Below are 72,089 nucleotides of genomic sequence, written 5' to 3'. Positions count from 1 at the left end.
TGTGCTGACTCTGCCACAAAGCAGAAGCAAGTTGCTGTAAAGCTAAAATTTTAAAACTAGGTTCAAAAACTATTTGTGGCCTGAGACATTACTGAAAGAATTTGATTTGATATCCTTTTTAGATGTCAGAGGACTCGTTCATCTATATATTCACTCTACTATACACTCCCACTCCACTCGGTGATGGGTCCATTGTTCGAGGGCGAGATGTGTCTGTCAGCATTGAGTGCCACTACCAGAGGTAAAGTTTTGATTACAAACAAACAAGTCTTAAAATAAAACCTCACTTTGCAAAACTTTCCATGCAAACTTTCATTTCAGATGTTTGTAATTTTTATTTTGCCTCTACTTAACCCTGCCAGGAAGCACGATGTCAGCAGTGGGCGGCTGAAGCCAACCTGGATTCCATTCACTGACAGCAAAGACTCTGAAGAAAGTCTCATCTTCTCCATGCAACTCATGACTGGTCAGTTTTATTTCACTAAACACCTTCTTCCTTACATTTACATAAAGTCCTACAAAGAGCTCTGTGGTAAATGAAAAAACTAACTTGTTCTGTCTGCCAGATGACTGGCAGCGCCCTCGTCCATCCTCTCAGTTCCTGCTGGGTGACATGATGAAGTTTGAAGCCTCGGTTAAACAGTTTCATCATGCACCGCTCCGAGTGAATGTGGACAGCTGTATGGCAACTGTTGTCCCAAATGTTGACACTGTCCCTCGATACAGCTTTCTGGGAAACAATGGGTTAGTGTTGTGTTTTTTTTTTTTTTTTTTTTTTTTTTCTTCCAAGCTGCAGTCTGCTTATTTAACTGAATGTGTATTGGGGGTGGCTTGAATTATTCACAAGGAGGGAAGACTGTTTACCTAAATGATTTTAACCCATCATTTAGGTAAACCCATCTTTTGACTTTTTTTTTTTTTTTTTTTTTTTTTTTTTTGTGTATCATTTTGGTCAAATGAATCCCCTGCATTCAGTGATGTAAATCTGTTTTATTCTATGGACAACAACCAGGTCTTCAGTACCTAGTACTTCAGCCATAGTAAAGAGAATGTGACTCAATGTTTAAACATCAGCATCTATATGTTAAAGGGGGAAAAAGATGGATATTTTCAGGCTTGCCTAAACACTTTCAGGGTGAACACATTGTTGGTATGATGCTATTGCTCTGAACTTCTATCAGTTTAGAGCAATATGTGAATATTTCTGCAAAGGCTGTAGTACTAAAACTTTAGTTTATAAAAAATCACATTAAGGTAAAATCTCAAATGACACCATCCCTTTACATTAGTGGAAAATCTACATGGATTTATGGAAAAGCCACCATCTTAAAATGGGAAATGAGGAAATTAAAGCCAAAAATATGTGCACACATAACAGCTAGGGTTTTTTTTTTTTTTTTTATAAACTGTAAATTCTAAAATATTTGATTCCAAATATTTAGTTTTATTTCCAGACTTGCAAATGAGCGATTTTGTGTTGACACGTTTTCATATCTTTAAGCTTTCCACTGATGTTGTGTTCAGGTGTCTGTTTGACAGTCAGCTGACAGGCTCCAGCTCCAAGTTCCTGCCTCGGACTCAGGATGACAAGCTGCACTTTGAGGTGGAGGCGTTCAGGTTTGAGCAGGACCACAGCGGCGTGGTGAGAAGTTTAAACTAGTTTTGCACCGTGGACCTATAAGGCTTTAGCTCACTGCAGTAAAATAAGAAATTCTCTCTCCAGCTTTACATCACATGCAGTTTGAAGGCCACGTCAGCTGCTGTACCTGTCAGTACCACAAGCAAGGCCTGCTCATTCTCCAACGGGTAAGATGAAGCATTCTTTTAATGACTTAGAAGTGTTACCCTTTTCTTTTAAAGTAAGCCGTTTTTAAATGTGGTGGAAATCAAATGCACAGCTCCCTACAGGGAATCAGATCAACATGGTCTAACTTCCAGATCAGATGAGCTTAAATGTTTTCAGACTATCAAAACTAAGCTTTTGCTTGACAGATGGAGAGAAGCCAGTGGCATTCATCACACCTGCTCCTGCTGTGATACTGACTGTGGTGGTAGGAGTGACCTGAGTGGGATGGGTAGGTGCACCAGTACAGTGTTCACAAAATGTCATGGCATTTTTGCTTTAAACTACATGACCAAGGTTTCTTGCACAACTTAATGGCTGAATCTCAATAAACAGCTGGTATCACGAGAGAGATGAGGTTGTGATTCATGGTGTGACACAATGAAGATTGCATTTAGGATCATAAACGAAGTTGATGTTTGAAGTGAATTTTTGGACTGAACTTATAAGTAATGCACTTTTTTTTTTTTTTTTTTTTTTTTTTTTTTTAAAAGCAGGTGCTGTTTTGGAGCAGGAAACTGTCGTTGGACCAATTGTGGTGAAGGAAAGACCTCTGCGAGGGAGAAACTGAAGTCTAATGAAACTTGCACACTGGTTGTAATGGTTAATATGGAGTATCCAGAAATGATCACTCTTTCCAAACTCACTGCTGGCTTAAAAATTTTCTTTTTGTATATAAACTGACTAAGCCTGTGTGAATTTTAATATGCATACAAGGAAAAGTCCAATTCCTGCATCACTTAAAACTAGTTAATAAAACTGAACATTGCACTGTTAAAACTTGAGTCCCTTATCCAGTGACGGCTTGTGGTGACATCAAGTGGGAGGGCTAAAAGCCAACAGACCTCATTTTCACTTTATAGGTTTCCCATCACAGTATACGGAACAAGATTTAAGGTTTCACAACAGTATTATAAAGAACTACCTTTTTAACAAAACACTATCAGCGGAAGGTTCAAAAAGTCACAGAAGCGCGACTGCAGTAGAAAGAAACTCCAGTAAAAAACTACGTTATAAGAGAAACAGTTCAAACGACATTAGGTGTCGGGCTTTCTCAAAGCGAGCTTTTGACTGCTCGATCATTATGCTGCAGCACTGAGCGGCCACCGACACGCAGTCGAACTTCTGCATCCTGCGTGGCGCTACAGCCGCTTCTGCATAATGGCAGGTGTCGTCTTTGACAAGCTTTTCTCTCAGTTCAGTAATAGACCGAGAGAAATTCATCAGGGCTTGTCCTGTATTCAGGGGGTCAGTGGTTCGTTTCTGAAGAATGTTGTAGAGAATATCAACATGAAACAGCGCAGCGTGAAAAAACGATAAGTTTTCATCCTCCAGTAACGTTGACAGACCGTGCGCTTGTTGGACTGACACACTGTCCCAGGTCTGACTGTTTGTTTTTTCAAAACATGCCTTCAGGGTGTTTTGTTGCTCGAACACTGTGTGGACTGTGCGACTCTTAAAGTTCCATCTTGTTTGTCCCGATGCAGGAATCCTGTCGCAAACTTCGTCTAGAACAGCTGTTCTCTTGGGAGACTTGGCAAAAAAATGTTGCAAATGCGGTTAAATTTGCAAAAAATATTCTGATCGGTGTGAGGCGTGAGCAGGCCTGTTGAATTATTAGGTTCAACTGGTGGGCATAACAGTGGACGCATATGATATGAAATGCGCATGAGGAAACATCTCTCTCAATCTGACCTGCAAGCCTGACGCAGCGCTGCTCATTACTGCAGCTCCATCATAGGTCTGTGGATGAGTTTACTTTCTAATTTATATGGTTGGAATTTCTCTTTCAGAACCTTTTCAAGTCCCTCTGCAGTTCTGTCTATTAATGGAGAAAAACAAAGAAATCGCTCCACAGCAGAACATTCCGTGATGTACCGCAGCACGATCACGCACTGGCTGACGCATGACGCATCTGTCGTCTCATCGGCTTGCACTGCCACAAATGGTGCTTGAGAAATTTCATCAGCCAGTTTTTTGTTGTTTTTTTTTTCATAAAGCGATAGGATACAGTCAAGCAGCTCATTCTGACTGGTTTTTGATGTGTACTTTGTGACTTGTGTGTTAGACAGGTGATCAGCTAACTGGCTCTCTAAAAAGAACTGGTCAACAAGATCCAGAAACACGCCCCGATTTAAGCGTAGTGGACGATTCATCAGATCCACGTAACGCATGCTCGTGTGCCCCGCAAAATTTAATACAGTCCGCAATACATGACAACAAATGTCTGTTTTTCTTGACAAGTTTGTTGTCTCTGTACAGCAATGCGGTGACCCTCATCAAGTTGACAGGCGATGTTAACTTTGCCGAACATTGACAGCTTTACGCCATTTCCGATGTGACTTGTGCTGCATTTGTGTTTTATTTTATCCGACAAATGTTTTAGATCCACGATACCTTGCTGAGTCCAAACTGTCTCCAAAAAGTAAGCAAGGGAAACAGAAAGGGGACTTTTTAGTTTTGGCTAGCTGTTAGCCAGTCCTTTCTCTGAAACCAAGTTACACAAAAGCTGCGATGTTGGCGCTTTTCTTTCTGTGTAATTTGGATGTCCTTTGGATGATGTGGCCCCAGTTTCTTCACTTCAAGTTTATCTTCTAAAGACATTGATGAAAATGGTCGTGAAAGCAAATAATCCACCTCGTTAGCTCTGATTTCCGCCATTTCTCCAAGTCTGGCTTCACACAATCAGTTGAACTTTTTTGTTCGCATCAAGTCGACTCTCATTGGTTCAAATCACCCTGCTTTGGGCTGCAGAGATTTAGCCCAAACGAGCAGCAAATGAAGGGGGCGTATCAAACTACTTGTCACTCATGTGTCAACGCAAAGTAAAGTGAAATTGTGTCGCGCTACATGGGCTGTAAATGATCCAGCCCATTTTTTAAATTTTTTTTTGTTTTTACTTCAGATTTTGTTTTGTAAATGTTGACTGATCGAGAATTAGAACAATCTGTTCAGAGTTTTAATTAATCTATCATATTTACTGAAAAATCTAGGGAGGGCTAAGCCCTGCTAGCCCACTTATACCAGCCGCCCCTGCCCTTATCAATCCTTTCTGGGACTGGACCAAACAAAAAGCATCCCCCTGTAGCATTCCAGAGTACAGATGTTTTATCTTAAAGGTTGTTTCTGGCTGGAGACTTCAGGTATGTCAACATGCCCATAGGTGAACTCTTTCCAGAGCAGTTTCTCTCCTACATTTTAAAGTCCCTGTGAAAACGGGCTTAAAACGCTGTCTGGAGTTGAACTAAAGGTGTTGATTCAGCCCAACTTCTGGGAAATGTGGAATGTCTTTCTTTTAGCAGTGGGGTTTTGTTCTGATGTGGGTTTTTTTTTTTTTTGTTTAAATAAAATATTGAGGGCAATTTGAATCTGGTTCTCAAGAGCCACACTCCTGTAGGTGCTCCAACGTCTGGCTGCCAATGAAATGGCTGCCAGAGTTTGAGAATTGGACACGTTGTAAATGGAAGCCGGACCTTATGCTGTCATTCTGCTGCAGGTAACTGCACTGAAGATGGATGTTGACCTGGCCATCAGAATATCTGCCATCATTCGGGGTGTGCGTTCAAGGCAAAACTTCTGAAAGTGTCATGGACACGTTACATGATCTTGTGGTCCATTTCCACGAGTCAACTGTCTGTTGCTAAATGTATTAGCTTGTTAAGGTCAGACCTTGAGGGGAAAAGTAGGACAGTTTCTTTTTGATGTATGAAATGATGCAATAAGATTCTGACCAAACACAAATCTGACTTTAACTTGTTGCACACAGGTTAGTCATCACTGGTATGAAACATGGAGGCTGCAGTTTCACAGGTTGCTCACACAAATAAGTTCAGTTTGGTAAATTCTAATCTTGTATAGTTATTGCAAAGAATTGTGGGATAGTTTCTCATTCTGATATGCCACTGAAAGGCAAGCAGCCAAGCACTGAAATGCCCTCTTGTGTCTCAGTACAGCTCTTATCAGGCTGCTGTTTTGATATTTCAGGGTCATTTAACTGTCAGTAAACCGTTCCAGACACTTTATTCAAATGAAAATTACATTTTTGCCATTTTTTTTCCTTTGTCTTAAAAGCTGTTTGGAGCTACTAAAGCAACATTTTATCTGATCACTAAAATCTTGAATGATCTGTTCATTACAGAAAGTTCACACTGTTACATTGGGCATGTTGGCATTCTCTGTGGCAACATTTTAACTTTTTGCTAATTACATTTATTACATTCAGAATTTTTCATCCTTCAGGATCTTGGAATGATGATCTCCAGGACATCCCAAAAATTCCCAATGGGGTTCAGGTCCAGACTTGGTGATTAATCCATGAGTTACAATTATGTTTTCTGAACCTGATGAATCCTGGTATGTTTTCTAGGAATACGTTTGTTCCATAAGAGATTTGATTAAAAAATAAAAAAAATAAAAAAATCCACTACTGGTCATATAGTGTATTTGCACATCGGGGGACCTCATTTGTTGGGCACATATTTGTATTTACACCTGCAAGTATTTATACCTGACCAACTGCAGCAACCCCAGATCATAGCACTGCCTCTGCTTGTAAAGTGGCCACTGGGCATGATGACTTCATCCTCTCTTTTTACCGTGATGCTAATCTGTCCCTGATGATGGTTCATAACTCTGCAGCTGTCAGGAACCTTGGGTTTTGTTTGGCTTTTTTGTCGTGTATTGCTTCATCTGGTGTGGTTTTGGGATTTTCTGCTGGACATGGTGGTGCTGATTCAGCTCAGCTGCTGATCATCTATCAGTCCCTAATTCATCTTCAGTCTGTAGACTGCACATGACTGGTTCACTACCAGCTAAATCATAGCATTTTTTTTGTCCTCTTTTTTTTCCTTTTTTCTTTCTTTTTCTTCCCCCTAAAAGAAATGTACTTTTGTGTGTTGCTGAGCTCTGAGATTTTGTGGCTGCACTGACAGATCTGTCAACCATTTTGGAGGGATTTTTCCCACTCAAATCCCATCTAAGTTTTTGCCCAGCTACAACTAGTCTGCACTTTTATGGATTCCTCGCCATGCTTAATACCTACTGCCTCTTAACATTTACAACCACAGATTGTTTTGTGTTTTTTTTTTTTATCGGACGAATCTCAAAATTAAAATGTAAATTTCCTGCAGTTTCAGCCCTTCACTGAATCTGGCCTCATCCAAACGAAACATGAAAAATCCCATGACCTTCTTCCATGGCTCCAAAATCCAGTATTTATCCTCCTATCCAGTGATGGAGTTACAGTGTTACTAACAGTGTTACTTTTTCCATTGTGGCTAAATAACTTTTTTTTTTTTTTTTTTTAAAAAGAAAACAAAAAAAAATTAAACAATTTTTTCATCCAGGTTTTTTTTTTTTTTACTGATAAAACGTTACAATGCATTACTGTTGTGAGATTCATTTTAGTTTGACTGAAGCATAAAATGTCATGACAGACTTGCCTAAGTCTGTCAGTCATGCACACATGCACGCGATCATTCACCTGATCTAGCCGGAGACTGATAAATGGTGAGTCTAAAAACAGAAAAGGTTTTGATCTGGAATCACAGACATCTGTTTTCCCTCAGACACAGAAAAGCATTATGAGAAAAGTTCATTATTACCAGAAACGGCGATTCTTCGTGGTGGCGGACGGCAGTCAGCAGTTACAATCGTGTGCAGCACCTCTCCTGAGGAGGAATCTGAGACGAGACATCCAGCAGCCTGACCTTAGTGTTAAAGATTTCATCTGTTAGAAACTTTGTGGGATAGATTATTTAATTCATTAATCAAACCTAATTAGTTTTATGAATAAATAAACATGCAAAATAATTTTCAGTTCCTATAAAAGGAAAACATTTTCAACTTTTTCTTAAATAATTTTCTGAGTATATACTGTTATAACGATGTAATTCCATTTATGGCCCTGTTTCTGCAACACGTAACTAGAAAATATAATTTATTCATTTTTTAGAGTAACATTTCCAACACACTGTCCCTTGCAAATCAAAGCCCTTTTCTCCAGTAAGCCTCACTGGTCAGTATGGTGAGCAGTGTGTTTTCTAATGACCAACAACTGTTCAGTCCCCTGAGTTCCCTCCACGTTTATTTAAATGGAAATGTTCTTGCCTTCACTATTAAACCAAACCCTAAATTGTAAAAGTGTTTTTTTCTTTAAACTGTTTTTTCACAAATGTTTAAATAATCATTCAAGATCTTTCTTATAGGGACTACATTTCTGACTGGGAGACCATGGTTTTCCAAAATCCTTTGAATTTTGATAATATAGTGGACAATATTTAAACTTGTAGTTTCAGCAACTCCTTAGATGTTTTCTCTGCATGATACCATAAACAGATCCACATCTTTTCCATGGCCACAGAATGTGTCTTCCAACAAAGTTATTTAAGACATGACAAGCTGCATACAGTGATGGTTAAATTACATTGCCAGCAGTAATGTAATAACTGTGGTAATGTGGGCTTTGGGAATTTCAATAAATCATTTTTTTTCTCATCCCAAAAAAAACACATGACAAGATTCTGCTTCCATTTTGGCCTTTTGGTTGTTTAATGGGAGCCAAGAGCTAAACAAGTGATGTATTGAATACATGATTGCCTGTCTCACTCTGTCCTCCATCGTGACTTTCTAATGAGTCTCATACTGAGTACGTTAGAGGAAATATGGACTCTAGACTTTTGCCACTTTGATATGAGGCCTGAGAGGCTGCCAGTCTTTTAAATAATGACTGCCATTTTTTTTAAAAACTTCAGCTGTCAAGAAGCAGAAAACTTTGCACCCTGTTTATTCTTTCACGAACAACGGTATGGCCAGCTTCTTCTAGTCCTGCTGAATCTGTCTCTGCTACTTCTGTACTCGGGTGGATGACCTTTGACCCTTACATTGACTCTGAAACTGCTCCAGTCTCTGTCTTGCTGTGAAGGGCCAGCTGCACAGTTCCTCCAATGTCCATTTCACATGTCACCACCTAAGTAGACTCAGGTGGAGAGGTTGGGTCATCATGGATCATCGAGGACTTTCTTTCTATATATAATCTTGACCTAAACCTTCCTCACTGCTGTGTTCCCTCAGCATGGCCTGAGCCTTGGTGGCATCAGCATCCATCACCGGAAGGAAAGGAGCTTCCTGACAAACTCATCCATTCCTGCGATTCTGTTTCTCAGGGGGAAGGAAAGGCGACTTTGGGCTGGAGGACTTCAAACTGAGGTTGTGGTATCAAACTAAACAAGTACATATGATTTCTGCTGGAGAACCGTTTTAACTTTAGTCTTGTGCAGTGAGTTAAATTTGTCTAATTTCTAGCTGCATTTTTAATTAATTACATTTTTAAAACTATGGTCATTCCCACTATGGTTTTTCATTCCCAGCTGTGTGTTTTCTAACCATAGAGGGAGCTGTTGTTCTGTTTGGATCCATTCAGCATTTGTGACTAAAACATTTCCCTTTAAAGCTTTATTTAAGCAGTTCTGAATTGTAGTGCACACTAATTCATTTTCCTTAATATAACGGTACTTTCCCAGAAAAAAGTAGTTATAATTCACACTTTTTTCGTTCTTTTCTCAAGAAATTCCCCTTATTGGAGTTCCGGCTGAGCAGAGGTGTTCACAAGTAAATATTTCAGGAAGCCATACACCTGTTGTTAGACACTTCTATCAATAGTCAGTCAGGAGACTCAATGGATAGCCTCCGAAACATCCAGGAAGAAATCAAGCCCAAGAAAACTACAAAGTCTAAATGATCACTAAAGATCAATACCAACAAACTTGCACAATTTACTGAAATGTCAGAGTAATTGGCTGATAAACCAAGCAATGAGGCAAATTATGCTAGTGTAACTACTCAGTTTCCACTTTGTGTTGGTTATTAAATTTCCATAATACAGAGTGCTCTTTCAAGGAAGTCTCTGTTTCATTTCTCCCCTGAAGTCCACAAAGGAAAATTAAAACCACATAAATCAGCCTACATCAGTTCGTCTCCCACAGGAAAACTGTACAAAAAGGGTGTTGACGTTCACTATGTGAAAGCAATATACATGCATTTCACTTGTGTCCCTCTTTACAAAGTCAACAAAGGAACATAAAAACTACAATGCAAATCTGCCCAGTCCAGACCCTAAACCAACTATAAACTATAAGAAACAATAGAATGGATTAACAAAATAATTAGATAATGGTACTTACCTCTCCTACAAGTGTACAAGCCTAAAGATTTTATCGGGGGCGGTCAGGTATAAGGGTTATAACTTACAGTGAACTGTGGAGATTTTTACAAATCCATTTGGGTACATTAACCCTTGAACAGGTTTAGTGTAATTATAAACCAAGGTCCAAGCATTTCCAGATACACAGAAGCGACACAGCAGCAATAAATTAGGTAGACGAACGAATTGAAAGTTCAGGGATTTTTAACCGATATCAATTTTTGGAGTATTTCATCTTAGGTTCAGCGAAAGTGTTTCAGCTGAATAACAGCGATATTAAAGACTTTGGTTCACTTTGAACAAAAATCAAAGAGCTGGAAAATGTGAACGAGAGTAGGAGCAAACTGAGTGAAGCAACAGCGCCCCCTGCTGAAAGCATCGGATTAGGCTTTTATTTTGCTTTCTAATTAGATATTCAGACTAATACTCTACTGATACTAATAACACCAAAGAACACTCTGATGTTATCTGGTGCTTATTGAACTTACAGTATGTGTGTTTCATATTTCAGTTAGTTTAAATGAATGAAGTCAGATTAACTCTGTGTGCCATGGCCTGCTGCTTCTGCTTCTGTGGAGGGAAGATCTTGTTGCATTTCTCAGTTTTATTATTTTCTCAGTCTATGTGTTTCATCCTGCTTCCTGTGGAGTTCATTCCCAGGTGCATTTTGTGGTTCTTAAGTTTCATCAGCCACATTACACCAAGCTTTAAGTGACTGATTATTAACAGCCATAAGTCTCTCATCATGTCCTCGGCTTGGTTTCCATTATTTTCTGTCAGTTTTTCATTCTCATCATCTGTTCTAGTCAAACTGAGTTCTCACCTTGTTTCATTAGTTTCCAGTTCAGGTTCTTGTACATTGTGTTAAAATCTCAGTTAAGTTATTAACCTTTCAGTCAGTCATTGACAGAATGAATAAATGAATGAATAAATGAATGATCCTCAGTAACCAGACTGAGTTGTCATCAAAAGCTCAGGCATAACCATTATTATTATTATTATTATTATTATTATTATTATTATTATTATTATTATTATTATTATTATTATTATTAACCCCGCCTTTCGTCCAAATACTGCTGGGGTGGGCTCCAAAATAAATTGAAAAGCCCAACCAGATTAAAATAATTTAAACAGTTAAATTGTAAAGTAAATAATTAGGTGCATTTACATTAGGTAAAATTAAGACAATTACTTTATAAATAACCCTTAATTTCACGTTAGAAATAGGTGGGAAAGAAGTTTTTACGGTTTTTGCGTAATTAATTGCCACATTCATAATTTTATTATTAGATTAAGACAAATTATTTTTATGAATTCATTTTTAATTTAGAGAGTTTTGTGAACCATTTTGAACTGCAGATTGTCAATGATTCAATAATATACTAAAAAAAAAAAGATAATTTCCATTCAAAAAGGTAAGTTAGTTTCCTCAATCACAGACAGGGACGTGATGACGACATGCGCAACAGATTGCTGATGCGTTCAAATGCTGTGCTCAGTGTTTGAATTTATTCCAAACTGAATCGAAACAACATTTTATAACGTGAAGAGTCCGAGGCCTCATGTACATCACCAGGTTACCACACAAAACTTTTTCCTTTGCATGCTTTAAAAATAATTCTTTTAAAAGTTGTAACGACACACTCAGATGTGCGCAGAATCCCCATAAACACAACAGGAGCGTTGCGTGCTCATCGCTTTCTGGCGCATGTGATGCGCCTTGCTGACAGCATAAGCAGGTTGTGCTTCACCGAACCGGATGAATTAGAAGTGTGCAGCTGTACAAACATGAAGCAAGGTCTGTCATTGTTGTTGTGCTCTTCATGGGGTGAAATAGGGTCTGAATCCGCAGGTGCAGGAGAATGAGAAAGGGTCACCATCGGCCAAGGATACCGATAACACGGACAGGACTCACATTGCAATAAATTTCATTATGGAGGCTCTGTAGCTGTAAGCCAGAGGTCAAAGTGCCACAAGTCTACATTTTTACTGTCTTAACATTGTAGTGTAAACAGGGCCCAAACTCTTTCATAATTTTGTTCTGTGAAAAGTTAGACATGAAAACATTTATCATTGATGATGATAATGTACAGTATATGGGCGTGGAAAGGACATCTAATTGTTCATTTAGAACTGGCAAAAGTTTAGATCCGACTGTTTTAATGAAATAAATGTATAAAAGGCGGACCTTAACGTTGTCTCTCTTTTCCTCGACGTTTAATTTTTATTTTTTATTTTTTTCCTGTGGGTGAGAATAATTTACTAGTTTATTGGTACTCTCATCACCAGGTTGTACATGTGAGCTGTTTGTTTTGTGTTGTTGTCTTGGACCTTGTGTCTGTAAATACAATAAGTAATTTCTTTTGTACACATTTGATTAATTCGCTTAATTAAATTAAGGCACTTTTTGCATTTAATTTTGACAGCAATGCTCAAAGTTCACTGTAAAATTTTATTATTATTTTCAAATGACTTGAGTGTAAATGTACTAAATGAAGATTTTAATGAGAACATTAATCTAATGGTCTTTTCTATTTATGATATAATTTATTTTCATGCAATTTTCACTCGAGTTAAGAATGAATTATGATTAGATAAGACGACCATAACAATGATTCTGCTTTGTAATGCTCGCTGTCAAAGTAAAAATAAATAAATAAATAAATAATAATAATAATAATAATAATCTTCCTTTACATAGTGTATTAAAGCCATACTGTAAACGCAAACTTCATGTTATGGATTGCTAAAGTTTTTTTTTCCCAGGAGCAGCGAATGCAACATAAAGCTCCTCCTACATCCGGTAAAAACCGCTATCTGTCAGTGGAAAAAACAATAAGAGCTGGAATCCGCTACACGGTTACAGGTCAGCTAATTCAGCTGCTGCTCAATAAACACTTTGTTTTGTGGGGTTTGAGCATTTCTGGAAACACAGATAGAATATGTACGGACGGACATAACCGCACCGGGACTGCTGCCTCCTCAGCCGGCTGAAGGACGGAGCAGGACTGGCGCAGATGGATAGGCCAGCCAGGCTGCTGCTGGTGTCCGAGCTCCGCATCAGAAGCGCCGCGTACGATGTGAGCCTGAGTCGCTCCCTGCTCACTTGGAAGAGACGAGCTCCCAGCCCGGTGTACCACCCGTTCAGACCCAGTAAGACCCACGTACCTTAATACGTCTACATTCTCCTGGTCGCAAATGTTCAGATCGTCTTTTGTCTGTTCAACTCACTGTGGCATGTTAAACAAAGGACAGATGGAACACAGAGAGGACATGTTGGGGAATGTGTAGAAAGGGTTTACATTGTTTTGATTTGTGCATAACACAGAGACACCTCAGAGTTTACAGCGAAATACCGACTGGAGTGAGATATTGGAGATATCCGGTTGCATAACGCAGCAGCCAGCCAGTCAGTCACACAGTTTGTAGAGGTCACACTGAAGCTGCTAGAAGAACAACACAAACCAGACGGCACACACTTCCTCTGTTGTTCTGGAAACACGACTGAGAGCATAAAAACACTTTTATTTCACCGTACTGTGACAGCGAGGGTGTTTTTAATGCTTTAGGTGGTTTGTACACATTCCTTCCAGTGGTGGTGTGTCGACCTAATGGATGTTTTAACTGGATTTAACTCGAGAAGTTCACTTATCAGCTGCTTAGATTGGAGAAAAGATTAAATATTGCAACAACATTAACTTAACAGATTCAACATGCACTCATTAGGTTAATCGTCACTAAGCTTTTTGGACAGTTACTGGTTTTAGCCTGCATGGATTTATCCCACATATTTATCCCACCATTTTTTCCTATGGCTTTGTTTAATGGGTGCTGGGGAACTGTTTGGGATAAGCGGCGCCTTCTTGTGAAGGCTAAAACATTGGCATATTCTAAAGTTGTTATTGGTCTGGTTCTTTCATACCACGCAACCTTTCTCCATCTGAAGAGATCAGACTGCCTTAGAAGTTTTCTATTTATTCATTTATTTTTATTATTATCATTTTTAATTTTCAGTCTTAAGCTTGCAAACTGAGATGGGTCATAGGGCTTTCTTTAATGCTTTCCAAATGGAGCTTTCCAAACCCCCAAGAGTTCCTGTAGTTCTTGCTGAAGTAAATAAATAATAAATGTAGCATGCTTTCAGTCATTTTGACCTCCCAAAGCTCTTTTTTCACAGAAATTCACCTTGACCCACACAGCACTTAGAGTTATTTAAGGTTTTTGTTTCACAATCACACGCAATCAAAGCGGCTGGACATTGACCCTGCTGGACATTGTAATTAATCCTGACGTCCTTATTGATTGGCCGACCGCTCTTAAATTCTGTTGTATTTCTGCCCCCTCCTCCTCCCTTTGAGAATTTCCTGGATAAGCCACTGTTGGCCTTGTTGTAGCCTTGTTAGCTTTGGAGCATCTTTCATTCTTTCTGTGAACCTTTTGGGGAAAATCCCAGTGTTTCGTCGGAGCTCTTCGTAATTCGATTCATTATCTGGTTTTGTCTGGAAGTGGAGCACATTAAAGCTCTGATCTAAAAATAGTTGTTGACATAAAAACTAGAGAAGCTCTGTAGATATATAGCTTGAGAAAATGTGCATGAACGATTAAATCAGTGCATGGTTACATGAGAAAGTGTGTCTTAAGTCGGAAAATGGAAGAAAAAAAACGTGAATGCTGCAGTTTTAATAATAAAATTCTATTATTTCGGTAAGTAAGTGAGTGAAGGATTTGCCCTGGTTCTTTCTGAAGCATCCAAAAAAATAAAGAATGTGGAGAGAAATTCATCACAAACCTTTTATGTCTACAAAGAAACGTCTAGATTACAGTTACATTTTTATGGCATGACATCATCATACTTCATCTGACTGAACTGGATTTCAACTGGGCTGTAATGGTTCAGATCACAGGAGTATAATTCAGGAGTTTCCACAAGGTATCAATTGATCCATCCAAATCCCCCTGATTTATTGAAGATATGTCAACACAATTTTTTGTCACGTGTCACTGTTAACCTTTGGCTACTTTATGCTGGACTAATGAACTTTAAATAGCAAAAGAAGTTTACAGCAAAAACTTTGGAAAAAGCAGCTGATCAGATGAATGTCCATCATTATCAAAACTGGACTGAAGTCAGTTCAATGCAGAATGAATAAATGTCTCCCTGCCGTTGTTGATTAACACATCTCAGGCTTGTTAGTGTAACAAGTTAAACTGTAATAAGTTAATTAATAATTTCATCCTGATGTCAGGTTCTCTGTGAAATCTGGTGTGTCATTGATTCATGACTAAGCAGCTTTTTTTTTTTTTAAACATCCTGTTCATTGTGTTGTCCAAATGCAGAAGCGTCCAGACTGTTTAGCTTCCTATCACACTACTCATTATGTTCCTCAGACATATCTGGTGTGAGATTAGGTCTTCCAAATAGTCATTGTAGTGGTGCCAGCCAATCACAGTCATAATGTAACTGTGCGATTGTGTGTGATCATTTTATACACTCATCAGAAACGTTTTGTTTCGCTATATGGAAACAGAATCTACATAAAGGTCATACTTATACATTTTCCTTTGGTTGATAAAGTTAACACCTTTTTAACTTGCATCATCTTGTCGAGATGACAAGATGGTTAAGAAACCCAAATAAATAGAAAATTATATACATGTATTTCATTTCTTAAATTTGTTTTTAGTTATTGAAACAAATGGACATTGAGAAGAGTTAGTGGCATTAAAAGGCAACAGTGGAACATCTCATCAGCATTAAATAAAGATCTGAAAGTTTCACTTCAGTTCTGGTTCTGAATGTTTCACGATTGTTCAGGTCTTATGTTCTTCTGTCCATTTAATGTATTAGGTTTTTGTTCTATACATTTCATTTTGTGTATGTTTTATTCAGCAGATTTGTACCTAAATCTGCTTCCTCTGTTTTTTTGATGTTCAGTATTCCTCAGATCTGTACGGATTAATGTTGTTTTTCCAAGTTTTAGCTTTGACTTTGTATCAACTTCTGTAATCTAACTAAGGGCTTGTTTACACAACAACGCTGACAGTAAAACACAAGAGTTTTACTACGTTCTGGTTGTTCACTTGCAACCACAAAGATTTGTTTGTAAGGTTTGACAAACAACAGTTGCAATTTGCAGGTGTTTCCATTGAACAGTGTTTAGCGCATTAGCCTAAACTCTCGTAAAATCTCATTCCTCCCGCGAGATTTTACGAAAATTGAGGCTCATGCAAAGTTGGCACATAGCGTCATTTTGGGGTTTTCTAATTGCTGCGGGGAAATTGCTACTGATTTTTGAAGTCTTTTCTAAAACTCAGAAACGAACTGGTCTGGAAGCCACGTCACGTCCAGGGACAGGTAAATACAAAAAGTGTTTCTATTACACTTTTGCGATTTATTTCTATATTGAAACGTCTGAAAAACCACCTCATAAGAGTTTAAAAACTTTTTAGCGATATTTGAGACTTTTTTCTAAATGTAAGTGTTGCCATTAGTGTTTTTTTAATTGCGATATTTAGTTTTTGCGCGATTCTAGGTATAATGGAAACGCACCCAGTGACATCTTTCATGTCATCTTGCACTTGCACACTTGGACCCTGCCTAACCTTCAAAACTCACAACAATGTCAAACCTCCGTGTCATGTTGGTGCTGTTGTATCTTCTTAAAACATTTAGGTCTGATAAAGCAAAGGTTACATGCACCTCATAACTAGCATAACACGTCTATATTGTGTTTTCCTTATGAAGTGCACACTTTTGTGTGTCGTTGCAAAATTTCACTTCCCACTCAAGATCTGGCACGTGCACTACATTGTTTCTGGTCATACTTGCATTTTCCCCTGCACACACATTGGTTTCATTCCACTGTTGTGTAAATTCTTTTTGCCAGATATGTAACTTTTCAATTTTGCATGGAAACCTTGTGGTTAACAGGGCTAAATGCTCTCTAATCCTTAAACAAAGCATTTTTAAACTGCAGCACTGCATGCAGTCATCTGAAACGTGTTTCTGAAAATGTGACTGAATATCTCTGAGTTCGTTCAGTGCCTGTCGGTCGGTGTGTCCTCAGCTTAGCTGCATCTAAATACAAAGTGAATTTTGAATATTCAAAGCAGCAGCGGATGGAGGTTTGAGACAGCTTCAGGTTTGTGTGACCTGCAGCTGGACTGCAGCCGCAGAAAATAAATGCCTGGGCTGAGGCTTAAAAACACTTAACTGGATGTTTTTCTGCTCTGATGCCTGATGGGAATGCAGTTAATACATTATTATGCCCACGGGTTTGTGGGTTTGGATGCCTGAAAGCTGACAGTGTTGTCAGTAAGTTAGCTCGCTCTGTGTCTGTAACTCAGCTGGTCGCATCACCTTCATGCTTTAGGTTTCTGTGGTCATGGTAACAGGAACATGAATACCTCCAGGAGAGTACACCTGAAACTGTGTGTGTTGTCTGTCAAAAGTAAATGTTTAATGCCTGTTCTGCCTGCTGGTGTACAGCAATGTTTACTGGCAGATATACACTTTATCACTTTTATTAACTACCTTGCTCGTACCAGGTTGGACCGCCCTTTTCCTTCAGAACTGCCTTAATTCTTTGTTTCATCCTCTGAAAGTTTGCTCCATATTGCTGTGAGGCAGCACACGATTGCTGCAGATTTGTCGGCTGCACATCCATGATGCAAATCTTGCATTCCACCATATCCCAAAGCTGAGATCTGGTGACTGCAGAGGTCATTTGAATAAAGCGAACTCTGTCTGTCATGACAACTGTGGGGGGAGTGAATTTTTTTTAACTCGCCCGTTTTAAAGTAATTTAATCTCAAAGTTCGGCAAATTTAGAGGCGTGTCCTTTTGATTGACATGTACCAATCTCTGACTTCAAGTAAGAAGAACGTAGAACAACCGCGGTTTTTAGCCGGTTAACAATGTGACTTAGCTTTAGCCCGCTTACCTCCGTTAGTTTGGTAGCTCCCGTTATCTCCGGGTTAGCTCGGTTAGCTTTTAGCTACAGAAAGCTCGGAGTTCGCTCGATGTCAATCATCTCCCATGACGCTCACGTCTGCCCTCTCAGCTCCACCTCTTTGCCCATATTTGTATTTTCCGGGCGAGACGACGCGCATGATGCTGCCAACATGGCGACAGTAGGAACCGCCCACCGAGCTTCAATTCAGCTCTTCAGAAACCTGTGGGTGACGTCACAGAGACTCCGTCCATCTCTTTATAGACAGTCTATGGGTTCAAGAGGACGTTGAATTAAAAGCAGGGTGTAGGTGAATAGTCTGGTAACACGAGATGCTCTGATGATTTACATGCAGATTGCGGTTTGCTGTATCTGCTCAGAGATCTAGTTTCTGCTGAGCACGACCTCTGGTCGTCATGGCTACTGTTCAGGCTTTTCAGGACATCTTCATAGAATAACGTTATAAGTAAAACAACCCAAGTTGGAGATTCCTGCCTCTTCATTCTTCATGTGACTTGCATTGTCACACAAGGTTGCAGCATGTTTAGTTGGCAGGACAGACTTTTACAGAGTTTTTTAAAAACTTTTTAAGATAGGCTGACTGGCTAGAATAATGAGCTGGAGAAACTTGTGTGTTGTGACATTATTCCTTCACTTCCCACATTGTCTGCTGGAAGTTTAAAGCTTGCCTGGATGGCTTCAGGATTGTCTGCCTCATTGTTTTGTCCTGTAAGGACAAAGATCTTTCAGAACGAAACAGGCGATAGATTTACTTATCTTTTTTTCCTGTTCAGTGGGCTGGAAGTTTAGTGAAGTGATGATGATGACATAAAATGTGGGCTTGGCCATTTGAAGTGTTCCTAAAGTACCTGATTTTAATTTTGCAGGATTTATTCACTGAATATGTCATGTTGAGCTCTTTCTTACTCTGGAAATTCTAATATCCGAGGTGCGCGTGCTAACTCTAGAACAATACACTTGCGAGGTCGTTGCAGGACAAATAGTACGCACAGCGAGTAAGCGCTAAGTAATGTTTAAAAATGTTGAACTTTGGATTTTGGACTGATTCAGAATTTTAATTAACAATAATTACAATTTAGACGCAAATCAATTTTTAAAATTTATTTATTTATTTCGACATCCCTATTGTTCAAGCTAGTTGATTCATATCATTAAAAAATAATGAATACAATAAAGGTTTTTTAGTATATGACCCAGTATACCATCTGGTAATAGCTCTTAATATAATTAGAGGAGACACTCTGCATTTCAGGTAATCCAGTGCTAACTACAGGCTTTATTACTCTTTTCTTTAGTTTATCTGCTGGCTCTCCTTTTTTTCTTTTTTTCTTCTAATCAGATAATCATAATCCTATCTCTGGAACACAGAACTCAGTATTTTTCCATGCAGGGTGTTTTTATCAGTACACACAGAGGCAGGGAGAGATCATGACAGCAAAACTTTCAGCCTGCATGTCTGTAAAAGTCACTTGTACTGTATGTACACCAAACGATCCAAACAGGGAGACTTCTGCATACTTACATTAATGTGGCCTCATGTCATTCTAGCTCATTCACTCTTTCATTATGGTCCAATATACAGTCTGGAGCCCTGGATCTTTAAGTTAAATTAAAAATAGCTTTTTTAGCTTAATGAATAGCTTTCATTAGAATTGTACTAAATCACTTGGTTTTATTTACTTCCCTCAACTTATTGATTGTTTGCCAGTAGCTGAGTGATTGCACTGCTGCATAAAGAATTTAGGTCAGTGAGCCACTATTAAAGGATTGTTTTGTTCTACTCTGCTAAGGCCATGTCAAACCGCCACTCCTAAAAGGAAGCAGCAGCAACCAGGAAAAAGGTGTGTTCAGTAACCTGTAGTAAATCCGTTTATCTGAATGGCCTTTTCAGAGACTGATCCTGCAGACTGTTGCAGATGGTGTTTTGTAAACCAGTCAGTCCAATGACGAAGTCCCACAAATGTTTATCATGTTTTGTTTTTGTCAGTTTTGGTGTTTGCGTAATGCAAAACAAAATATCTAAAATTATCCATTCATACAACATGATTTACATAATTATGAAGGGACGGTGGATTTTATTTTGCTGTCTATATACTTTTACAGACTACACTTGAAAATACACATGACAATCCAGCTGGTCCATCAGCACAAGATCCTGGTGAAAATTAATTAATGTAAAACAAAATTGAACTTGAGGAAGGTGATCAGCCACACTGAGTTCATTCATTGTTAATCATTTCATTCTGCAATCAATATTATAAACTCATCACTCATCTATGTAGTCATAGCTCCAATAATCTGGTGCCAGGTTCATCGGATGCAAGAACTGATAATGCGTGAACTGTTGGTTGGACTAAACGATTTCATATTCTGTTCAGGAAATAGACTATATTTTCTGAGAATTTAAATCTATTAAAGACACTCTGCTAATCAGAGGAATAATCTCCTGATCTATCGATAATGGTGGTTGACACACTCAAACATTGTTACATATTGGACGGGAAAGCTGTCTGGAGTAACTGTGGTAACCGTGTTGTTTTCCTGCAGGGTTTTGTTTTCCTTTGTTTCGCCATCGACCAGACTCAGGTAGGAGCTTTAGTTCCCCTGTTGCAGTGGATCATCTCCACCTGCCAACTGTAGGTTTAGCGATTGTGATGTTGCTGTATGAACATGTTTCTGTGATCGGTGGATGAATTATGAACTCTGTGTGTCTCTAAACCCAAACAGTTCTGTTCCAAAGCGAAGGAAAGACATTTAGGTCATCTAACCAAATTATTGTCTAATTTTCAGGACTAAACAAGCTTAAAAGTACTGATGAATTTGCTTAGAAAGTGGACCTGATTTATCACTCACAATTCGGTTCTGTGCCATCTAAGATGGCATTTTGGAATAAACCAAATGCTGTTGGTGTCGAAAGTCTGACTGTGTCCATCAGCATCCAACCCAACAGAAACATGCCGCTTCCCTGCAGCTCCTGTTTGTGTCGTGTAGGTCAGTAGTTGCCACAGTTCTGCTGTCTTAGTTAAGTCTCTCCATCTTGTATGTTATTATATACTATATGTTATATTATATATAATTATAATATAATTATGTATTCACACTATTACTTTTTTCTGAATTGCTACTTTCTAGATGTTCTTTATAGAAATAATTTAGTTATTGCTCCCCCAGAATGTGGTTTTCTTGATTAATTTCTTAATTAATGTCAGAGGTACAAGTTTGATGTACTTCAGCTGCTCACTGAGTATTTTAAATGATCTTTATTGAAAAGGTGGAAGTAAAGCCGCTTCTTTATCTCCATGATCCTGTTTGAGCAAAGCCATAGGTCAGGGGTGTCCAGCTCTGGTCCTTGAGGGCCACAATCCAGCTGGTTTTCCATGTATATCTGCTCCAACACACTTTAGTCAAATTAGGAGTCATAGTGCAGAACTTAATAGGCTGTTACAGCTATTTAATTTGAGTCAGGTGTGTTGAAGCAGAGATACACTAAAAGCCTGCAGGACAGTGGTCCCCTAGGACCTACTTTGGACATCACCACCAAAGGCTTTGACTCAGAGGAAATTACCCCAATTCCCTTCTCTGATTAAGGGTCATTTAAAAGGCAAATTGACTTTATGTGTGAATTTGAATTCTCAGGGTCCTTATCATCATTGATCACGCAGCTTCTGCTGATTATCAGATGGACAATCAAGCAATGACTCTTTCGTAGAAGATCCTTTAATAACCTCTGGAATTCCTTGTATCCTTTGATGTTCAGCTGTGTATGTTAAAGGAAACAAATGCTTGAAAGTCTGCTTGAGCTCATGGCCATATTCTGCTCAGCACTCTGACTGTTGGATATTCATCTCCCCGGAGAGGTAGCTACAGTTTGTGGCAGCAGAATGCAGCAACTTGTATCGATCCTCTTGATGTGCTATATGTAAAGTACTGCTTTGCTCATATTTACCGCTCCTTTGGAACAAAAATGTCAAATTGCTTATGTTTCATGTAATAACCATTTTACTACCTGCAACTTCTAAATGATTAAATCACAGTAAGACAGGAATATAAAAGTAGCACATGCCGCCCAGACACCAATCCATCATCCTAAAGTGTCTTGGCGGGAAACAATGAACAACAAATGTAGCATCCTTTCAGCCACTGTTACTTTTCTTTCTCTTCTACCCTCTCCTGTCCAACATCGTAGCATACTGAATGGCAGTCTGTGTGCCATATTTAGCCAGACAGATTTACTCTGCTAAGGGAGACATGGCTTATATATGGCTGCCTTTGATATTCTGAATATTTTTGTTGTTATTTTTATTGTGATCATCAGTCCTGATATGGCAGGAAAGGCTTACTCCGTTTGTAAATTGGTTGAAGCCAAAATTAAATATAGTCGTAATACTACACTCATTCCACGGCCATGTTAGAGGAAGAGAAGACGCCGCCGATGTTCTGTCGATTTGGCATACATTGGCATACTGAGCCTTGTCTGTCAGTTTAGCCGACTTTAACAATACGGCAAAGCTGTATGTTTGCTGTTTTGATAGATGGGTTACGATGAAATTTAAGATTTTATTTAACAATACAATAACAAGTTAATCATTACATGTTGTCATGTAGTTTGGGAAAAGAAATTTAATGCTAATAAGGTAATGCTACCATGCGTGTTTAAACGACTTTACTACCTCACTTGCTAAAAGATACCCAGAAAAATACTGTATTGAAAGTGCAGTTTCATACACTTCATCTAGGTTTTTAAGTGTATTTACCCTCAAGCGTTAGTCATACAAGTGGATTGCTTCCCCAGACACATTAGTATGTGCATATGGCTTTACAGTGAACAATGTGCCAACGTAATTTTGGAGTAGTATGTGATGCTGAATTGATGGATGAATTCTGTGCTATTATGCTATTATGACAGTATGCCAAACCAAAAGAACACCTGTTGCATTTTTTATGATGGAATAACAACTATATCTGTGCAGCGGAAAATGCAAAAAGGACTAGATATAATGTAGTGCAAATACCAGGCCTAAAGTGGGCTGTGAAACTTTCAGTACACACCCAGGTGTGCGCTGCACCATCATAAACGCAGCACAGTTGAAGCGTTGCATGCTAACCGCTAGTTATCTGGGGCGTGTAACCTATGAGTCTTTGCTGACGGCAGGTTTGCTTTATTAGTCCAAATTAATTAAAAAGAATGCTTCGATGCATTCTCCACATTGCCATGATTGTTAGGCAAAACCTCCACGAGAGTTCAGAGTTCACCTCTGAGTTCTGACATCGCTTCTAGACAATAGCAAGCATTGTTGAAGAGGAAATTTTGACGTAGATTGTTAGAAAGGGACATAAGCAGCGTTTTTGTTTTGTTTTTCCTGTTTATGGCCGTTTTTGTTGCTTTTGCTTTTGCAGTCACAGTTAAAAGCACCAGGTTGCTGAGTTTCTACCTGCCATCTCCGTGGATTGCTTTATAGTATGTTCTCTCAAATATGTTAGCAAACCAGAATTAGAGCGCTATTCTTACAGAGGATTTTTCTGTTTGAAGTTAAAACAAAATGTCAACAACTGAGAATGTAAGCTGGTCTCAGGTTTCATTTCCTTTCATTTCATAATGTGAAACTTGCCGCCTCACGGCGAATGTCTGGGTCCGTGTTTCAGTGAACTCATTCTGGATGTTGACGAGTTACAGCGTTTGCCTGCTCCAAGTCAGAAGGATACGGCTGGAAATTTAATCTTTGTGCTTGTGCGTGTGTGTTGCTCAGGTGTGTGTCACAGTGTGCCGGTGTCAGAGATAATCTCCGTCAGGGAGGAAGACGAGGAGACTGGCAGCAGACAAAAAGATGATGGCAGCTGGAAAAAGATCAAAGAGAGAGATGGAAAGGACTGCAGGCAGGCCTTCACAGGTAAACTCTGGACCACGTACTGGAAGTTCTGGTAGAACACGAGGACATTTTCCAACATGAATCCAATTTCTTCCACATTGAAATATCAGCATCCTCTGCTGCTCACCAAAAAAAAAAATCTAATTTTAAATATTTAGAACAAATGGCAACACTGACTATTTAAGAGAAATTAGATTTTTGAAATTAAAACGCTTCATATTTTTGTCCAGTTCTTTTGTGCAGTTCAGCTTTATAATATTAATTATGGTAATTTCCATTGATTTGATTTTATTTTATTTTATTTTTATTTATTTATTTATTTATTTATTTATTTATTTATGTGTTTTTGTTTTTTACACCATTATTTATCTGAATCATCACATTTCTCTGTAATGACTTATTGTGTCAGGCTCAATATCAGCTTTATTAAATGTCTAAACTAATTTGCCATCTGAAAATACTTTTGATTTTCATTTCTAGTTTTCCATATAAAGCTAAAATACATTAACTGATAAATATATTGTTGATTAAAATGAAGAAAGTTGGGAAACAGATCTCATTTATTACGGAAGCATATTTTAGTCACTTAAGAAAACACTAGTTTTATTCTTAATGAAAATGTATGTCATGAAGAACAAAAGCTTTTCTTTAATGATAAATATTTTATGTGTTTTTCTAAATGAACAAGACGTGTTTGAAAACCATGACAAGCTCTCAGTCCAACTTTCTCCTGCTGGAAGTAGAGACAGAATAATACATAAAAAAGTTATATAATTTACCATAAGAAAGGTTTCTGCAATAGAGGCTGCAGTTTAAGGGACATGGTCACTATTTCAAAACCTTTATTTTTAAGGCTATTTCTGACACAGTTTTTGCTATTATTCATTCATAATTTTAACTTTGATGTGTAATGTTAAGTTTGTTAGCATGCATTACATAACAGTTATCATCATACATATATTTATGACATGGCTGTTGTGAAAAATTACAGTTCTGATTCTGTGCTCTTGAAACAGCATCCTCTTAGTTCTGCACATGGCCTCCACTCATGATGGAGGATGTCCTTGTTTATTAAAACCTAGAGAAAGAAGACACCTTGAAGACAGTGTAGTGGTACAGACCAGGTGCAAAACTACAGCACACCATGAGTAGTTGAATTTAAATGCAAGTTTGTCAGTAAAAAAAAAAAAAAACTAGACAAAACTGAAACAATAATAAGATAAATCACAGAAATTGAAAATTAGGATTTTTTTTTTCTTTTGTTAATTTTTTTTTTTTTTTTTTTTGTTGTTAAAATATCTATTGGTTTTTCAAATAAACAAAAATAATCCATTACAGAATTTTTGTAATTTTTATTGTTTTTATTGATCTTTTTACTTGTCTTCTTGGGCATTATAGCATCATAATGATGGTCTGGCTACTGTGTTGCTTTTTCCTAATTGAAACGTTTGTTTTTAGTCTACAAAAATCAGTAATATTGAAGAATCATGAGAATTGCAATTTAAATCGAATCGGCACCCAAAGTATCAGAACTGAATCGAATCGGGACAGAAGCATATTGCCACAGCCCTAATAAATAATTGGGCTGCTTATTAAGCTACTTTGTTCCTTGCTGAAAAAGAGAACATGCGAGTCACACCAAAACCAGCTGAGTGTCTGGTGTCGCCCAATTTTTGCTCCCTAAAATGAAAATGATGTCATACCTCAAAATACACAGATCGTGCCAAGTGGTATGTACCATAAATTATCATATTTTCCACAATGGATTTTGACTTGTTGCTGCTTTGTCTGCAGTGTTGTATGTGGAGAGGTGTCGGCAGCACCGCTGGCGGTGTGCTGAGGTGACCTTCACATGTCCAGACGGGGCGCTTTGTCAGAGCTGGATATGCAGCATCAGAGAGCAGCTCACCAACATCAGTAGGAACTTACACTGGCACACACGATGAAATAATACACACATATGCAATAAACTTTATGTAATGAGCTTTCTGTCATGTTTTTGTGTCGGTAGCCAGCAGACCCAAACAGTTGCTGGTCTACATTAACCCGTATGGTGGGAAGCGTCAGGGTAAACGTATCTACGAGCAGAAGGTTGCCCCACTGTTTGCACAGGCTGGCGTCTCCACACACGTCATCGGTATGTTACGCTCACGGCGCTCGCCAAATACATCTGTTAGAGCTCAAATGGCTAACATGTGGCATGTTTGGGTTTCTGTTGCTATAGTTACAGAGTATGCTAATCATGCGAGGGATCACCTGAGAACAGGAGCTGAGCTCAAGAAGTTTGATGGGTGAGGTTCTCTTTTTTTTTTTTTGTTAATTGATCAGTTATCTAAATGGTTCATCTGGTTATTTATATATTTATTTTATTTATTTATCTTTGTCCTCGACCCAGTGTGGTGTGTGTAGGAGGAGATGGCATGTTCAGTGAGATCATCCACGGCCTGATTTGGAGGACGCAGATTGACAGTAGCATAGATCCAAACTGCCCCGATGAGACGCTGTCCCCCTGCTCACTCCGGATTGGAATCATCCCTGCAGGTTAGCAACACTGATACAAGTCAACTTGTATTTTAACTCCAGTTTTATTTTATTGGTGATGTTCAGTTAACTTTTAAAGCCGAAAGTTTCATATTCAATACGTAGTTTTTCAGTAAAGCTGCCTTCCCTGCTGTCACCTAATTAAAAAAACTGATTTTTTTTCCATTTATTTTTTTATTATAATTTGTCTTAATTGTTTGTCCCTTAGCAAAACAGTAGCTATTAATATATATATAAAAAATTAATCAATGATTTGTCTTTATGCAGACCTTTGTGATTTTTACATTTTGGCATGATGCATGTTTAAGCTCTTATAAAGGGGAGGTGTCTGGTTAAAATAGAACATTTGGTCATCCTAGCATAGTGAAACTTAACTCATATCCTGACACAAACAAAAACAGATTAATTTAAAACAGAAGGAGACTGTTTCCAGCTGATGCATTAGTCATACACATATCTGATAAATGCAAAATATATATGTTAAATTATTTATTTTACATTTGGTTCAACAACCAAATAAAGATTTAAGCTTCAAAATAATAAATATTTTTTAGGGTAAGGCATTTTAAATAAAAATGTCCAGTATCTGATTTGTCAGTGAGTTTAGCAGCAATAAGCCAACTAAAGCTTCGATGACTGAATTCAATGCTAAACAAATTTTTATTTCTGTGTTTGATTAAGCTGGTTGTTCAGAAACTAAGTATTAGTGAGTCTGTTGTTGTTGTTAAGTACACACAATCCTCTCTCTGTCACATTATTTCTATCACTCAGGATTATTATCTGTTATGTAGTTCATAGTATCTACAAACAGTTATCAGTAAACATATCATCAGCTGTCAGTAAATGTTCACATACATGCTGACCTGGTTCTCATTATCTTCACGTAGAAGTGGGTCATCCTGGTCGCCATCATATCTAAGTGTATTTCACAGTAACAGAAAATGTTATTTTTGATATCAAATCTAAGTAGAAATTAAATGATTCATTGCTCTCACACAAAAAGGCAAAACACTCAAATGTATAAGTTATCTAACAGCCAATCAGAGAGCAGGATGTTCTCTTGCACGTCCCCTCTGTGTTTAGTAGACAAACAGTCATCAAGGAGGTGTTATTTTTTGCATCTATTCAATGCAGGTTTTCCTGCTCATCTAAAAGAAATCTGTGAATCTCTTGTCTTTGTCGGTATTTTCAGTTCATTTTCTCCAAGGTGTGTTTTACACTGCTGGGCATGAAATAATAGCCAGGACTAAAGCCTCCGTGTGTATCCACTAATGGTCCATCTGTGTGTGTCAGGTTCAACAGACTGCATCTGCTTTGCCACTGTGGGAACCAATGACCCAGTGACCTCTGCTCTGCACATCATAGTGGGTCAGTCACATTGTGTCCTCATTCAAAAACTGTAACAAAAATAATGATAAAACCAGTTCAGTTATACTTGTGGCATGACAGGATTTGGTGTGTGTTTCTTGCTATGATTACAGTTACATGATGTGTTGTCATGCCGTGTCCTCTAAGATTTCTCAGAAGACTCTACATGGCAATGTTTCTGTGAATATAAATGTAATGATTAATATATTTTATGTTTAACCTGAATAGTTTATAAGCAGCAAGTTTTTAAATGAGTTAAAAGTACAGCGTGTAACAAAATCAAAGGTCAATGACAGGAAATATATCATTAAAAGTGGCAGTTTGCACTTTTATCTAATCATTTTACTAAAATAACTGTTATGAGTTGTACTTTCTTAGAATGAACCATTTATGTCTGTAGTTATATGTACCGGTTGTGGGCCTTGCTTCTTTGATAGATAATGAAGCTCTGATTGGCATAAGCAATGCCTTAACCAGACAATAGAAGAAGACACACACATGTACAACATATAGACGTAGTTACCTTTAGTTTGGTCAACTAGATCCACTCAAAGATTAAAGTGTTTTTATGTCTGGAAGAATTTTGGCCACTGACAGCCACCATCCATTTACAACAGTTTGGCATTTCAAGCCATGTTTATGCCCATCTTTACCACTAGATGTCAGTCATTCCTACACACTGAACCTTTAAAACTTAATAAAATGTAGATGATCTAACTCAGTTTTAAAAGTCTGATACCGAAGAATCTTGGATTTGTTGTGAGCAGATCTTCCATTTTAAAGAACCAGTTTTTAACTCTCACGTAACCTCTCATCCAGTGACCGATGACAGAGACCATGTCACACACAATGCAGCTCTAACAAAAGAGGAGGCTGTGAAACAAGCTGCATAACTCTAAGTCAGAGACCTGCTGGGAAAGAAAAAGAGAAACAGACTGATGAGCAAAGAGAGATGAGGGGAGTAAAGTGCTCATTGCATCATGTGATTCAATAAGCACCCCTCCCCCGCAGAATAAGCTTAGCTAAAGGGATTGCTAAGGGTCACCAAACCAACCCTAACAAAAAGTTGTTCAAACTAAAGTTTGAAGGATAACCTTAAAAGTAAACAGGGTGTCTGGTTCATAAACCCAAACTGGGAACTGGTTCCACAGAGAGGGGGTCTGCCTCCCGTTCTACATACTGAAACCTGTTTGTGTATTTAGGAGATTCTCAGCCAATGGATGTGTGCTCCGTTCACCACAACAACACATTCCTGCGATACTCTGTCTCCCTGCTGGGATACGGTTTCTATGGCGATGTGCTAGCTGATAGTGAGAGGAAACGGTGGATGGGACCAGCCAGATATGACTTTTCAGGTAGAATGACATCATGTTTTTAAGATGTCCAGACTGTGAATGAAGCCGTGATATTTCCGGTGATGTGGACCTTCTGGATCCTGCAGGGCTGAAAATGTTCCTGACTCATCATTACTATGAAGGAACCGTCTCCTACCTGCCTGCCAGAGGCATCATCGGAACACCGCAAGACACCGGCAGGTGTCGATCTGGGTGAGACAGATGTTTTGGTTTCGATTTTAGAAGTTAAAGAGCCCTGATGAAAACTGTGGTACAATCAGACTGTTTCAGCTTGGAAAAATATTTATCAAAACATATTTATCCATAATGTATTACAGTCTATTTTTGTTTAAAAAAAATAAAAAAAAAAGGAATTTATTTGAATGATTTATGTCAGAGGCAAAAAGAGATTATTATATCTTTATTATAAAAGAGAGTATTTTTGTTTCTATTTGTAATTTGATATAAATGAAAGTAATTGTGTTAAATCAGTCCATGATATCGTCTCATATCAATTGCTGGATCCTGAACCAGATCATTAGTCTCAAATTTGTTTAGATTCATCAGTTTACTTCAGCTCATTGCTGTTTAATTGCAGCAACACATTTTATCTTTCTTGAAAATCATCTGGTTAATAATAATAATGGATAACGGAGAATCTGTTATCCATCCACTCCTTATTCATACTTGTTTATCTGCACAGCGGCTGCATGCCAAAGCTGAAAGCTTCAGGGTGTGTGCACATAATGTAATTATAGTTTTTAACGGGACATTTGTGTGTCTGTAAATCTGCAGCTGTGCGGTTTGTCAGCACAATGGGCAGATACGTTCAGAGAAGTCTGAGAAGTACGAGACAGAAGACACATCAGACTACGGTGAGTCCCGCTGCTTCCTAAACACAGTTAACAGGAACCTTCCTGCCTAAACATGAGCTTATAGCAGCAGTAACATAAAGAGCAGGGCCAGACCTCACTGTGTCTTGAGTTTGATTAATATGAAAGGTTCTTGTAACTGTTTTAGCGGAAATGTTCGCAAGCCATTATTTGCAAGTCCAAGTCGAGGCCTGAGTCATTTGTCGTTGTAATGAATAATCTGCCATGTGATGTACAACACAGTGTTGCAACAACCAAGGAATGTAAATTCCACACTTCCATTCTACCTAACAGCCTTTTGCAACAGCACTGATTATTAAACTGTCAGATACTCCGTCTCTGTCCTCTGGACAATTTCTTTGCCTTACTGACATCAGAAAACCAGAAATATACATGGACTTTTTTTATTAAGTAAATATGTTCCTTTGCATTTTTGTTATGCCTGAGCTTTATTAGGCAACACTTGACTTGTTACTTTTATCTTTCTTCACCATTTATTCTATTAAACACGCTTCATGTTTGACAGTTTTACCAGTTAGATGCAGCCATTAAGTCACATGACCACACACAACCGTAAATATGAAAAGCAAGATAAGATTCAAATGTTTCCTGCTGCTTCCTGTCTGTGCGACGTCATCTGAACTGGCAGGACTCAAGCAGAAAGTCAGCAAAGGCCAATGCTCGATGCATAAGACTGATACGCAGATGGACGCTAACTTTTATCCATCTCCTGTAACTTTTACATGTGTATTTTTGTCTGTTTTCGGGAGCCTTGCGGATCCATCACTCGATGCAGCAAATGGAGGAAAATCACCAGAAACAGCTAGGACAGTGTTGAGCAGTGTAACAACCAGCAAAATGAACAAGGCAGAGAAGGTGGAAGAGGTGGAACAGGAGGAGGAAGAAGAAGCAAAAGAAGAAGAGGGCAACAAATGTAGAGATTGGCGATCGCCATATGGCGGGAGCGTTTGATGAAATGCTGTGTGAGTGTGTCGGGCACGTTGGACAGTTGCAAACAGCTTTACATTGGTGCATTACCACCACCGACCCGAGTCTGAAACTGATGTCATGTGGAAGTTCAGGAAAGAGATAGATGGAAGCATGAAGGAGGCGGCGTATGACAATGTTTGAAATGGACACACCTACCTGAGTGGCTCTAGAAGAACTGAAAAAGCAACAAAAATGAGGAGTTTTATCAGAAAACGAGAGCAGCTTCTATCAGACTCATTCACTCTGAGTGTTTGATTTGGAGGCTGTCCTGAAGATCCACAGGAAAGAAAAATATCAGTATTTTTTACTTGTGGTGGAGACTGCTACATATTAGAAACAAAACTAATGGTTACAAAAAGAACAGAGAGAATTTTACGTAACTAAGCTCAGATGGTTGAGCGGCCAACTACAGACTCTACATCTATCCTTCATGCAGCTGTGATGGGTTTGAATCCCAGCCTGGAGCCCTTTGCTGTGTGTCACCTCCTCTATTTCTGACCCTTGTCCTGTCCAGTAGCTGTCATAAAGGAGGTTTCATAGTGAAACACAGAATTCGGGGGAGTTTAGATGACAAACACAAGTTGAAATGCAATACAACAGATTTCAAGAGACCCTACATCACATGCTGCATTGGCCAGCTCTGTCCTGGTCAGCCTCACCTGGACTCTGTAGAGGTATGAGAGGAAAAGAGGACGTTCACCAAGCTTACATCTATCTTACACAACATCTCCCTTTCTCTCCATGAAACCGTGGGGGGTGTCAGTAGTTTCCTGCGGTCTCAGGGTGAAAAGGAGCGCTTCCGAAAGTGTTCCATCCCATCAGACAGTAGCAGTGTGTCACACACATACTCCCCCAGGATGTACAGAAACATGATTGTTTTTTGGCGACGGTAGTCAGTGATGTGCAGTTTTTACATGACTGTTGTCATAATAATTTTATTTTTTATCTTTGCTATCTGATCTTGACCCACAAAGTTGTGGAAGAACTAATTCTGTAGTTCTTATAGCGTTTTTTTAATATTTTTTTTTAATTATTATTATTAAATGAGAAGAGGACCAAGAAATGATACATTACTACATCTGAAAAATCTTTTTATCATATTTTTTTATACATATAAAGCTTAGAATGACTTTGAGTGATGAATACAGAAAATATTAACATGAAACTTTTTTAATAAAAAAAAAACAACAAATACTTTAACATGAATTTTTCTTTTACTGACTATACTGACATCTCCAAAAAATATAGCTAAGATTCCTGCAGCAGCAACATCTGTAAGCTGTTTTTCTAATAAACAGCCCAGATAAACAGCATTAATTACCCTGGGTCTGAGTTTACTGTTCCCAGTTTGACGTTTCCAGGACGAGTCACGGCAAAACCAGCAGCTTTTGGAAACGACTGTTTCCACTGTGTTTAGTCAATGTTTTATTCTTCTTTTCACCACGTTCTGTGATTTCCAGTCTAATACTTAATGTTATTTTTCTACTAAGGTAGTGAAAAGTTCACATCTATTGATGTGGTGCCAAACTTGTTGCTGACTTACCTGCTAACATGAAGCTGTTATTACAGAGTTGCTAACCTCTCCAGGTGTGTTTTATGGTGAAAGATAAAGTTGGATGTGGTGGATCCAGCTTTCTGTGTTTGTTCAGCCGAAGTTGCAGTTTGCTGGTCTTTTTATTTGTTCCTAGTGTAAAGCTTTTCTACCTAAAATTTATAAGGAAAGGTGGAGGGATAGCAGGTGTGCTCACCAGGGCTGTTGTGGTTTTTATCGCATTTGGACACATCTTTGATTGTCTGAAGTTACATAACTGTTACGTGTGAGGAAATGAATCCCATCCAGCAGACAGGAGATCAGGAGGAAAACATTAAAAAATATTAGACTGCTTACAATTTGCAAATCGTGTGAAAAGTCACTCGACTTCCTACCTCTGCAACTTAGTGAACTTGTTGACTCTGTTTGGATTTCAAAAGCCACTTCAAACCGAACTTTGAACCATAAAAAAGATGAGTGAGGTCAATTCTTTGTGGGTTTTATGTTTCAGAGAATGACGGAGAGTGGAGAACGGTCCGAGGGAAGTTCTTAGCCATCAATGCTGCCAGTATGAGCTGTGCTTGTCCTCGCAGCCCTAAAGGCCTCTCACCTGCCGCTCACCTGGCCGACGGCACCACCGACCTCATCCTGGTCCGAAAATGTTCCCGCTTTGACTTCCTCAGACACCTCCTCCGACACACCAGCAAAGACGATCAGGTATGATTCAACGGCTAAACCAGGTGCCAGAACTGCCTTCTTCCTCTTCTTTTTCTTCTTCTTCTCTTGTCTTCTCCATCAGTTCGACCTGACCTTTGTGGAGGTCCACCGGGTAGAGCGTTTCCGCTTCGCGCCGCGGCACTGTCAGAGCGACTCAGAGCTGGAGTTGGACGTGCTGGAGAGTGGCAAACGACAGATCTTCAGCCAGATCTGCAGGGACCACCCGGCTTGTGGTTGTGCTCCCGCCTACAGCAGCTGGAACTGCGATGGCGAGATCCTGACCCACACAGCCATCGATGTCCGGTACCACAACCTGCTGCCTGCTCTTCTCTGTTTGTACTCAATCTCATTTTTAAGTTGCTTTAAAAACACATATGCCTGCTTTTTTTTTTTTTTTTTTCTTCCTCAGAGTCCACTGCCAGTTGATAAAGCTGTTTGCACGAGGGATCGAAGAGCCGCAAGTATTCGAGGATCTCGGCAACCCCTGTGCAATATAGTCCCACCCCCTGCTCCTTTGTTCCCCATCAGACAGTGGAGCTTTCTCTGTTTCCAGCTGCTAAATTTACTGTCATGTGACACTCATCACATCTGTCATCAGAACAGCCTGACATAACTCTGGCTCAGCAACGCTGTTTACTTCAACAGATATCAGAGAAACAAAAGGTTCTTTTCGACGTGGAAAAGCTGAAAATCTTCAGCACGTTTAGAGAAGTGTTCTCAGGTAAGAACACTGCAGCGGGTTAGGGGCTTATTGAGCTGGAGGGAAAATATTCGTTTACTCCAGTAGATTTGGTGTGTGGACTGCTTGTTGGACGTCTGGTTGCTCTTTTTGCTCCGGATGTGAAACATACACCTCAGCTGTTTCAGTTCACACAGAAAAGGTCACAGCAACACAAAGTAGTCTTCCTTGTGTTGGTACTCTTCTCCAAACTCTAAAATGTTTCTGTTTGTCCAGACTTTTTGACTACAATTTGTCATTTCTGATTGGATTTAATATCAGAGTCGTCAGTCTCGATGCTTCTTACAGACTGTAGTGCTGTTGGGTTTTAGGAACCCTCTAGTCATGGATCATTCTTGCCTCAGTCTGGTGCCTGTAGGGAACTGGACACTGTTCAGCTCTGCTGCTTCCTAATATACATGTTCACATCTAGATCATCAGTTTGAGTTATGGATAGACTTTTCTTGATCTTCACTACAATTACAGGCTATTTTGGTGCTACTTGACATTTAAATATCACTGTCTTATACTTTCGTCTCAGAAAAAGTTATTATTTGACCCAACTTTTTGGCTTTTCAACAGCCTGTGTAGAGACAAAACATTCTCATAATTGTTATTTGTATAATTTGTTTTGCATATGTGTAAACCATCATGTGAGTAACTTTCTGTTCGTACAAATGCCTGCTTGAAAGTGTCCTTTCCACTGGGAAATAACTCTAGAAATTAACAACAAAGACGAGTTAAGCAGAAGCGATGCTTTCAATGAACATAACTCAGATGATGATTTTATTTCTTCATACAAAAATATTCTGTTTATTTCATCTTAGAAAAAGTGTGTAAATCATTTGATACTAGTTTACAAATGTTATTAATTAGGAATCAATGATTTTGTGTATTTTTGGGGCCCATTATGTTTATTAAGTTGACTAAAGTGAAAAAAAAAAAATCAAATCATACAGGCGAAGTTATGCTACAAGAAAGAAACCAAACATGCGTAAATAAAGCCTAAATCAAAGGAATTGGTGGCCAAAATAAACACAATAGAGCAAATTTAACGACTTTTATGTGCAGTAATGTTTTTGAAGTGGAAATGATAAACTCTGAGGTTGAGGGAAAAACTGTAATGTGTGCATGTGTAAAATTAGTTTATGTGCTTTAGTTGCTTGACGTATGCGCTGCATTGTGTGCATGCATTTACTAGCAGCCAGTTATTCACATGATGGTTTCCAAAATGGTAATATTGAGGCCCATATCTCTCCATATTCCTTCATATGCATCAACCCTTATTCATAGTACAACGCTTCTGTAACTTGGACCAGGCTTGAACGCAACTGCTGATGAATTATTTGATTTGATATGTTAAACATGAGCTGCTTTTCATCTCAGCTCTGCAAGTAAGATCATCACTTTTATTTATTTGCATTGGAGTACATCTTTTTTTTTTTTTTTTACATACGTGATCATTTACTTATAATTAACTCTTTTTTTTTTTTTTTTTTTTTTTTTTTTTAAGAGAACACAATATTTGGAGTCATCTGTTACATGTTGCCAGGATGTTAGACACCTTCCAGCCATTCACACAGTCATATGATCAGAAGTAAACAGAAAACTGAACTAGCCATTAGCAAGAGAAAAAAAAAAAAAAAAAACAGTCCTGACACCAGATTCTTTTAGATTTGTTTACCATCTGTCTGGTCTATGATTGTTCCTGTAATCTTATCATCAGGCCTTCACTACGCCTTTATTTCTCAGGAACACCTGAACTGAGTGAAATGCAATTGATGTTACATTTTTGCGTGTTTAATTCCCAGAAATTAAAAAAAAAAAGTGTTAAACTAGTGAAAAACTTTTAACATTTATCAGACGATTTATTCACAGATGGGGGAACTGAAAAGTGAACATGCATTTCTTATTGGTTCTGTTCGACAAGCAAAAAAACAGAAATCTGCTTCAACACTAGTTTTACACAGTACCTGCACAGATGGCCTCAAGATGAGTCGACTCCTCAGCTGAAGTTTGGTTTACATCAGTGAAAGGTGATGTTCACCTCAACATTTGAAATATCCACAAGCATGAAATGCCTTTTGTTTTGTTTATTTATTTTATGTGGTCATGGTCACAAGCTTAAAATCAAATACTAGAAGACCCTCGCTGTTTGATTCCTGGGCACAAAGATTTCTCCAATCAGAGAAATCCAAACAGGAAAGAAAAGGGTGTGCTGTACACATGGACCCCCAAAGCAGATACCAAACAAAGTAATGATTCTATAGGGGTGACAAGGCAAAAAGATTGAGAAATCCTCCAGTGAAGGATTTAGTCTGCTGACTTTAGCCCATAAATGTTTATCTGAAATTGTTCTGATTTCTTATTCCAAAAAATAGTTTGTATATAAATGCATCTTGCTGTTTTAAAAAAAAAAAAAAAAAAAAAAAAAAAAAAAAAAATCTAGTTTTTTAAAAGGTGAAGAAAGCTTCTTTATAAAGTCCAGTGTTGATGTTCAGACAACTTCTCATACTACACACATGCATATTTTGATCTCTATCTCAGAACCCCCCCCCCCCCCCCCCCCAGCTCTGAGCATGTTGTAGCCTGACGCTCTCCGCCTCCGTAGCTGCTGCTTGCCGTGCCCACGGGGTTAAACTTCTGTAGAAAATACAATCCAAATGTAGCCGCATCACATGTTTAATAGAAATAATCACAGAGCATTTCCTCACTGCACCGCAGGATGCTGACAACAGTTTGTCCAGTCTGTTTGTGTTCTTATAAAACATTCAGATGAGCTGAGAGAAGCTTTTTAGAGCGAATCGTTGGGAGATCTGAAGCAGGTCTGGAAGTGTGGAGCGTCAGCACTGGACTGTCAAGCTGTTGATGCTGCTTGTTTGTTTGTCGATCAGCAGTCCTGTATCCTTTCTGCTGATGTCGAGCTGGACTCGTACCAGTAGCAGGTCACAGTGCTCCAAAGCACCGACCAATCAACTTTCAGCTTTATCCTGCTATTAATCTGATCAAATACCAGCCAGGGTTTACTCATGTAGCCATTTATCTGGGTTTGTGAGACAGGTCCTCACAGGTTCATGTAACCCAGGTCCAATAGACCTGAGAAAACTTAGTAATTTCTGAAACATATGCAAGGATAATTAAAGATCCAAACTCTTAATTAAACAAACTGGGATGTGAACCAGGCCCGATGAAGGTCACATTGAATCTCTTTTTGCTTGGAACCAGATGGACCTGTGAAGACATTTAGCTTACTCGTCTGTCTCATTTCATTTTTGTCTGAAACTTTCATTGATGTACAATCTGAATCTGCTGTATAACCCTTCAAACCAAACATGTCAAACTCATGCACACAGAGGTCGACTGATAACTGAAGTCAATTCTTGATGAAGAGATGATCACAGATGTTTCTTTCCATGAAGTCTGCCTTTCTGATGAATGAAATGTGCTACGTCAGCCTGGTCAGTTCAGAAATGGCAAGATTTATTTGCATGTTTCTGTGAAATAGTCATTGCTGGACTCATGTTAGTATATTAGCAGTCAGTTCATTCTAAGCAGGGCAAACAGAAAAAAGGAAACAGCATCAATGATCTGCGGTGTTAGCATAGTTGCTAATGAGCAGTAAGGCTAAACTGTCCAACCAAGCTAGGTTGTTACGCTGTGATGTTACAGTTTGTAGGGGAATAAAATGCAGTTGCACACAGAAAAGTGTTCTTTTTAGCTTTTTTACTGTAACTTTATTACTGGGAAGATGTTAGCTGCTTAGTCACAGCAAACCCCTAAATCTTTCTTTTATTGATCAGTTTTAGCTTCTTGTTCCTAGCTTGACCTGAACAGACTGAAGTACCATGAATTCCTGTGTTTCTTATCAGATCACTATTACGAAGCAGTTAGGACTCAGAGAAGATAGATGGTGTAAATTGAGTAGATGGTGACACAGTAATTAAGTTGATGTCATCCATTTTTAAGGTGGCTAACTGCTAATTGGTGGGATGATTCATTGCAACTACATTGCAAACTGCAACTACTACAAATGTTAAAACTTCTGGTTTCCTGTTTAAACTGATCTCACAGTTTGCAGGAACTAAGGCTGCGTTCACACTGCAGGACTTATAGCAACATGAGAAAACTTTGTCAGATTTTCACACTTATTTATTCATTTTTATCATGGGGGCTGACTCATTCTGATCATAAAGCAAGAACCCAAAAGAATGCTGATTGGCCATGGACACCCAGCGCCGCATCCTGAGGTGGATCTTTACTGATGCAACCTCAGATCATGTTTGCGAAAACTTATAGGTCCACAAATATACACCCATTGGTTGTTCATACAGGAAGTTATTAACCGAAATTCTCATTAAATGCTGATAAGTTACCAGACACAACATGCTTTTAACATGCTTAATAATTTATATGTCCTTCTTCAAAGCAACAGCGCCCCACATTAACAAGCCGCCACTGTTTCCCTGGATAACATCCTCTAAGGCAGGGTGGGCAACTCTGGTACTCGAAGGCCACAGTCCTGCAGATGTTAGGGGTTTCTCTGCTGCAACATACCTGAATCAAATCAAGGGGTAATTAGCAGATATGTTCAGAGTTTAATGTCAAGCTCTGCGCCAGGCTGCTAATTAAGTCTGATGTGTCGGGTGTGTTGCAGCAGGGAAACTCTGAACACTTGCAGGACAAGCCAGAAGCAGTTATAAGGCCAGAAACTTATGTAGTGTTGATTTGAAAAAAATCTGACATGTGCTGTGCACATAAAAGATCAGACACGAGTCATATATAGACAAAAAGTCAGATCTGAGATATTTTTGCCTGCAGTGTGAGTGTAGTCTTACTTTTACATAGACTTATCACATTTCCTCTCCTTATAGATGTGAATATAAGACTTTAACTTAAGAACAAGCTGGCTTTGCTTCAAAGTGAACAGAAATTATTGGTTAAAAAAAAATGTTCAGCACGTTCTCACGTATTTTCATAAGAAAAAAAAAACTTTTAGTGGCATTATGAGGACTCTTGTGAGTAAAGCAAACAAACTTACGTGCAAAAATGTGAGCTTTTATATCATATCAACATTCAGATAGATGTTAATTAATTTGAGCATTTATAACATGTTATTCTGCTTGTTGTTTTGTAGCTTTCAGATATAATCGGTAAAATCATTCTGTCATTTTCATACCTTGTGAAGTCCAGAGTGATTTAAGACCACTGAAGCTTTTCTGATGAGAATGTCTGCGTCTGAAAGTCTTCTGACAGAGAAGGTTTTTACTATAATCACTGTAGTTTAATCTGACAATAAAAACCTGTATGGTCTTGTGAATCAGTCGACCTCTCGCTGTAATCTGAGCTGTAATTTTTCTTCTGCTGTAGCTGTGTCATTATCAGGAAATAAAATTTTCCAAAACCTCATATTTGTTCTGTGATTTACTCTGTGGTGATACTATTTGTTTTCAGGGCATGCTAGATCATTGGAAAGCCTAAATTATATAGAAATGAGTAGAAGTCTAAGTAAATATAAACTATTAATGGAAAATATAGTAATTACTGAAAGCTCAGCAGCAAGCTGTATCTTACATGTCAAATGATATAAGGAAATAACTGCGTTGGTTATTCTTTCCCTTTTGTCTTGCCCACCGTAAATTGGCCTTTGTTTTACACCAGATGCAACCCTCTGCATTTTTGGTTTGGGACCAGCCCTCAGAGAACAATCCTCCTCCTGGCTGCAGCAGCGTAGAGGAGCAGGACTCAAACTGCCAACCATCAGGTCACAAGACAAGCAGCTCTACCACCTGAACCACTGCCACCCACAAATTACTGCTTTAGTTGGAAAGCATTTAAATTGTATTACTTGCCACGTGATTGATTTAACTGTTTTATGTAATGAACCTTAAGACCAGCTGCCAGTTGAGTTTTACCTCTGTACCCTTTCCACTTTAAATGTGTGCCATGTTTTGTGCAGATAGTGAATGAAAAATAACTGGTTAATTATAAATCAGTATTGTTTAGCAGTAAACAAGCCAAAGTGATCTAGTTATTTAAAATGAACTTTTAGCTCACGTAGTTTCCGTTTAGTGGAGGTCTGCAGGCAGGACCTCTTGTGCTTTATTTAACACCGTAGATGAAGTTATAATACAACTTTACTGCTCACAAACTAATTTTTAAATGAGAAATATCCATGTTACACCAGCTTTTGCAGGTATTTGAAAAACATAACCTGCCCAAGATTTTTCATTTTCTGTAATTCTGTTCGCTTTTGCAAGTTTTTAGCTCCGTTTATGTCACATTTTGTGCTATGTTCTAGGTCAAATCTTCTATTTCTGCTTTAAGTGGAACTACTATGTGCATTTCAGGCTCATTTATTTTTATTTCTGAGCCCAGAAGGGCTGGGATTGATCGAGTAATTGTCCCAAATCGCTTTATTTACTTAAGATCGACCTTCTCTGTTGGCTGTCAGATCAGCCTGTGGGCAAAACGAGTGGATTGAGACTCTTCCGCATTAAGCCCCGCTTCCCGCCACTGCACTACATCGGGAGCGCGCACCGCAACTGCTTTCACCGTCATTGTAACATCTCATAAACAGAAGGATTAGACTAATATGAACTCAATTAAAAAAAAAAAAAAAAATACAATGTCAACACATAGCATACAGCCCTACATGTTGGAACCTGAATCAGACCCTGAAAACGAAGTGGAAAACAGCAACACACAGCAACGAATGCAGCAGGATGTCTCTCTTTGGTAAACTCACCAGCCATCGTTGGAAATAACTTTTATCTGACGTTTTCCACCCGCCTGATGTACATGATTTGTACATGTCCTTGTTAACCAGTAGAAAGTAACCAATCACCGAACCTTATCCTCCGAGACGTCACAAGGATTTCCAAGTAGAAAAAACTCTCTAAAACGACGCGTTTTTGTCGCCATGGAAACCGAACGGAGAGAGTGCTGGAACTCAAACTCAAACTCAAACATGCGTTTAGTGATAAAAAAAAAAAACGGTGCCGTTCACATGTCTGATGAGGATTCAACACTGTAACACTGTAGAAAGCTCAGAAAACTCCAAATACCATAATAGCACCCCTTTAAATAAACTATGTATAAATCATATCTTTTCATGTGATCAATAACAAAGAAGCTGTTGATAGCTTCAATATTTTCCTCAAATGTAATTAAAATATAAAGAAGCAGAAAATGGGCAAATTCAAGTACATGCAGCTATTTGAACACACTGCAGCATTTTTTTCCTTTATTCAAAAGACAACTTTTACGTTTTAACCTTCGACTCCTGAAGGCAAAAAACTCCTCAGAAGTGCTTTTACAGCTGCTTGTGGGTTATTGACATTGTGGGTGAATCATTCCACCCAGTGTACGTTTGGTTCAACTACACTCTCTTCGGGGCAAACCATGCCTTAGTCAGCAACATCCTACATCCTGTTGGGAGTGTCGTAAATTTGGCACAATAAATGATTAACATAAACCACTTGTTCTTATTTATAGAGTCCATCCATCCCCAGATGTTTGGCTTATCACATGACCATGTAATGAGCTCAAGAAATACTGCTCGTTCTAAATTACTTCACTAATATATTACTTGCAGTATGAGGTTCACACAAGGTAACAGCAACTGATCAACAAACACTTATCAGTATCAGTATTGCTTCCAGTAAAACATATATCACGGGTTTGTTACAGACTTCATGCAATTTTTTTTTTTTTTTTTTTTCATGTAATTTGGCTTCATCATTTACCCTCTGGTGCATACCTCTGTGTGGGCATTTCTTCTTCACTTGAGTTTTTTTTTCACTCAGAGTGCCAAAGATAGTAAATGAATTAAATCACAGTGATTCATGTTGTCAAGTTTCAAAGAAAGGTTTGATTTTGTAGTGATGTTTCACTGCCTTTTTCTTTCATTCATTCATTTTTAATCCAATTCAGGGTCACAGGGAAGCTGGAACCTATCCCATCTGGCTTTGGGTGACAGGCAGGGTACATCCTGGACAGCTTGCCAGTCCATTGCAGGGCCACTCAGAGACAAACAGCCACTCACACCTATGGGCAATTTAGAGTAATCAATTAACCTAACAAGCCACAGTACCCAGAGAGAACCCACACATACACAGGGAGAACATGCAAACTCCACACAGAAAGGCCACTGACTGAACCCCTCCCTAGCCAAGGATTGAACCAGTAACCTTCTTGCTGTGAGGCCACAGTGCTAACCACCGTTCCACCATGCAGCCTTTTTCTTTATTAAAGTATACTTGTATCTGAATCTGTACCAAAGTTAGTATATATATTTCTGACATTTGGATTGATCTTTCCACCACTACGTTTTTAATTAGTTCTTTAAAAATATTTCCATCTGGCTGCATATTTCTAGAAGACATTTTGTTTCCAGAGCAAGTAATGTTATGTAAGGTGTTAACCTGATGTTAGCATGAAGTGACATGGCTGTACTAATCTAGTTATAAGGTAACACCATATTAGTCAAAATGTAGTGAGTTAGAGGGTTAGTTAATATAGATTTTCACATTGAAACTGAAAAACTTTAAAGATGATCAAAGTGAATCTTAGTGTGTAAGCTACTTAACATTGACTAAGCTAGATCTATCGAGTCCATTTTATTTTTAACAACAGGCCAGTAACGCTGCTAGTTGGTGTCCATCATGACATCAGCCCCTTTGGAGCTGCTGGCTATGGACTTCCTGAAGCTGCCACTGTCAACTGATGGACACCAATATGTGTTAGTGGTGACAGACCATTTCACAAAGTATGCTTGGGCCATTCCCACCCGCAACCAGTCTGCTCCTACCAAAGCCAAAGCTTTGTGGAAGAATATAATCCAGATGGTGGGAAGCCCCCACAGGTTCCATTCAGATCAAGGAGCTAACTTTGAGTCAGCCATCCTGGAAGAATTGTGTAGTCTTTATGGGACAGTAAAAAGTAGAACAATCCCCTACCACCCTGAGGGCAATGGGGCCTGTGGACACATTAACTGTGCTCTCCTCTCTCTTTTAGGCCACCTGGGGGATAACCAAAAGGCAAGATGGCCAAGATGGAGTATATACATGAACTGTTTTTCATGTATAACAACACTGTTCCCTTGGATGTAACAATTAGCACCACAAGTAATATATCTGAGCTCCAAAGGACTGGGTTAAGCTACAGCATCAGAAACTTAAGCTGGCCCACCAGCAGGCAGCAGCAAGACTGGAAATCAACTGCCAACAACAGAAGAGGAACTGTGACCAGTACCCAATGAGTACACCACTGCTTCCTGGGGAAAGGGTTCTGCTGCGACACAGGGGCCAAAGGAGGGGAGGTAAGCTTTCAGACATTTTGGAAAGCAAGCTTTATGTTATTGTAGGGCAACCAAAACCTGATCTGCCAGTGTCTATCGTAAAGCCAGAAACTGGGCTGAAGGGAGGAGGCTGAACCGTCATCACCTGGAGCAGGAACATCTGAACAAGGGGACTATATTGTCCACAATGCTCCCACAAGGCTGGAACCTGGAGGCAATGATGGACCAGTCCTGTGCCAAACCCAGAGGACCACTGAAGGTCAGCTGCTTCCTTGGTATGGACATTAGTAATGCCAATGGAGCCATGAGGACATGACTAAGAAATAGAGAGGGAAGATGTCAGCACCTAGACGGAATGAATCTTTTTCTCCTTTCCTCTATCTGCGTTTGCTGTTGAACCTGGTTCACGGCTGCTGCCAACTGGTAATCAGGACCGGTGGCTTTATAAATTACACTCCTGTTTCCCTGAGGGAGAGCTGATCTGGGAGCAAGCAGGGTGAAATGTGGTTGTATGAGCTCCCATACGACTGGTACCTGAGCTTGGTCCACATTGCCAACAATAAGTCAGACACGTTTCCCATAAGAGTTAGACTATGCCAAGGCTGGCTTTATCACATATTATTTTTATGGACAGTATTTCCACGCACAGCCAAATTGTTGGGATCAAGTATAGTGGTCCCAAGATTGGGTCTCTGCTTTTTTTTTTTTTTTTTTTTATAGCAGATTATGTTTTGCTGGCTTCATTGGTCCATCATCTCTTACTCACTCTAATATGATTTGCAGTAGAGTGTGAAGTGGTGTGATGAGGATCAGCACCTCCAAATCCGAGACCATGGTTACCAGTCAGAAAAGGGTGAAGTGTCCTCTTCAGGTTCGGGATGGGGTCGTGCTCCAAGTAGTGGACTTCAAGTATCTTGGGTCTTGTTCAAAATTGAGGAAAGCATGAGATCAACATGCAGATCAACACAGCATCATAATGCAGAAAGAACTCAGCTTAAAGGCTTTGTTCTTGATTTACTGATTGATCTTATGTTTCTTTTAAGATGGAATTGATAATCCATTTTATCAACCACGGGCGGATGGAAGAGCAGTTGGCTTGTAACTGGGAAGTTGGGAGTTTGATTCCAGGCTTCCCCTGACTATGTGCCTCACACGAAGTGTCCTTGGGCAAGACACTAAACCCTAAGTTGCCCCCCGATGTGCCTATCGCGCTAAGCACATGTATGTAAGTTGGTTTGGATAAAGGTGTCTGCTAAATGACTGTAGAATAGAATTATCACCTTAATTGATTTTCTCTAATGTCATTTCCTTTCCATGTCTTACTTTGTTTTTAAATTATGTTTCTTGATTTGTAATGTATTGTTTATTTTGGAATGTCTATGTCTCTGTAAAGCACTTTGAATCACCCTGTTGTTGAACTGTGCTTTACAAATAAATTTGCCTTTGCTTTACCTACGGTCACGAACTGTGGCTAGTGACCAAAAGAAAAGTGGCACGGATGCAAGCAGCCAAAATGAGTTCAGTCCCGAGAATTATGGTTGTCTTTGTGTTTTTATTTGTATTTTATTGTTTGATGTCTTCTTCTATGATTCTGTTTTTATGATCTCTTCTCACCTGCCGTGATTCTATAGATGAATCCCAGTCCTATCACAACACTGCACGATTAGACCATGCTTTCTTGTATTGATGTTCATTGACCTGCACTGTCCCAATAAATTAAGCAAATAAAATTTTAAAACACAGTTTTCTTTCCTGATTTCCTTAGGTAGCCTTTTGCAGAGTTTAAGCCACAAATGCTTAAACCAAGTCAGGAAGAGCTTTTAAAATCACTAAGATATTCCAATCGATTCTAAAACAAACTGGGTGAGAAGAACAAGCTAAAACAGGATTGAAGTGCTCAGAATCCTTAAACTTAGATTGAGATAGCAGCAGATGTGACAAGACTGAGAGCTGTAGGGTTGTTAACTGCAGAAATTCTATCAATAAATAAAATATGATTTATAGAGAGCCAGAAAGATACATGGATATAGATAAAATCAAATTATGATGATGGAAGTAAATGTGCAACTCCATTACGATGATCATATTTTGTTTTGGATTATGGTGACTAAACCTCAGGATGTGACGGCTTAACGTCAACAGTCTGCAAGGTGGTTGAAATCAATGAAAATAAGAAAAATACAAATGCTGGTCCTGAAATCACAAGAAGGCAACACTATCTAATACTCCCTACTATAGTAAAATTCTCCAATGACAGCAAAAAGAGCAAACATGAGCACACATCTTGATAGTAAATAAATATAAATGTGTGTTTGCAGATCAATTCTTTGTTCAGATGTTTGGATGATTTCATGTGAACAAACAGCACACATCCCTCACATGCAATCGGATCTCATTAAGGAAGTCAAGACCCACTAATTTCATTAAGATTTCAGGAAGTCAACAAACCGACATAGCTGGAAAATTCGACCCCGAACTCAATGTGTTGACATTGCAAATAATCACAGCAATAAAGTCTCAGTGAGGTCTGGCAAAGGGTCGATACTTGAAGGGGTACAAAAGGTGTTGTAATGGGGCCTGGCAGCCAGTCTGCAGGCTGATCTGGTTTCAGAGCAGGATCGGTTCAGGTAAGACCTTTTTGGCATTTTTTCTTTATTTTTCTTAAATATTTTTATGAGCATTGAACGAATCAGTTTTTAAATGTTCATAGACTAATTTGGTTTTGATGTGATTCTCAAGTAAAGACAAGCAATCATGCTTCATGCCTCATATTTATAACCAGCTACCTAGCTGCAGCCGGAGCACATCTCAGGAAATATGAGCACAGCATATGGCATGAGGAAACATCTTGGATGAATAAATTGTGAATGAATAAAGTGGATATTTTTTTTGCCTTTGTTCTAAGTCTGGGCATGAAACATCAAATGCAGATGTGAAGCTACAAGCTTTCAAAAAAAGATTTGAGGGAAAATTGAACGTTTTTTTGAATGAGCTAAAACTTCTGTGAGGATGTTAACCCTAATGGTAATGTCAGTTTCAGGAGTCACTTTTTTCATCATGCCATCCATCGGAGTAACTCAGGTGTTTTTGCTGCTAGCCCTCCTCCACCTTACTGCATCACTCCCTGTCAGGTACCGTAGCAGAGAGCTGACCTATCTTTTGTTACTGAACTAACCTTGGATGAAATTTAAGACATCTGTCTTCATGTTACTCAACTTGCTTTCTTCTGTGTGAACTGCAGGGATGAGGATGAAACTGAGAACTTTCTAATTCAGATCAGACAGATGAACCCACCATGGTCTCTGCCAGGAACTTCTGCAGACCCCCTGTTGGAGGCCAGGTTTAGGTGAGTTCAGACCAGGGACCTGTAACCACTCCTGTTTTGTTTAGGAAAATATAAGAATGAAAAGAAAGTGAGATCTTTTAGGATTTTTTGTCAAGAGGAAGGACACCTTAAGCCAGAACTGATCCTCCTACTATCACATCAAGCACCTGCTTCATCCCAAAACACCAACTATTCTTCTATGAATCTTTTTCTGAACTTACTGCATTTATTTTCACTTGGTGATCAAACTATTAATGTGCAGATGCTTTATTTTTCGATAGCAATATATGTCAGTGTGTGTCAGAGAGAGGAACACAATCATTTCCATTCTTGTTACATGGTCTGCCTGATAAAATCCTGCCTACCTTCTGTCCTCACAATATATATAAAAGTTTAGTTCCACCACTGCAAGAATGTAAAGACTACAGAACACTGCAATGTAGTGATCTGAACAATGTGTTGCGAGAGGCAGGGTACACCCTGAACAGCTCACCAGTACATGGCAGGGCCAACACAAACAGAAAAACAAACCATTCACACTGGTGGGACACTTAACAAAAAGAAAACACATCTTTTAGAAGAACAATTCGTTCTTTGTCCTTTTCTTTAGATTTAAAATAACATGGAAAGAAAAAACCTGCAGATTGCCCACTTAAAACATTGGAGCAACGTTTCATACTGTGTATAAAAATCGTGCCGCTAATCATGTCTTCCTAACTCTGGTTGTGTTTCAGGCAGCTCATGTCTGCAGGTCTGGACCGCAGGAGGCAGCTGGGAGACATCGAGTTCTCCAACAGATATGCAGAGTTCCTGCGATCTAAAGCCAAACACAGCTCCATCTGCGCCTTCCTGCGCCGCATGCAGAGCGTAAAGAAGAGGTGTGAGATACTGCGGTGACAGTATGATAGAGCAATACCAATACACACGGTAGAATAAACATTGCTGAAATGAAAATGATATGGTGTTGAGGAGCACGTTAGAGAAACAGGTAGAGTTATCAACATTAGACACAACAGAGTTAACACAACGGCATCATCAATAACAGCAACACTAACTCTAAAATCAGTTTTCGCTGCTGGTAAATCTACTGAAAAAAGGAAGTCTTCCTTTATGATATATTGACATTTTTGTTCACAGTGGAATGGGAGGAGAGACGGAAAGAGTGAACCTGCTGCTGAAGCAATACATGTGTCCGTCCATCTACAGCAACAGTCTGACTGACCTCTAGGGGGCGCTCAGCAGAGACAGAGAGATTTTCAGTCTGACTGGATGGAATCCAGTGTTCACAGAGCTCTGGATAAATCTCTGCACATGCAGCTTTTCTTGTACTTCATGTGGGAAAAGATAGCTTTGTTATTAAAAAAAAAAAAAAAAAAAAAAAAAAATTAAGATGTCTTCTGTGTGTAATTATTAAAAAAAAAACATTTATGGTTTCTGGTAAATTCTGGTGAATATCTATCTATCTATCTATCTATCTATGCAGGTAATCGGTTCAATATGAGTTACCATGGTGATTTACCCTGTTAGAAGTGAACCAGCATTGTAGCACAGAAATCTCAGGCTTAACCCTGAAATTACCTTAATAAGAGAAAGTCCAGCTTCATAGTACAGGTCTTGGTAAATCAGTTGATAATTACTTCTCATTTGCAATGATGACCTTTTAAAAGAAAAATGTGGGTCAGATAAAAAAAAAGATGGTAAAACTGCCAAAAATCATCAACAACAAAAGACAGTTTAAGGTTTTAAATCTGAATCTAAAACAAAAGCTAAGAAAGCAAAAAGTAGAAAGATGTGTGTTTTCTGAAGTAATCGTGTTTGCTTTTCTGTATTATTTATTGGTTATTTTTGTTTATTCATTTGTTTGTTTTTTATTTGTTTATTTATTTATTTTTCACAGACTGGTTCTATCTGTGATTCCAGCTGCTGGTTTGAGGATCACCATTTTGAAGCTTTGAGTTAGCATCTGTTACTCAAAGCTACCCACTGTTCTTTCATTCCTTTCAGTCTTAACCCTCTGATGTATGAATTATCAAAAAACAATGTCACATTTGTTCTCATACAATATTTAAATTTTACAGACATGTACAGAGTTACTTATTTGTCTTTAATACTATCTGACTTTTTATTTATTTAATCTATTTTTCTACATAAATGTTTATAAAAACAATATACTGTCATATTCATATAATAGAAATATTCTATAAATAATAACTAGTAGCATTTTCTTTTCTCGCTTATCACCAAGAACTTAGTAATTATGTGTATCTATAAAATGTATTCATGTGAAGTGACCAAATTGCAAATATATCATCTTCACCACTGAGTATACCAGAAAACTGCCTTTAAATGGGTGTCCTGTAGTGGACATGATGCTCCACAGAACCTTTTTAATTTCCCAGTAACCTTCAACCCCCAAACAACTCCCAAACTTGACTCATGTTCTGTCCTTTTCTCTTTTCCAATTATCTTTCTTCCTAATCTCTTGTTGGGTTTATCTGTTGACTCAATCACTGTGAACTCAAATGAGTCTGGAATTCAAGGTTAGAAAGTTACCTAAAGCATCTTTTATATCAATTAAGTTTGTGAGTTTTATAGATTCTATCTCATGTGCAGTTGTTGTAAATATGAAAAATAGATTTAAAGACCAAAACTACTGTTTTTGAACTGGTCATGAACAAATTTTCAGTTTTGAAAGTGATTTATAAACTGAGCTGTTTTAATCAGCTTATTTAAGAAATGAACTTTCGGACATCCTGCACCACCATCATTTTTCTGCCTTTGTTCATATCTGCTGCGTGTTATGTTATTTTTCTGTGGTTGTCAACCATAAATGAACACGTGAAATGTTGATAAAAGGATCATTATGTCGAGGATGATGGAAGATATGTTAGAAATGGAATGTGAAGGTATAATCAATTAATGCTATACATTGCTGTCTTCACTTGTGCCAACATGTTGGAATAAAATGTTTCAAATCAGATCTATCAATAAAAAAAATCAAGCCCAAGATATTATATGGCTTCCAAGCAAACAGACGTAGATGTTACTGTTTTATGAGGGGTAAAAGTCCACTGAAGCCGTAACAGCAGCAGATAAGCAGAGAACAGACAAAAGAGGATCATTTCATGAAGGGCAGACGGAGACATGGATGGGATATATCCACTCTTCACTTCGAGCAAATCCTATATATTTCTTCTGCTTCTGATTCTGCTGCAGAAATCCACCGGACAGGAAAGTGAGTTCTGACTTCTGATGCCTCCCCTGAAGCTCCATTGTTTTATTTGATTGAGTCTCTATGCGACATTATTTGTTAAATAACAATGAGCTAACTGATACATTTTAAATTATGCTTCCTAATTACTAATGTTTCAATGTCTCTGTGAAGCACTTTAAATCACCCTGTTGTTGAACTGGGCTATTAAAAAAAAAAATTGTCTTACATAAAAAATAATCAGTAACAGCTTACTTTGTAGACACTTTGATGAAGAAATTTTAAAAAATATAAAATGATGCAGATGAAAGTGTAAATGGCTGATAAATGTGGCATTGTGTCATCAAAATAGACTAAGGAATAACCAAGGAAACGTATTGTGGCAAAAGTTGTCACTTCCTCTACAAGATGTCTTAAGTGATGATGAATTACTGAGGTACATTGGGATTAAAACAAAATGATGAATTACACACATTTTCTTTTCTTACATTAAACAATTTTTAAAAACAGCACTCAGCATCATGAGGAAGGAGTTACAAAAAGAAAAAAGAATAAGCAAAGATGACCTTATAAATAAGATACATGTTGACTGATGTTATGTATATTTAATAAAAGATCAAAGTTGTAACGTTTTGTTTTCTAATTCGACATATGGCTTAAATTACAATGAAAGACATAAAAATGACATGTTTCAGAAGCATCCTACTTTAGTTTGGAGTTTTTCAGTATGTATGGCACAGCCCACTTCATCTTTTTGCTGCTTGGTAAAGTACAACATTGTAATGATTAGCTTCTCAGTACTTCCTCATTACTTCAATAAGCCACATATGAGGCTCATAAACAGAAACGTTGAGTTCCCAGTTTGTGCTTTGCTTTGCTTTCCTTGAATCTCAGGAAAGAAAATAAAACAAAAATACTAATAGTATTATAATCCAGGATTATAATGCAGCCGTAGCAGTGGGAATCTGTGCTGTCTCCGTTTGCCTTTGATTCAGATTGTTTGTGCAGCCTCAATAACGTGTAGTTGGGTCAAATTTCCAGAGCTAAATAACAATTAGCCAATCTCTTTTCTGTCAAGGTTCAGGGAAGTCCTCTGACGGTGAAGCACACTAGATGACGGTGATGATGAAAGTTATAAGAAAAAAACAAGGGATGAGTAGGTGGCCCAGAAGGCCAGGGTGCCAGAAGAACTACAGGCTAGGGCCTCTTTCATGTTTAGTCATTATGCACTCTGGATCAGGAGATCGATTATGTCAGGAATGAAAAAGGGAATTTGAACATTTAGTAGTTTTGTGGTGGAGACTCTATTGCATCATGATGTGCAATGATAACTGCAAAGAGACATGTATGAGGTTAAATCTCCAAGACATGTATGAGGTTAAATCTCCACAGAGAACAATTGGTGGCGCCTTTTCATCAGGCTCATTTTGCATTTGTCAATGTAAATAATTCAACTTGGATCACAAGTAACTCCATCAGTCACTTTAGGCTGGGGGTGCAGTCCACCTGCACCAGTTTACCCATCTGGGAGATTTTTTTTTCTAGATGTTGTTTAAATAATTCCACACCGAAACCATCCATCCATCCATTTTCTATCGTTTTATCCAGGGTCAGGTCTCAGGGGCAGCAGCCTAAGCAGGGAAGCCCAGACTTCCCTCTCCCCAGCCACATTTTCCAACTCTGTGGGGGGATACCAAGGCTTTCCCAGGCCAGCCGAGAGATATAAACCTTCCCACTTAATTAGACCCTTTCCTTTTTACATAATTGACTATAAAGAATTGCTGTACCTTGAATTATGCAATCACCGTTTACCACAGGATTCTAGGATTGAGAGTTGTTAATTATCACTGAAGTACTCACTATCTGACACAGCTGCAGTTGTTCCTCAATAATAAGGCTAAATAAAATGTTGTAAAGGGTTATCTATCACCAGACTTTTGCAGGGCCATTACAGAAAGACAAACAACCATTGAAACTCACTCCAAGGGACAATTTAGAAACACCATTAGACCTAACATGCACATCTTTGTCCTTGGAAAGGGTTTTGTTAGTTCATATTTTCTTGTCTTAAGGTACATCTTTATTAGGAAACTACTTTAAAATTGACTTCACACTGGTTTAGTGACACTGTTGAGCCATTATGACCTGAAAAGACTTTTTTGGCCTCGTCCAGTAACATGTCAATCAACCAAGGTGTCCAACCAGATTCAGAGGCCAACCATGGCCACCACTTTAGCTTCAGTACTGGATGTAAAGTAACCCATGCTGAAAAAAATAAATAATTTTGACATATATTTGCATATCTAAAGCAAATGGGACAAAACAGCTGTGTGGACATAGGAAAACCACTGATCAGAGAGGAAAAAGACTTCAATATGCTAGAGAGCATAAAGAGTCTCTTGAGTAATGGAAGGTCATGTGGTGTGATGAGTCCAGCCAGATTCAACCCATTTCCAAAGTGATGGGAGCACCAGGGTAAGAAGGTAAGAGGCAGATGAAGTGATGCAGACATCATGCCATGTGTCTACTGTACAAGCCTGTGGTTGCAGTCTATGATCTGGGGTTGCTGCAGCAGAACTATGTGTCCAACAAATGAGGTCAGCTGATATCTGAATATACTGAATGTAGTGATTGGACTCTCCCAATATCAATACGAGAACTTGGTGAAAAATCAATGCAATACTGGATGGAAATAAATGTTATGACATTGCAGAAGCTTACCGAAACAATGCCACAGCAAGTGTTTCATCAAAGCTATAGGCGGTCCAATGAAGTATTAGAGTGTAACCTGTTTATGTTAACCCATTTTTGTTTGGCCAGGTTGTGTATTATTTTATATGTCTTCAAGACACAACAATAAAATTGACTGTATTTTTTCTCGAGTTGTGACAATATTTTATTGTCTTCCAACAGTCTGTACGGCTGCAAATCCTGTATACTTTTCAGAAAACAACAAGATTAACGATGTTGTGACAACAATCACTATCCAGGAAGGAGTTACTCTTGCATTTAAGCCTCCACCAGACAACCCAAACAACCCATTCAGGATTGAAGATAACAAGCTGATAGCCACAAGAGTCTTGGACTATGAGGTATTGTCATGACTTTGTATGTAAACAATTAAGTGCCATAAAAAGCATAAAGTATATCATAACTTTGTTTTTCATTCTGTTTTTCAGAAAGAAACAAGTTTCACGGTGCAGATTATATGCAGAAAACCAGCTGAGGAGTTACAGGTAAATCTTACTTCACAGATTTGCAGATGTTGGGAAAAAAAATGGTTTCCATACTGTATGGTTCTAAAACTTAAAACAAATGCAGCAAGATAATTAGAGTAAGGATTTTTTTGTTGTTGTTTTCGAATAAGTAAGACTTCATTTAAAAAAAAAGAGAGAGAAAACAATTGCATGCCAACAAGAAACCCCATTTATTTTTAACTTTTGGAAATGGTGGTGAAGGATCTGCAAGATCCTGCTGGTGTTTGAAGAGTGTGTCCAAATCTTAATCATTACCAGGTGTAACTTCTCAATTCTACTCAATTTATTGATTAAATACCAATAAAATGTTATCTAAAGTCTTGAGTATTTTTTCATACCCTTTTAAAGAAACTTTGAGGGAAGGTTAAAGACATTGCTTAGTTGCTTTGGGATATTTTGCAAGCTATTAATAATGTTCTTGTTTTACAAGTTACACAAAGAGGCTAACTGGTGTCTTGATGTTTAGCCAAGGTCATTGTATGGTTGTCAAGGTGCATCTTATAGGATAAATCCATGAAGAAATGGCAAGCTAATTAGGGAAGTTACATAAAGTCTCTATATCCTTGAAAAGTTCTTGAGATGATGGTTTTGAGACTTAAAGAGAGCCTGTTTATTTAAAGAGGAGCTATGATGTGTATGAAGGGGTTTCTCTGGTAATCTTTATGAGAAGATGATTTTCAGATGGAAGGGTATAATCCCTAAAACTTTATTAAATCACTGCCAAGTGCTTTTGCTTATCTTGTTAACAATTTCTTAGGAATGTTAGTGTGGGTAAATTATGTTAAATGGCTTCCCCTTTATGTCAGGGCTATTCATCTTTGTCCCATGAGAGCCACTGCCAAGGATGCTACTGGAAAACAATGGCTCTATGAATGTACTTGATATCAAAAGGACTTAACCCTTTGATGTGTTCTGTCCACTACAGTAGAAACCTATTTAAACTATGTTTTCTAGTATATTCATAAGTGAGGATGCTATATTTGCATTTTCGCCACTTCAGTGGACATTAGTAGAGTCACCCAACATACTCTCTGGTTACATATATGTAATTACCAAGTTTAGCTCAGTGATAAACAGGACAAGGAAAATATACTAGTCAATTTTAATAGAATACTACTGTTAAATAAATATGTCAATATATTATTTTATAAATATTTCTATAAAATAGATTTTTAAAAAAAACTAAACTGAAAAACAAAGAAAAAAAAAGACAAAGAAAAGTCTCTTTGTACATGACTGTAAAATATTGCATGTGAAAAAAATGTGGCATTGTATTAATATTTCAATGCATCACAGGGTTAAGGTTGGAAACTTGTCCTGTTGTGTTGTTTTAATATCTTTCTGCTATGAAAGTGCAGGATAGGAAATTCTCCAGCCATTTGAAACAGGAATTTTCATGCCATCCCTTCAACTTTTTATAAACTGAGTAGTACATCTGTGTCTGCAAAATATGCTATAAACATAAAAGGGAAATCTATGAAATTGAGTAAAAAAAAAAAAAAAAACGAAAAAACAAAAACAATCTTAATTATTATTTCTTTGCTTTCAGTTGGGCCTCACCTTTGTTGTAGTGGTGGACAATGAGAATGATAACATTCCAGTCTTTGACCGGAACCCATACACAGCCAGCATCAATGAGGTAAGGCTTGAATAAAAGCCTCATATCCGTCAATCGCTGCATTCTGGTTGTTTGTTTCTGGTTCATTTCTGCAGACATGATGGGAATATCATTCTGCTTTTACCTTAAACAGGCTTTGCTTTGTTCTGTTTACCTTACAGATGTCTCCAATCGATACAACCGTAGGTCGCTTTGCTGCCACAGACTTGGATAACCCTCCTCAGCTCTTCTACACATTGACATCCGCATCTGTAAGCCAACATACACAAACACGCACACACGCACACACACATATATATATACATATATATATATATATATATGTATATAATATATATATATATATATATATATATATATATATATATATATATATATATATATATATATATATATATATATGTGTATGTATGTCATACCATAATAAAAGTGTTTAATTTTTACTTTTTGCAGAATGATTTTAGACTTAAAAGTCCTACTATCCCAGAAGTCCTTGTTAATGCACGCCTTGACTACGACAAAGTCAAAGAGTTCCAACTTGAATTAAAAGTCCAAGTGAGTATTGCTCATTAATAATTTACACTTTAATATTCTTTTTTCTTCTAACTTGATGAATATAAAAGGTTCTGTCCCCATAAGTTTAATATGTTCTCTTGCGTTTTCTCTTTTAGGACACACCATTGGACACAACACCGGATGGGCCTTCATTTACTGCAACCACAACCGTAATAGTTACCATCTTAGATGGTGATAATAGGCCACCATGGTTCCAGCCCTGCAACATTTACAACATGGGTGGGGCTGTGATTTGCGAGAATGCAGGCTACACTGGCAGGGTGAACTTAAATGAACAAGAGGTGGGTCATTTCCACTGCGCAAGAGTACTGATTCTTAAAGTACTGATTTGCATGACATTCCAGAAGATAGTGCCTGAAGATCTAGAGATTTTGGTAGATCCTACAATCCAGCCATGCATGATTAAAAAAATTCTCTGTTGTAAATGCTCATGTCAAGTAAAAAAAAAAAGAAAAAAGATCAGATTCAGCCCCCTTTAGTTCTGTCGAGGTAAGAAAGGGATGGCATGCTGTTTAAGGAAATTATATTAACAGTTTTAAAATATGTTTGGACTCAAATACAACCTCAGAATTCTCCTCTCACCACTTCAATCACTTTTATAGAGATATATTTGTTTTCCTTTGTCAGACTGGAGTGTTACCTTTGAAACCAGGGCCTCTATATGCCATTGATGGAGACTATGCAATAAATGAGGAGATAACATATTCTTTTTTATCAGGTAAAAAGTTTATATTATGATTAGGCTATAGCTGGTTGTCCAATTTGGTATCTACATGTTGTCCAGTGGAAGAAACCCAGTCTATCTCTGTTTTAGGAAATGAAGCTGGTCTGTTTGAGATCAACTCAAACACGGGAAACATCACCATGCTGAGACCAGCCGATGTGTTGGAGACAATCAGTCTTACTGTCCTGGTAAAGTTTTTGACATTCTTTGGGTTTGTCACAAAAGTCGTTGATGATTTTCATGCCAGGCTGGACCAATCTGAAGTGACCATTCCAGGTTGGACTTTATGCTCAACCTTTCTAAACGGTGCTGCAAAGTGGTGTAAACTGTATATCCGGGCTTTTTTAAAAAAAAATAAAATTCCAATATACCATTAATTTTTCAAAAAGACTTGTGGTTTGGATGTTGCTCTGTTTGGCTGATTTCTCCTTGGACTTTTATCAACCTTTATGATGAATATCTATGGCAGTAGAACTGGGGCTTATTTTTACATAACTAGCTGATTGAGCTAATGAGTTAAATAACACAAATCCCACAAGTAAAGAAAGATGAAGTAGTGCAGGAGCAAAGCAGATGAAATTCAAACCATTTCTTCCAACTATTTTGATGAGTAACATGAGAATGGCAGCTTACAAAATGGATGTGCGTGAAGAGCTAATGAGGACACAGAAGAAATAAAGAGAGTTCTTATATAAGCTTTGGACAAGACATGGCTGCCAGGGCATATCTGGACCCTCATGTCTGCCCTACTTAAGCTTAAGCAGTGTCGAGACCATAGGTCAAGACACTGTCAATGGAAACCTATGGAAACAAAAAACCAGGTTGGTGCCCTTGCCAAGTCTAGTGTGTCTAGTATCTAATATTGTAAATTAGCTTGAATTTGTGGGAAACAAACAACAAATCAATCTTAGTAGGGCCCATAACAGTATCCCCCCACCCCTTTATATTACTCACAGAACATATTTAGAAGCTTCTGTGGGTCCACAAATCACACAGACTGGATGGTCAAACTCACATGACTGTCTCAATATCTCTACAATGGTAAGGATTCAGCCTGCTGATTAACAGTGAGGTGAAAACGACACTGCTTCAACTGGATCTGGGATTTGGATATTTTATAGTCGTCCCCATATTATTGTCAGCATCAACAACATAAAGACATCTATAAGAGACTTCACCTGTAGCTGTCGCCACAGATTTGGCAATGTCGGCTTCACCTTGCAACAGGAAATGGTTTTGTAATATAATTTGGACCACAGTTTTTTGGATAAAAACTTTTTTCTCTTGTTACAATATAAATTTATCATCCGGAATGTTTTTCTCACGCAGGCTTCTCAGAAGTTCAACACTCATCAATTTGCCACTACTACAGTTGCGATCAGCATACAAGTCAAAAGCCTTCATAAACCAAAGTTTCAGAAGCCTCAGTATGAAGGACTTGTCACTTCAGTGGGCTCCATGGCAACGGACTTAAAGAACACAGAAGAGTCTTTACAGATTCTGGCCACAGATGATGACTACATTGCCACTGGGGTAAAATCTTATGAACCTCTTCAAGTGTGAAATTTTTGTTTAAGCTGGAAAAGTTGATGTGATGCAATGAAATTGGACTTCCAGAATAGGCCATAACATGAAGATCAAAGATCAAATAACTTAATATATGTTGACGATTGAGGTGACTGTAAAATTTGCCGATATTAATGTATGTTCTCAAACATTTCAATCTATTAGATTAAGTTTCATATGTCAACCACACAGGAAGAAAACACTGAAATTTGGCAAGGAGAGCACATTAAAATGGTTGTTGTTGTTCAGCTAGTAATATGTGCTTGTAATATTGTGCTAATCATATGAAATTCTGAACACAGTACAAAACGACAATGTAAAGGCCCTATTAACTTAGCTGAAAGGATTACGTTAAACATCGGTAGGTAACTGCCAGCAGTTCGCTGATGCATTTTCACATCAAACCAGACAATTCAGGATAAACATAATGTAGCTTAAACACTTGTCAGGTGTGTTTGGTAACAAATAAAGATTTTGGAAAGTTTAATCATTAACCTTCTCAATGCGTTCAAACAGGGTTTAAATCCCCACATTGTTTACACGGTTGATGGAAACAGTGATTTCTCCATCATTGGTGGCTTCTTATTCATGACCAAGGATCTTCCAGATGGAATATTAACCTTACAAGTGAGTTTGAAAATTGTTCAAATGTAAAACTTTTTTGTGTGACTGATCTTTTTTCTAAAATCAGATACTCAAATCCATCTTTAATTTCCAGGTTTTGGCAAAAGATGCAACTAATGATGAAACGGCTACAGCACAGCTTGTAGTGGAGGTGAAATCAGGTAGGAAAACAAGGGATTCTGAAAAATGTCTTACCTTCCTTTCTTTTGGTTTGTTTTCACACATTACTAATGTGGACTAAACCAGCTGAACAACATCATGCAGTTACAACAGCTGCTCACAAGGGTCAATGTTCTCTAAAACAACCAGACTGTGAAAAAACAAGAAAAAACCCAGCATATTTATTGTCCAGGACTAAAATCAGCTCATTCACGGCATTTCCGTTTTTACTTTGATGTTCAAACATAATGTAGCTTTCTCAGAAAACTGTCCAGTATGGGCAGCAGAAGAGGCAGCAAGTTTTCCTAAATTCACTTTCTCTCTTTGGTTCACTGGATGGTTCATTTGCATTGACACTGCAAGACTCCCTGGTTTAGAAGATAAACGGAATTTGCTTCTTTAGTCTGAACCAGAGCATGAATGCGGATTCACACTGCTCCAAACAAACCATACTAGCAAAGAATAGTTTTTTTAAAGCAGGTGTAGAGTACAGTGTGAATGTGCCCCTAGGCCTGTGGTTGGTCTGCTTTGATGTCACATACTCTTTATTTCCATGTGATCAAAGACTTGATTTTGAAGAAAAAAAAAGAAAAGAAAAGAAGTGACTTTTTTTTAGAGTACTGGGATCTTTTGTAATTGGCATTTAGTGACATATCAAACAACTCTGCAGTAGTTTCAGGTGTTTGTTCCAAGATCAGTCAACACTAAAGGAAACATAAAATCTAGATAAAGACATTGATTTTCATTCAGAATGCTGCAGTTTAGACAGCAAGCACAGGCGCAGCTCACATTTTCCACACAAAAACACATTTGCCAACATTGTTTTATGAAGGTTTGGAGACTAACAACTTTCAGACAAAACACAACAAGATTGGTTGAATTTACCAGTTAGCAGGACAGCTGCCAGCTAATTAATGTACTACTCTGAAACACAGGGTAAACACACTACCATTGACAATAGGAAAGGATGTGGCTCATTTACAGGAGATACACCCATGTTTCAATACTTCAAACATGCAAATTTTGGCTAAAGATTATATCAGTGTTTGATCGGCACAGCTCTTAATACCAACCACAGCTCAAGTCAGTGTTGTTGGACCCAGGGCCTGTTTGAAGAAAATTCACCAGCAAGTGATGGAATGATTGCAGAATGAAGCACCTGCAATAAGGAATATGAAGTAATGTCAACATGCTTCAAAGTCTACTTTCCTCCCAGGTCTTGCCACCACCAGTTTACCACTGAGCACCACAGACTTAATGAGCACATCATCTGTAGAAGAGTCAACCACCATCAGCGAAATCATGCCCAGCACCAGCCCCAGTTCCAGTTTGTCCACAGAAGGCCATTTCCCAACAACAAATCCCACTTTGCCTACTGAAGGAAGCTCCACATCTCACACAGGTGGTTATCTAAAGACACTTTCTCAAATAAAAATATGTAAAGTAGAAGAAAGCAAGCTAGCTCAATTAGCTGATTAGGCTAACAATGTAATGGCAAGTGCAACATCACACATTAAAAGAAGAAAATAAAAACCCAACAGGCACATAGAGGTACCCCTTGTAGCAAAAAGGCACACAAAACAAGATAAGGATTTTTGTTTAATTTTCCATTAAAATAATAATCTTCAAATGGTCTTGCAAAAAAAAGGAAACAAAACAAAGCAACCAACCACAGAGCACTCTGTTTTGTTTAACTGTGACAACTAATGGGGATTTTCTTTGCTAATATGTCAGTATTTCCTTTCATATCTTAAACTTGAAATACTTGAACTTTTGGTGATTATAAATAACTAAACAAAATTTCTTGTTTCCTGATTGTTAGCGTGGGATCTCTCCGGGTACTCCGGCTTCCTCCCACCATCCAAAGACATGCATGATGGGTTAATTGGTCACTCTAAATTGCCCCTTGGAGTGAGTGTGAGTGTGGTTGTTCGTCTCTCTGTGTGTGGCCCTGCGATGGACTGGCGAGCTGTCCAGGGTGTACCCTGCCTGTCGCCCAAAGCCAGCTGGGATAGGCTCCAGCTTCCCCGCGACCCTGAATTGGAATAAGCGGTTCGGAAAATGAATGAATGAATGATTGTTAGCTTGATCAGCATTTCAAAGGTTTGCTAACCATGACCAGTATTGCCAGATTGTGTTAGAAAAACAAGCAACCAGGTGAATGAAAACAAGCCCAAAAGAAGTGACGTTTGGACTCATTCATGTTCTGTGAAAAATGTCTATGAAATCATAAATTCTGCCATGGTATATAAACTTATGAGCATAACTGTATACAATTTATATTTTATAAAAAATCATTGGAAATGAGACTGTAGTGTTCTCCACACAAATCTTTCTGTCATAAATTAATGAATAAATCACATTAACGCAAACAAGCATACGGCAAACGCATAACCAGAAGAAAGAAGCAGCAATATGTGTGAATATTGTTTCTGTTTAGTACATCTCTTCATTTCACCTGGTAATCAGTTAAAGCACTAAGGTATAGCAAAAACTGACTTTCTCTGTTAAAATGGGCCTGATGTCACGTATCTCATCGGTTTTTGTGGCAAGAGGAACAGCACCAGATTGTAGACACTGATCGACATGGCTTTTACAGGCTGAGTGCTCCCGCACCCATTTAATCCATTTCTGGCAGTCACTTTATGACAACACTGGCTTGGGTCAGCGTGGTTACCAAAGAAATGGGTTTTTGGACAGATCTAAGAAATGGTTAAACTACTGCGTGATGCTAAGTAAGAAAGATTCAAGAATGGTTCATACAGGGAATAAATTAAGCCCAAATAAGCAACCAGTGTTTTGAAAATAAGCCCAAAAAACCAAAACCTGCAACTGACGATATTTACAACCAACTTTACAAAAAACAAGCCCAAAGTCGCTTATAATAAGCGGATCTGGCAACACTGACCCTGACCTAAAACTGATGTATTTAACTGCGTAGCAAAGCTTTTAGGTGCAAACTAATGTGGAGGTGTGTATTTGACTGTTAGCATGTAGACTGCTGGGTTCCAATTCTTTCTTGTTTAGGCTACTAAATCATCATGCTGTGCATTTTAAGATGTGGCTATCATACAAGAGTATTTTTTGCAGAGTAAAACAGCGACCATCTAAGACCGAAGAAAAAATAACAAACAAATGGAGAGGGAAAAACATTTCCAATTTAACAGTGTCTTTTTGTTTTTTGTATATGCAAAAACTAATCCATCAGTCAAGGGATAAAAATGTAAGCAGAATTGACCCATGTGAGAAATGGGAAAGCAGGAAATGCTTCTGGTCACAATTGTAGCTTTGGTATGCACACTTTGTTTTATGTTCCACTGTCCTACAATCACAAACCTGCACAGACCTGCATGAAGTTGGCCTCCGATTGGCAATAAAAAATGTATGACAATGGTTTCAATAGTTTGTGCTGAAAAAAACGATCATTTGTGCTGCTTTAGTTTTTAAGATATGAAGATTATTTCATTGTCAGTCTGAAGTCACACATACTGGAATACTCAAAGCATCCCAGTTGCAATCCACTGGAATGTCAACCTGTTTAATGTGCATGTCTATATCAGCTGTGCATCAACTTGAGTCCCACCTTATGTTACAGCTAGCACACAGAGTGAGACCAACCCAAAACTGATCAATATATGACAGAGCTATGATTTCAAAACAAGTTTGAATCACTTCATAGGGGAGAAATTTAAAGATGTCAGCATATATGTGCACACAGCAGTGTTTGTTTACAGTGGAAATTAAGGTTTCTTCTGCTGCAGTTAACTCAGACACTTATGTAGGTGAACATGATTTATTCTGTTCTAACAACTGATGCATGTTAACATTATAATCAGAGTAACTTTTTTACGGTCAATGTAAACTGGACAGACCTGATCAGAATTATAACCTGGAAAAGATATTTAATGTTCAAATGGAAAAACATTACTCTATTTTACAAATATTCACTCAGCTTGCATATAATTAACTGTCAAGGAACTGGTTGGGCATCAAGCAAGAAAGGCAAATAATTCCACCAAGAAAGTTCCAATAACTAGTGTCTTAAGTTCCCAAACACTTATTGAGGGTAGTTAAAAGGAGAGGGGAAATGACACAGTGGTAAACACACAACAACACAGTGCTCCTGTCCCAGCTTTTTTAGAACATGTTGCAGGCATCACATTCAAAATGAGAGAATATTTGCAACAAGCATAAGATATCTTGTCTGTGTAGTTTATTTGATTTAAAGGAGGTTAAAAGAATTTGCAAATCATTGTATTCCAACAAGTTTTATCTTAATATTTTTCGTTTTTTTCTGACATTTGTTCTTGCAGTGGTTCCACCATCAGGTGACTATAGAGTGGTGGATATGGCAGCACTTGGTGCGACTTTGGGCATTCTTCTCTTTGTTTGCCTGGTTGTCATTGGGGTTCTTGTTCATCGCATGAAGAAGAGTAAAGCCGACTGGAGGAAGATCAATGAAGCCAGCGTGTTTCGAAGCTCTGTAAGTTCAAAGGCCGTCAAACATACTCAGAGTGTAGAAACACTAAAATAATCCAGAATTATCTCTGTTTAAGTTTTCAAAGTCAGCTGATTTAGTTTAAACATCAGAAAAATGGGAGCTTATGTACCTTGAACTTCAAATTTTTTTCTTTTTTCCATTTTCTCTTATGGATATTTTTTTAATATAGCCGCTTATTGATCACAACTGACAACACTTTCAATTCTGTGGGATGAGATGTCATCGATGACTTACTTTTTATGTGATCTTTTTTAATTTCCAGGTATATACATCCCGCTCTGGATGTTTCCAATCCAGCCACATTTACCCCATATTTGTAATATAAAAGATAACTACTCTGTTGCTAAGATTTTGATTTTAACGCAGACATGATGAAGTCATTTCCTATCAAACCTTTGACGAATCAGAGAGCTTTAATGTCAAATCAGGTGAAGCCAAAGATAAACAAGTGAGAACCTTTAGAAAAGTAGGTAAATAGTAGCATTAATAACTGGAAATGAGGAAAACGTAAAAAGTTTTTGTTGTGTGTTTGTTTTAGTACCAATATTTTTTTTGTCTTGAATGGCAAGACTTGAGAAAATGATGTGCAAATGAGAAAAACCTTGGTCACCGTTGGTCTGAATGTTGTTTCAACGATGTACTTTAACTTCATATTGTGACTGAGGCGGTCTAAAAAAAAAATCATGTCTATACAATGAACTAAAAGGGTTGAGGTTCTACATATGTTTTTACATTAGGAATAAACAACAACAAAAACAGGCAAAACAGAAATAGCAAAGATGCTTGGAGTTTTAAGATTGAAAACTTATTGTCCTTCCACAGCTGGGTCAAGGCTCAGGCAGTCCGAAAGAGGGAGTCCAGTATACCAATGAGGCCTTCCAGAGAGATGAGGACAACGACAGCGTTGGCTCAGGTGGTCCAGCTTCAAAAGCTGCCGCAGTGCCACCAAAGTCAGTATGGGACCTTCCCTCTAAGGACGCCATCCAGAGGTCTTCTGCCCCGCTGCACGCTCTGCTGCCTGATAACACCAGCGACACCGGCTCAGATAAGGCTGACAACGAGAAAGACGTAAAGCCAATTCTGACCAAGGAGAAGCGCATGGAGGACGGATACAAATCTGTTTGGTTTAAGGAGGACATTGACCCAGATTCAAAGGAGGAAGTGGTCATCATCCCAGACAGCAGAGCAGATGAAAGTGATGAGGAAGAGCCGTCATCCAGCGGCAGGGAAGATGATGAAGATGACTATCCAAAGCGAAAGTCCACAAAAGTCTTTTTTGCTGACCCCGATCTGGACAGTGGACTTGGTGTAAAGATTGGTGATCCAGCAGAGGACAGTGATCAAGACCTGAATATTGATTTGTAAGACAGGTCAAAGATGAGGGTATAACCGGAATCAGCTGTAATGACATCTAAAATGGATTTATCAGCAGGCAGGCCGTAACGCCCAGCCTTATCAGACCACAGAAACTACTGACGTGGAACAAGGACTGAAAGCTGCTTGATAAAAAAATGTACTCAAAAGAATCAGTTGTGAATCTAAATGATTTAATCTAAGACATGCAGCGTAAGATTTTAGGGAAGGCAAATTGTTTAAACCTTTGTTCTTTATGTAAATATGTCCTATAACTGTAGCTGTATAATCTGACATTATGTTCATGTGTGATAGAAGTTTAAAACTGCTGAGTAAAATGTGATAGAAATTAAGTTGGATTCATTTTTTTGTTTTCTTACGCTAGTCTTATAACATTTCCTTTGTGCAGAAGAATAGCTAGTAAACATTGTTAAACTCTGAAAAGAGTTATTCAAATATCAGTTTATTATTAACTTGTTTTGGTTGCTTGGTGTTGGGTAGGAGAAAACATGTCAAATAAAACTTCTCAGAGGCAAAGTGCATGGGATATAAAAAGAAAGGCAGCCTTGTGATACTAAAAAATATAAAACATAATGACATGCTAAGAACTCTGACCACATTTTAAATTATTCAAAGTTATCACAAATGTTTGTTGCATGCGACTCTGAAAGAATTATTGTGCTCGTATTGACACTTGGATCAAGGAAAACATAAATGTTGTGTAAAGTACAACTTTTTTGTTTTACAAAAAAAAAGAAAAGTTAATGTTTAAGTTAATTGCAATACTCTGAAGGTAATGTGTAAAGCTCATAGGAATGCTTACCAATCCATATCCAAAAGTGAATAAAAGCAAAAACATGGAAGGATTTTAATAGAAATTTAAAAGGAAGTGAGAAAAAAATCATGTTTGTGTTTCTGTGTATTGAGTCAGCTTATGGGACAATCTGAACAAAACTAAAGATGCTAAATTTAATAAAATATTTAAAAAGATGATCAAAGCAGTTATGATTAGGAAACATGATGAAAAAGGTTCATTTTGTGTAGATAGTAAATAATTAGACAGAGAATACAGTATGCAACCATTAGGAGCACCTATATTTAGTTTTACCAGAAGGAAAGTTTTTGAGAACAATTGGGTCATCTGAGCGAACAGTGGACCCCACATGCTTCATGCAAGTGGACCAGTTCTGCTTTAATATGGTGGCTTTTGGTGGACTGAACTGGGTGTGACAGTTATAACTGAGTAATATTTCCACAACCTGCCACAGCTCAGATGTATTTGCCATACTGATTAGAGTCATAAATAGCTATAAAGTAAGTTGATGTTCCAGGATGATAGATATGTGAATGCTGTGCACTGTACTTATTGCCTCAGAATGACAAGAGCCCCATTGATCAGAAGATAGTGGCCTACAGTGTTTCTATGACCCTTGTTGCTTATGACTGATGTTAAAATCAAACTGTCAGAGGTGAACAAGTGCAGTGTTGTTGACATGTGTTGCGAAGCATACTCTGAGGATCTTTAGGGTCATAAGGGAGAAGGATGACATCTTCCCACTTGCTATGGTAGTTGTCAAACAACACAGTTGTACATTTCCACCACCAGCTGGAATGGAGTGTGCTTAAAAAAATGTACATTACATTCACATCTGTCACCTATGCTAATGTTTTACTAAAGAATTTAAAGCAAGATTGTGTTAACACGTTGTCAGGGTAACTTTTGTCACCCTAAAACAACCCTTGGGGTTGGCTGTAGTTCAGAAAACAAATTGGTATGAATTCGTATAAAAAATGAGAGAAAATGTGTATTGTAGCACTTACAAGTGGCAGTGGGTAGAAATTATTGACATGTAGTGATAAAGATGGAGATATATAAATGCCTTGTACAGTTGCAAATGGATGGTGCCCATCAATGGCCAAAATTCTTCCAGATGTTAAGCGTTCCCGGATTCTCTTCAGCTGCGGTCGGAGGAAAAAGAAGATCCGTGTCTTCTTGGGCCGGCCGACGTGGCTAGTGGATGTTCCAGAACTCCGGAGCTAACTTTCTCGGGTCCTCACTCCGTTCTTAGGAGGAAGGAGGGGGGGGGCATATATAATAAAAGAATTACAGGCCGCATCTACTGAAGAGCTCTCCTTTATTTTTGGAGGTTCACTGGCATAAAAACAAATGATCGCTCTCTCTCCGTTGTTTTCCTGCTCCGATCTCCGTTCACTCACCGCGAACTACACACCTACACACACACTTCCGGTCATGAACATCCGGTCGCGCTTAAGCGCATCTCGTTAATACATACTGCACATACTGAGCTGCAAAACCTGCGCATGAGTGCGGAACATCTCACAACACTACCCCCACCATGGATTGGTAATTAGCAATAATTCCACACCATCTAAACTAAGCAAAGCTGATACACAACCTCTATATCCACAGGTCTACAGAGAACATACAAGAGAAGAGGTAGCGGTGTCCAACATGTTGCCTAAAACACATAAATGGATATGCTGTACTTATTTAGCAGTAGACTCAGAATTGCAGAGAATACATTTTCACACAAGGTAGAAGAATGTCCCTGCTTAGATTAGCAGTGCTTCACATTCTATAACAGGCCTAATCGGAGACCGGAGCCAATATTAACTGGCTAACAATACTAAGAAAATGGCACACAATGCAAGCATATAAAAGGTTTGCCTCCTCAGCTTTTTTTTTTTTTTTTTTTTACTGAAACGTGCAATAACACATCAACAAAGTGCTTCTTTTGGCAGATGCACACAACACTGTGAACAAGCCTAGAGTCCAGTGAGTACCTTAGAGTCCCTAGTGCAAACATGAACAGGTTTTTTTTTTTTTTTACTCCGTGACCCAGTCCCCATACCAATCTGGTCTTCGGCGCTGCCGTGCTGGCCTTGAGACTTGCCAAGCCTGTAGGTGCAGACCTCCACCCATACCCCCACCATGATCATGCATCACATGGAATGGGGAGGAGGGAGGAGCCCCAACTGCATAGCGGTCATTAGGAGGTGGAGTTGAAGGCCTGGAGTCAGTTGGTCCATCCCCCGGCGCAGTCGAGAAGAGTGCGTGCTGGTCGAGGTCCTGATCTGCTGGGTACACATCCACTTCTGGTGGACCAGTCTCAGAAGGCATCCAATCCTGGGCTCGGTTCCGGACCCAGGTGTTGTCTAGGGGCTCCCGGCTACGATATGGCTTCAGTTGGTCGTGATGGACGACTTTGACTTTGCCCCTGGGACCCTTTTGAATCTGATAAACTAGATCGTCCAAGTGCCCCATCATGAAGAAAGGTCATCATAGGAGGGGAGAAACTTCCTCACTTTGTTCTTGACTTGACGGGTTCCTTTAATGAGATACCACACTGGGTCTCCGACTCTGTACAGTGTGTGGCAGGCATTTCTGTCATATTGCCTTTTAGCATGTGTGACAGATACCCCCAGGGCCTCTCGAGTGATGTTATGAGCCAGTTCCAGCCGCTCACGCAACTGCTGCACATATTCAGGGGCGGATGGTGCAGGATCCGAGTCTGGGGGCAAACCAGCTACAAGGTCCACTGGCTCGCTGATCTCACGGCCGAACATCATGTAGTTGGGTGTAAAACCAGTTGAGCTGTGCTTGGTTGCTCTGTAAGCCACGATTGCATATGGAATCATGAGGTCCCAATCCCAGTGAAAGCGTTCTGCAGTAGAAGCCAGAATCTTTTGAAGGGTTGCATTGAAGCGTTCAACCTGTCTGTCAGATTGTGGTCAAAAGGGAGTGGTGTGAGTTTTCTCGATGCCACATTTCTCGGAATACCTCGGATTCGAAATTGCACCCTTGGTCGCTGTGCAGAGAGTGAGGCATTCCAAAACGGCACACCCAACCGGTCGCAACAACATCTGCTACCGTTATGGCCTTTTCGTCTGGGATGGGAAAGGCTTCAGCCCATTTTGTAAAATACTCTTGCACTACAAGTACATAGTGGTTTCCCCGTTCTGTCTCACTGAGTAGACCCATAATGTCCAGTGCAATGCGCTCCATGGGGGCTCCGACTGACAGTACCCATCGGTGCTTGTGGGGTTTTGTGGGGTCTAGCCCAACATGCACAGTTAAGACAAGTCCGGCACCACACAGATACATCTTCCCTCATGTGGTACCAGTAGTATCTAGTCTGAAGTCTGGTCACCGTCCGTTCAACACCAAAATGTCCACCTACTGGCCCCTCATGCATCTGGCGCATGACATCAGGTTGTAACTTTCGTGGCAGGACAATTTGGGGATAGAACTGTGTGCCATCCAAGCAATAAAAGCGACAGACCAAGACTCCATCTCTGAAGTACAATCTTTTCCATTGACTCCAGTAGGTTTTAGTTACTGGACTGCATGGGGCGACTGTGGTCCAGGTAGGGCGCTCCCTGCTAGCCTCCAGCCAAGCTTTGATTGGGGCAGTGTCCGAGTCTGTAGCCTGTGCCTGGCGTAGCTCCTCCGTAGTCCAACCCGAAAACAGGGTGGTTTCGTTTGTATTTGCCACATAGATAGTCTCTGTGAGCTTAAAATGATCTGAATCGGTAAGGACATTTGGGCTTACCCCCACCAGACTCGCAGATGTAGTTGACGTAGATGTTTCCATCCCAACCGTACTCAGAGGACTAGTGTCAGACTCCAAATCACACTGAACTGCCTGGTGACTTGTGGTTACCTGCTGAGAGAGAGGGGCCTGCAGGTTACACGGACAGGACATACGGCATGGCCTGCGGGAGAGACTGTCAGCATTAGTGTGCAACCGACCTGGACGATGGATGATTTCAAACTCGTATTCAGCCAGCTTTGTTCCAGAACTCCGGAGCTAACTTTCTCGGGTCCTCACTTCGTTCTTAGGAGGAAGGAGGAGGGGGGGGGGGGGGGGGGGGGGTATATATAATAAAAGAATGACAGGCCGCATCTACTGAAGAGCTCTCCTTTATTTTTGGAGGTTCACTGGCATAAAAACAAGAGATCGCTCTCTCTCCGTTTTCCTGCTCCGATCTCCGTTCACTCACCGCGAACTACACACCTACACACACACTTCCGGTCATAAACATCCGGTCGCGCTTAAGCGCATCTCGTTAATACATACTGAGCTGCATAACCTGCGCATGAGTGCGGAACATCTCACAACACAGACAAACATGTGAGTAGATCCAATAACCTGAGGTGCAGCAATGACTGCCATGTAACTACTTCATTGTCTTTCTATGTACCTTTTAAGGTGTTACTCATCCCAAACAGTGCTCTGTCAGTTATCAAACAAAGCTGGTACTCCAGTCCTTAAGATCAGTGGGTTCTCACTCCACACACAGTTGTTTGTTCATTCATAGACTTACTAAAATGGTGGCACAAATGTGGCAGCTGTCATGCGTATCCACGGCAAGTATATTAATCGCTTCTTCTAAGAGAATAAAAACATTCAAAGTCATTTTAGCTAATGGTTACATATGATCAAATACACAACTTTTAATGATATTTGCTTTAATTGTCATTGACCTTTGGTTTTGTTACACGCTGCACATGTAATACATGAGCAAAGGTGCCATGTGAGTTGGTGAATGTGCCATGCAGTATTAAAGTACTCTGAACGGTCAGATAAGACTAAAGTCCTATACAAATAAGATTAATTTACTTTTTCATGGTTTCAAATTAGTCAGGTGCAGCCTAATTTATTTCACAAAATCTGAACGTGATTAGTATAGTTTTCACTGACCCTGTTGTGAACTTAAATCATTTTTAAATCATCAGAACTCTAAAATATGCAAATTGTTTGTGAAAAATCCTGCATAATAAGTAAGGTGAGCATAGACCTGCTCGTTGAGAGGTAACCCTGTAGCATGATGCTACTATCTGAGGCCAGAGCTACTCAATTCTGTCTCACAGGGACCACAGCCCTGCAGGTTTTCAGTAGCTCCCTGCCAGAAAAAACCTGATTTAAATTAAATGGATACAAAAATCTACTGAGTTCTGCACAGTGTAACAGCAGTAAACATCATTGTATTGGTAGACCCATCCAAATAAATGGGTCTTTACCAGACAAGTGCAGAACTGTTGGATATCCATGTTATTCAGTCACAGGGCTCAAAGGTTTAACTAGACCTAAAAATGTTCATTTGTCAAGTATGGGTATCGGGTATCTACCATTCAATCATTTTTTGAAGGTTAATCTATAGATAATGTCAAATAGTCCAATCCATATAAAACCACAGGGGTGAAATCCAACAGATGGTGACGCCAATAGAGTGAAGCAGTGCTTTAAAGAAAAGACCACACATCTAGATTATCTGATTTTACTTAAATAAAAAAGCAAATATACATTTTTATCACATTTTACAATCAGAAATAAAACAAAAAACCTCAAAACACTTTACACCTATTTGTACAACGACACCATTTTATAAAACTCTTAGACAAAAAAATTGCACAATAAAATGTTCATGAAATCCAAAACGCCACAAAACAAAATGAGGAGAATTGAGAGTTTAAGAAGCCAAAAAAGTCTTTATGAGGCAACATAACAGTACAGATGCAATTTAAAGCAATTTTAACCAAAAGAAATATTTGGCAATTAGAAGCACTGATTACACCAAAAGCTGAAGGACAAATAAAAGTAAACTTCATCTACATTTTTATTGTTAAGTTATTGTTTTGTTGTAACAATGTTTACTTATGTACTATATGTGGTAACTTCTAAAAATAGATTTCAATCTGTGGCCAGAGCTTACCAACTGGTAGGAACCATAGACCGTATATGAAAGATGGACGGAGCCTCCGGCGGTTAAAAGTGAAGCCTATGCGGAAGTGGATAAACTGCAGTTCCCTCCTCATCCGCTAGGGGCTGGCTCCAAAACAGAGCAAATCCCCATAGTCTCTCATGTTGAAAAGTCTTCACAGCAGAAATAAACATGTTTATAGCCTGGTACAAAAATCCATTTTCAGGTAATAGGTCAGGTTTACCTTCATGACAACTGTGGGGGGAGTTAATTTTTTCCAAACTCAACCGTTTAAAAGTAATTTAATCTCGAAGTTCGGCATATTTAGGGGCGTGTCCTTTTGATTGAAAGGCACCCGACCTCACTCTTCAAGTCAGAAGAACGTAGAATAACCGCTGGTTTTAGCCGGTTAACAGCGTGACTTAGCTGTAGCCCGTTTACCTCCGTTAGCTGGTTAACTCCTGTCAGCTCCAGGTTAGCTCGGTTAGCTCTTAGCTGCAGGCAGCTCGGAGTTCACTCGATGTCAATTGTCAAGATGGCAATGGTAGGGACCGCCCACTGAGCTTCAATTCAGCTCTTCAGAAACCTATGGGTGACATCACAGAGGCTACGTCCATCTTTTATATACAGTCTAATGTCTCAGGTGAACCCTGACAGCTAAAATAACATAAAATATTATTTTTGTTACACATGTGTTGTAGCCATATATGTTCCTGTGCATGAATAAGGCAGAGTTCTCGTTCCTACGCATTAGTTACCCGTGGCCAGAATTTGGGCCAAAAATTTACTGACTACAAATCAATGGCAAAAGTGTGGCTGCCTTGCATTTTTCGTAATTGATTTAAGGGTTATTTGTGCACATTCACAAAAATTAATGCTACGTTTTACATACGTCAGCATGCAAATAACTGGGCTGTGACGGGTCAAAATATAATGGGATGTGAGGTCACATGGCCTGCTGTAAGTTTCAAAGACAAGAAACTGTTCCTGAAATTAAATGAAAATGACCCAAACAATAACTTTCTCTTAAGCTGCAACGATCAACGGTTGTGTTTACATTCTACAAACTTGGCAAACCTAATGAGACCCCTAGTGGCATCCTCCATGTAGTACACAAGTATCACTGCCTCCACAAACACAAGGTCAAAAAGCATGTTTATTCTTGGCCTTAGTAACACGGGGAAATGGAATAAC

At 38.8% G+C, this 72,089-nt stretch overlaps 3 protein-coding genes across 4 annotated transcripts in view; all 3 read left to right on the top strand.

Moving 5' to 3' along the window:
• The window catches only part of LOC306768269 (uncharacterized protein), a gene marked incomplete at both ends in the record, with an annotated part of 32,311 nt that extends 28,512 nt beyond the window's left edge, over positions 1-3,799 (top strand). The window contains 7 exons of the mRNA XM_079256552.1: positions 123-241; positions 363-466; positions 567-744; positions 1,525-1,642; positions 1,724-1,806; positions 1,993-2,075; positions 3,660-3,799. Coding sequence (XP_079112678.1) covers positions 123-241; positions 363-466; positions 567-744; positions 1,525-1,642; positions 1,724-1,806; positions 1,993-2,075; positions 3,660-3,799 — 825 coding nt within the window. The remainder of the gene's footprint in view (positions 1-122; positions 242-362; positions 467-566; positions 745-1,524; positions 1,643-1,723; positions 1,807-1,992; positions 2,076-3,659) is intronic.
• A 9,078-nt stretch (positions 3,800-12,877) lies between these two features.
• Positions 12,878-39,361, top strand: LOC306763235 (ceramide kinase-like). Of its 2 annotated transcripts, XM_079250009.1 has the most exons (13): positions 12,878-13,199; positions 23,767-23,907; positions 25,681-25,803; positions 25,898-26,023; positions 26,111-26,177; positions 26,282-26,427; positions 27,721-27,795; positions 28,998-29,150; positions 29,237-29,342; positions 29,925-30,004; positions 33,034-33,239; positions 33,322-33,542; positions 33,649-33,865. In XM_079250009.1, the coding sequence occupies exons 1-13, from the start codon at positions 13,064-13,066 to the stop codon at positions 33,734-33,736; spliced, it is 1,668 nt and encodes a 555-aa protein (XP_079106135.1). In that variant the 5' UTR covers positions 12,878-13,063; the 3' UTR covers positions 33,737-33,865. The 2 variants fall into 2 exon arrangements, with proteins under 2 accessions (XP_079106135.1, XP_079106134.1); XM_079250008.1 differs by having other exon boundaries at positions 33,322-39,361.
• A 3,259-nt stretch (positions 39,362-42,620) lies between these two features.
• On the top strand, positions 42,621-64,181 carry LOC306768262 (uncharacterized protein; the record flags this gene model as incomplete). Its single annotated transcript, XM_079256539.1, has 18 exons — positions 42,621-42,890; positions 42,973-42,995; positions 46,497-46,601; positions 47,315-47,460; positions 52,705-52,883; positions 52,971-53,027; positions 54,598-54,687; positions 54,828-54,917; positions 55,120-55,221; positions 55,338-55,523; positions 55,870-55,960; positions 56,057-56,154; positions 57,296-57,499; positions 58,049-58,159; positions 58,251-58,317; positions 59,532-59,717; positions 62,629-62,798; positions 63,639-64,181. 18 exons carry the CDS (start codon positions 42,621-42,623, stop codon positions 64,179-64,181), a joined length of 2,718 nt encoding a protein of 905 aa, XP_079112665.1.
• Positions 64,182-72,089: the final 7,908 nt, after the last annotated feature.

The sequence above is a fragment of the Telmatherina bonti genome (genome assembly GCF_933228915.1).
Source record: "Telmatherina bonti genome assembly, chromosome: 2".
NCBI lineage: Eukaryota > Metazoa > Chordata > Actinopteri > Atheriniformes > Telmatherinidae > Telmatherina > Telmatherina bonti.
This window is presented reverse-complemented; position numbering and strand designations above follow the sequence as displayed.

Bases quoted from the DNA above. Each gene is read 5' to 3' on its own strand.
- LOC306763235 (XM_079250008.1), top strand. From the start codon at position 13,064: ATGGATAGGCCAGCCAGGCTGCTGCTGGTGTCCGAGCTCCGCATCAGA. The intron at 26,024-26,110 runs GTATGTTACGCT...CTGTTGCTATAG, and splicing joins CGTCTCCACACACGTCATCG to TTACAGAGTATGCTAATCAT. The intron at 26,428-27,720 runs GTTAGCAACACT...TGTGTGTGTCAG, and splicing joins GATTGGAATCATCCCTGCAG to GTTCAACAGACTGCATCTGC.